Source organism: Phodopus roborovskii, unplaced genomic scaffold (assembly GCF_943737965.1).
Source record: "Phodopus roborovskii unplaced genomic scaffold, PHOROB, whole genome shotgun sequence".
NCBI classification, from domain to species: domain Eukaryota; kingdom Metazoa; phylum Chordata; class Mammalia; order Rodentia; family Cricetidae; genus Phodopus; species Phodopus roborovskii.
The window spans coordinates 3,280,425-3,352,513 of record NW_026125543.1 but is presented as its reverse complement, the minus strand read 5'-3'; the positions used below and the strand labels follow the sequence as shown (position 1 = coordinate 3,352,513).

General features: G+C 39.7%; 1 protein-coding gene across 2 annotated transcripts; it reads left to right on the top strand.

The window, feature by feature from the left end:
• Positions 1-35,794: 35,794 nt before the first annotated feature.
• On the top strand, positions 35,795-44,507 carry Tm4sf1 (transmembrane 4 L six family member 1). Of its 2 annotated transcripts, none has more exons than XM_051176976.1 (5): positions 35,795-36,270; positions 37,633-37,722; positions 37,809-37,954; positions 41,316-41,496; positions 44,340-44,507. In XM_051176976.1, exons 1-5 carry the CDS (start codon positions 36,094-36,096, stop codon positions 44,490-44,492), a joined length of 747 nt encoding a protein of 248 aa, XP_051032933.1. In that variant the 5' UTR covers positions 35,795-36,093; the 3' UTR covers positions 44,493-44,507. The 2 variants fall into 2 exon arrangements, with proteins under 2 accessions (XP_051032933.1, XP_051032934.1); XM_051176977.1 differs by lacking the exon at positions 44,340-44,507 and adding an exon at positions 43,304-43,959 and having other exon boundaries at positions 35,806-36,270.
• The last annotated feature ends 27,582 nt before the right edge of the window (positions 44,508-72,089 follow it).

Sequence of the window (72,089 nt, the reverse complement as noted above, 5' to 3'; positions counted from 1 at the left end):
GTGATCCTACATTCAAAAGAGCTGGACAAAGCAGCCTTACAGACTACAGCCAGGATTTCTGCATCTTCTTAGAATCCCCCATGACAGCGCCCCTTACCAGCAGGAAGTAGTTTGGAAAGAATGATGCCCAAATTCCCAAATATTGTGTATAAATGTTTGTTTTCATTTAAATGGACTTGGTTATATAAAATAAATAAATAAAAAAAGGGGGAAGGCTTTGATTTTAAAGAAAAAAAATGTAGTGGTTGGGCTAATCAGGACAGCATCTTTGCCTAAGAGGTGAGGTCAATGGTAGGGCTGTTGTCATAATCACCCTGCCTTTGCTCATTGTTTATCTTACCCAAAAATAAACAAAGTGCAACATCAAAAAAAAAAATTCAGATGCTGTTGAATAGGGATTTTATTCTGACATAGAATCCAAAGTAGTGTAAGTAATTGATTTTTCTCTCAGTGAATCTTATGTGTAGTTTGGTGATTCCCTTTTGAGTTTTTCCTTGTTGATGTCACTCATTATCTCTTCTAAATGTGATAAGCCCTATTCCATTTTTCGAAGGCCCAAAGATAATCTATAAAACTTTGTATATTAGTTACATAAAAATAAATATGTCAAATATCTCTTCATGTGAGTCAAAATAGACGAAAGTATCATCAGAGTTTTAAAATTAAATCTTTTTTGTTTGTTTGTTTTTGTTTTTTTTTGAGACAGGGTTTCTTTGTATATCTCTTACAGGGCTAGAGACAGAAGAACCTGGTTCAACTCCCAGTACCCACATGCAGTTTGCAACTGTCTGTAACTATGGTTCCAGGGGATCTGGCCCCCATGATCACTTTACACACATGGTACATAGACATAAATGCAGGCAAACCACCCATACACATGAAATAAAGTTAAGTAAAAAATTTAAATTAAACCCTATGAGACATTTAAGTTCTTATTGTTTATTCTGTTGGGTCCCCACTTCGCTTTTAAACATGGTGCCATTCCACTGCCTTCTCGGCTGCAAACTTTGTTTTTAAACTAAAAGCTGAAGTTTGGGAGAGCTCTAAGCATTGACTATCTTGATTAAGGATCTACAGGTGTTTTTGAATACAATACAGCAAAGAAGTAAAAGACATTATCAAAAAATGTATAGGGCATTTATGCTAACTTACAAATACATTCTTTAGGGAATTCATTTTGCCCCCTAAAATCCAGTCAACAATGGGCAACATCGAGTGAATTCAACTGAGAGCTTTGCATTTCAATGGATTTATCTGTGTGTATGCTATATACTTGGAGATTTTGACAACACAGCTGCCATTGTCTTTGGTACACTGCCAAAGCTTATTCCAGCATGGTTACATCTCATGTGCATGGCAACCAATTCCAAGGCCACTTCTGCTCCACACATTTACTTTAGTAACACATTGTTTTTACCATCAGGTTTTTTATTACATTTGGAAAAGCAACCGACTTAATTTCTGAATGCATCACACACACACATTTTTAATTTCCCATGTTTCCACATCCCTGGTGTTTAAAAGGGACACTAGGAACAGGAGTATAAACTGGCTTCTTTGGAACCAACTGGGATTTACATCACAGTTCACTGACTTTGAGTTTCTTTAATACAGGGTATAGGATCTTCAGGAAAATGTTGTTATAAATGTTGTTTGGCCTCACATTGCAAAGGAGATGCAAATGTGAGGAGTTTAATCTATCCTGGAGCTGTCACTGGCAGCTCTGTGGTTGGAAGATTCTCTCCCTCCCAAGTTTAGCCCCATTTCTTCCTGTAGATGGCTCTGCTTGAAGAGTCAACACCTGTGGGACCTCTCCCTCTGTTGTTCTTAGATTCTGTCCATATTTATTTCCTTCATAATACCATAGCTTTTGCAATGGTCTTAATTGCTGGCATATTTCTTTTATTGACAGTCTTTACTATGAGATTGTAAGCCATATTCACTCTTTTCATCTGCATAGCCTGAGAGCTGAGGAAGGTATTTGGGCCTCAAAAAACTTTTACTGTATGAGTCATGTAATTAAGGCTCAAGATACACACACAGATTTATAAGTATCTGGGTCAAATTTGATGCATATAAACTGTATATTATCAAACTTTCTAAAAATAATTGCTATTTTTATAATGATTTTTATCTGAGCATTAGCAAGTTAGTCTCCATACCAATTGTCTACACAGAATACTTCCCAGATTGTCCAATTTTGCAGTACCAGGGCAGACCCTGAGCTGCTTAGGGCTCATTGCTAAGATGGTGCTGTGCCAGCAGGACCATCCGGCAACTTTAAGCCTATACAGTTCCTTTCAGCTTTATACTCTTATAAATCTGGTCTCAAATGGAATTGTGGTTTTTAAAAAGATGGTTGAAGCAGCCTTGTTAAACCTAAGAGTCTGTGGCTTCCATATGTTGTTAGACAATTGATAACTCTACATTATTTGATAAACACTGTTTTCTTTCTTCATTGTTACTCTGAAGATGTCTTAGTTTGTAGGTATCTTCAAATTTTATGATACATCTTATAAGATTATGTGAGTATTTCTTCATAGCCTGATGCTTAAAAAAGTAATTCCAAGCTAGAAAAGGGATTTTGAAAAATGTAGCCATTTATAAATACTAAATGTCTGAGATTATCTATAATTAAGCTCAACCTAATTTAAATGTATGTGTACACATACGAAAACATTACATGGGGTCTGGGGAGATTTCTCAGTAGAGTGCTTGCTATTCACCTTTCTGATTTTTATTCCCAGCATCCACATAAAAATGTGAGGGTTTTGGTGCTCCTCTGTAGTCCCAGTGTTGTAGGATGGAGACAGTGGAACTCTGGGTCACAGGAGTTATAGCCAGTCATTGAGCTCCAATTTCAAAAGAATAAAGAGGGGGCAACTGAGAAAGATACCTAACATCAACTGCTGGCTTATACACGCATGCGTACCTATATGCACATGCATATAAACATACACAATTGCATGATATTTTGTTAAAATACAGTTTTATATATCAGTTAAAATACTGATTAAAAATAAAGAGGAAAAGATGATGCCTTTGACTCCACCTTTCAACTCCTCTTAGTGACCCAGTTGTTAGCAAATGACTTGAGAAATTTTACCAAACCAAACCTTTTTAGTTTCCAATCTGTAACAGAAAGCTTCTTCATAAACAAAACATTCCATATCTACTTTTGGCTAAGGGACATGTCCCTCCTGTGAGGACACACCCAGAGCTGTACTCACTGTATGAAGGAGGTGTGACTAAGAAGGATGCTTCTGAAGCCACTCATGGTGGACCCTCATTGTTACAGTCCTTGCTTTCAGCTCTTAATGGTAATGCTTATAACAAATAGCCAGTGCTAAGGAACCAGTTGAATAAATCCCAGTGTCTCACCTCTCCTTCTACTGTGTAGTCGTAAGTATCATACTGTAGAAGACTATTCAGTGACATAAAAAAATGGTGACTTATTTAGTGGGAAAGGTAAGATATAAGCACCTATATGAAATAATAGGTTTTAAAGAAAGCAGACTTTAAAAACTGTAAGACAATACATTTTATGGCCTTGGAGAGATAGCTCAGTGGTTAAGCACACTAGCTGCCCTTGCAGAGGACCAGGGCTTGACGCCCAGAATACACAGAGTGGCTAACAACCGCTATTGTTCCAGGTATGCATGTAATACTCAGCCAAAACATTTAAACACATTCAAAAAAAGAGTAAACAGATCTTCAGAACTGTAGTCATCCCAGTAATGGTGTTTCATGCTCCATCATGAGCATCAACCTTTACCTGTGACTTCTATTATAAAGATGCCAGCAACAGACTCATTTGCTAGAGCTGTGAAGTCTACTGGTAAAATAAGACACTCCTCACATCCGGTTTTCTTGTTAGTTTTCACTCCTCCCTTTAAACACCATCATCCACTTCCCTTGCCATGACCTTTTTTCCTCAATGTCAATGTAGACTGGACCCTTGGACTTGCTCAAACACTGTGCCCTGATGTAATGGCAGCATGTTAGGTAGCACCTAGCACTTTAACTCTGCAGCAGCAGCAGACAGGGTCAAGAAAGTTGATTCCTACAGGTGGATTCATCACCATTTTTTTTTAAGACTTGACACCAAACACGCTGAATGACCCACACTTTGTGGGTTTAAAGTTACAGATGCAGTTTTGAGAACTATCAGTTTTTTATTTTTAAAGAAGTTTTTTGTTTTTTTGTTTTTTAAGAAAGAAACGAACAGATTTACATTTTATCCTTAATCTTCATTGACTATCACAGTCTAATAGAAATTTCTGAAAGGCTTTGTTCTGGACTTTAAATATATATTATCTATAGTCATGCAGTAAACTGTCCCCAGAAGAGAGAGAAAATGTCTTCTTGTTCTTAGAATGGTGGAAAGGCATGCTGACTGTCCCACATATATAAAAAGCCTGATTTCTCTTTGCAGATGTCAGCACCAGCTACTGATAGAGCCAGAGGTAATGAAGTTCTTTGTCACTGCCTGGAGAATCACATGACTTATAAAACCATGGCAGGTTGATAAGTTCACTGAGGAGCGGGTCAGATTTCAGCTCTCTTACAGTTCTGTTAGAGTAACTGCCTGCAAACAAGCAACAAAAAGGTCATTGAATTCATTAGTTTAAAAATATGTAAGGACTCAACATTGTTCTAAATAACCAATCGTGGTCGGAAAACTCCCAGGACTTGTGCTGGCAAGGGGCTGTTTCCCAACACTTTTTTCATGAGAGTACCAGTGTGTGTTAGGCAGCCCGTGTTTATTTTAGATACCAGTGTTGACTTTGAAAAGCTGGCAGCAGTGTATTTGGGCTTGGCTAAACACTGAGTTGTATGATGGGAACCAATTATTTATTTAAGCATTAACTGGTCGTGTAGGACTGCAGACTTTGGATAGCTGTTGCCTGCTCCTGCTTCAGGGGCCGTCATGGTGCAGGCTGGAGTCTTAGCACACAGTGCCGATACATCACTCTCCTAAAAGTAGCAGCTAATCATCTGAAGAGTGGTGTTTCCACTCGGAACACAAAGTATTGAGTTCAGCATTTAGTTCTCTGTTTGCTTTAGGGATGGATCTGATGTTCTCTTGTTTTAGAATGCCTAGCTGACCTGAGCCTTGGAGCCCTTCACTCTGAAGCAGCATTCAGTCCTCACGCATGACAGATGGCCACGCTGCCACCTGGTCTCTTTCTGCTCTCTGACTCTAAGAGCTTGGGAAGAGGCTGGTACCAGGTAGCTGAGGATGCAAGAGTCAAGCACTTCCCCAAGTGAACACAAGATTTAGTGGCAATCAATATTTACACTTATAAACTATGTCAGGAGGGAAAGGGGACAGGGCCCAGGGCAGCAAATTTGATTCTAGGCTTGTCACTTTTTCTGTGATGCCAGACAACCTTTCTGACCTCCATGAGTATTCACTTTCCCAATCACAAAATAGTAACAATGAATAATACCTTCTCTACCCTTGGATTAACATTGTTTCAAGCATCTAATCAAATAACCCAACTCTGGTCACTAGATATGACAGTCACTTACCAACAGTGCTTTTATGCTTATGAATTTAGATGGTCTGTGAAGGCCATGTAGCTATACATTAAAGAAAATTATTATTAATAGAGAATGTATGCTATCACCAAACTTCTTCTTGAGAAAAATGTTACTCCAAGGATCAAATAAATATAGCCCAAGTGCTATGCAAATGCTACCGAAATATTTAAGTCTTGGCAAAAGTGACTCATTTTTTTTTTTTTTTGAGCACCTTTTGAGTGATAATCTGGGTCATAACAATCAAAACTGAACAGACGCAGAACTTTTTTCCTTTTTGTCTCCTTAGACTTTTCTTAAAGAAGTTAAAATCTGGGAACTACCCCTGATCTATTTTGCCATCGGAAGACGCTGTTCTGAATGAAGAAGGCCTGTGTCTGTTTATTCCTTGTGTGTCAGCAGCCACGGTGACTTCTGAATCATCCAAGGAAGGGACTTGTGAGCTCTGGGTGCTGGGCTGCTGTCCATATGATATGACTAAAAGCTATGTGTCTGGATGTGGAATGGGAAGGCTTAACAACATACTCATATTTTGTTCTTATTAAGTAGATTAGTACTACAATGTTAAGAGTGGTTTCTAGGGCAGGGTGGAGTGAAGTTTACAAATCTGTACACATGGAGGTAAGAATTCATAGATACACCACAGCAGAAAGTAACAAGAGTAACAGCTATTCAGTTTTTAACAAGTATATGGTGAAATTTTTATTTTCTCTTTTAACTTAGTTCTAATTCCCAAATGGTACATATTTAGCCTCATGTAAGATTCTAATGATCTCCAGGAGGTGATGGCACACACCTTCAATCCCAGCACTTGGGAGGCAGAGTTAGAGGCCAGCCTGGTCTACAGAGTGAGTTCCAGGACAGGTTCCAAAGCAATACAGAGAAACCCTGTCTCAAAAACAAACAAACAAACATACAAAAAAAAAAAAAAAAACCAAAAAATTGTAACGATGTTGAAGGAAGTAAAAATAGAGAAACCACGAGGGAGCATTCTTAAAGCTTCCCCCCCCCCCAGCTCCACTTCTGCATGGTCCGTGAAGGGTTCACTGCGTTCATAATCACTTCTCCCATATTATTATGAGATAAACTTTCTCATAATGGGCCTGTGCCCTGACTAGAAGATAAAGTGGTAAATTATTTACAAAATGATATATTATCTCAAACTGTGACTCACTTGTAATTAGTTATTGATTGATATCTTTGTAATACTAAGGATGCCATATGTGTTTCATGTACTAAAGATATGATGGCTTTCTGAACCACTCTGTAAATGGCAGATTGTCTCCACTGAAAAATTTAACCCTGCTTTCTACTACACAGCATATCCACAGGCTCCTTTATAGTACACAGCACGTCCATATGTCCCGAGAATTACCTTTGGTCACCTATATGCATTTAAAAAATAGAATAACAAAGGCATTCCAGGGCTTTCTAAATAGTATTTAAACAGATACAACTGGAAGGGATCCCCATGGCCAGCCACATCAATCTAGTTGAAAAAACGGTTGATAGTGAAATTTATATATCCTGTGTTTCCTATCATAATGTTTATTATTATAATCTGTTATGCAATGGCAGCAATAACAGTGGAAAATGAATCTATGATAAGTTATAGTTCATAGTACCCACAGATAAGCCTCAAAGATCTGTATTTTCTGATAGACTAATTCACTTTTTTAAAAAACATGAATATGAAACACTTGTTGTTTTTCTCCTGAACACCTTCATGTTAAATAGTTAAATATTAAATGTTAAAATAGTTTTATAGTGAGAAAAGCTAAACATACACAAATACAGAAATAGCATAAGAAAACCCCATGTCCTTATCATGTGACTCCAACAAATCTTAACATAGAGACAACTTTGTTACCTATTTTCCACACAAAACTACTTCAATTTGCATTGTTTTCCATGTTTTGTTTTGAGACATTGTCTTTCTTTGTAAGCTATGCTGGTTTGGAACTTGACAAGGCCTAGTCTGGGCACACCTCTTTCTACTTCTCAAATACTAGAATTGGAGATGTATAGAACCATGTTTCAATGTATATTCTTTAAAACTTGCATAAGCCTTAAACTAATACTTATTTTTATAGTGGACTATGGTTTCAGTATTAGGAAAGATCGGCAAGACATAGGCAGAAGGATGCCCATTAGGATTTAACTATTACTGCAAACCCTGTTTAAATACTCAATTCAAAGCGGAAGATCCAAGGTAAGACTGGATGCTTTGAAAATTACAGTTTAATATGAAAATATCTTGTATTTATCTTGTTGACAGAGTCATTGCACAAGTAGTAAATGCTATGGGGGGAATCTAAATTCATAATTGAGGGAAACATTAGAACAGTGGTTCTCAACTTTCCTAATGCTGTGACCCTTTAATACAGTTGTTCATGCTGTGGAGACCCCTAACCATAAATTAATTTTTTGTTGCTATTTTATAACTGTAATTTTGCTACTGTTTTGAATAATAATGTAAATATCTGTTCACAGATATTTAGGTGATGCCTGTTAAAGGGTTGTTTGACTCCCAAAGGGTTCATGACACACAGGTTGAGAACCACTGTGTTAGAAGTTTATAAAAATCAAGAGTTTTCTTCTTTACCCAAGCATAGGGACTACCTGGACTTTGTAGCTAGGAACTCTGTCCTTGAGTACACTGCCTTCACTTCCACTGTTAGTATTGAAACCAACCTTTCCACAAGTCGGCAGAGCTTTCTTTATTTCCATTTGGGACATAGAAACAGTAAACTATTGGATTTTCCCTCAAGAATGCTTCATTGTGAACTCATGCTACATATAGTCATTAATCCTTTAAAATGTCCAGGGAAGGTAGGAAAGGGAGGGAAGATGGAAGGAAGAAAGAAGTGATGCAGGGATTGTGTACTGGCTAGTTTTATGTCAACTTGACATAAGCTAAAGAACATCAGAGAGGCAGGAACCTCAATTGAGAAAATGCCTTCACTAGAACTGACTATATGCAAATTTGTGAGGCATTTCTTAATTAGTGATTGATGTGAAAGGGCTCAATCCTTTGTGGATGGGGTCACCCCTGAGCTGGTGGTCCTAGGTTCTACACAAAAGTAGGCTTGCCAAGCCAGGGGAACAAGGCAGTAAGCAGCACCCTTCTACAGCTTCTGCATCAGCTCCTGCCTCCAGGTTCCTGCCCTGTTTGAGTTTCTGTCCTGACTTCCTTTAATGATGGACTACAATGTGGAAGTATAAACCAAATCAAACCCTTTCCCACTTAAGTTGCTTTGGGCACGGTGTTTCATAACAGTAATAGGAACCTTAACTAAGACAGAAATTGCTACCAGGAGTGGGGTGTTGCTGTGACAGACCTGACCATGAAGTTTTTGGGAGGATTGTGAACTTTGGGCTAGAAAAACCATTGAATGTTGAGAGCTCAGTGAGCTATCCTGTAGAAGCTTAGAATGTTGATGGCAATACAGATGATGGAGGCCTGTCTGTGAAGATCCTGAGGGAAGTATGAGAGTCACTTAAAGACTCTATTAGGGATGTTGCATATTTTGAGTTAAGAATTGGTGGTTCTGGTTAACTGGAACTTAAGAATCAACTGTAACTAAAAAGATACCAGAACTACTAAAGTGAAACCTTTGCTTTGCTGGGATAATCAATGTTGGTCATTTGGAGGTGAGAAATTAGTGATGATTAAGAAGAGACCAGCCATAACTGGATACTGGTGTGTAGAAGATTGCAGATAGATCCATATCTATCACCATTTACAAAACTTAAGCCCAAATGGATCCAAGACCTTAATATAAACCCAGCCACACTGAACCTCTTAGAAGAGAAAGTGGGAGGTACCCTTGAATCAATTGGTATAGAAGACCTCTCCCTGAACATAACACTAGTAGCACAGACATTGAGATTGACAATTAATAAATGGAATCTCCTGAAACTGAGAAGCTTCTGTAATACAAAGGACATAGTCAATGATAAAACTGCAGCCCACAGAATGGGAAAAGATCTTCACCAACCCCACATCTGACAGAGGGCTGATTTACAAAATATACAAAGAACTCAAGAAGCTAGTCACCAAAACACCAAATAATGCAATTAAAGAATGGGGGACAGAACTAAATAGAAAATTCTCAATGAAGGAATCTAAAGTGGCCAAGAGACATGTAAGAAGAGGGAGGGTGGTCAGGGTGCATGTGAGGGGACAGAGAGGATAAGAGAGAGGGAGGGAGGGGGAACTTGGATTGACATGTAAAATTTGATTTCAGTGGTTGGTCACATAAGAAGACACCAATCCCTGAAGGGGAGCTCTGAGGAGACTGTGAGGGGCCTAGGTCTCACCTTTGGCCTCTCAGTTTAAATCCAACCAACATAATTATGTTAGGTTCCCCCCACCACATACACACTTTATTTAGACAAGTAGTACATTGACAGTCCTGTTGGATTGGGTGGGGGAACACATGAAGGCATGAGTCACAGCACTTCTGTCCTGGTAATAAAGTTCATCACCACTGTCATTTCAAGTGGCAGAGTAGGCATGGAAACCACAAAAGTAGCTTGAGTCAGTCACTTGAGTCCCAGTAGCTTGAGTTCCAGTTTGCATTGAAGAGAGTAGGGGAGACAAATTCTTCCTTTTTCTGATCTTCCATTGTCTGGCTTGCACAGCATTTTCAGTGCTAACAAACTCTCCACTTCCCCATATGCTCAACACTCTCATGAAGATCATTGCTTTCTTTCCATGTCCGTTGCAAGCCAGGGCGGTGGTTCTTACTGGGTGAGCTTATGGTCATCAAGGGTTCTTGAGCTCTTCTGAGATTTTTAGGAGATCTATGAAGTAAAAAGTGTTTTATTTTTGGATATTTATTATTTATTTATTTGTATAGAGTCTCATGTGGCCCAGGCTGACTTCAAACTTACTATGTCACTGAGGATGATGTTAAACTCCTCACCCTTCTGCCTCAAGTGCTGATCATAGGCAGGTATTATTATACACAACCAAAACTAATCTTCATTATTTTCCTGCCTCCTTTTTAATCTCTTGAATATACAGTGGAATTTTCCAGAAACATGACTGGTAGAATTGTAATTCACTGAATACAAAAGCAGATATGAGAGAGAATCCAGCCATATTCCTAATTTCCTAAAATATAATGCCAGTCTCCTCACTGAATTGTTTTGTTTCAGAAATTAATTATAAAACTAGACTATTGTTGTTAATTTGTAATAAAGCATATAGCTTTAAATAAAACTAATAAATAACAAAAATAAAAAATAAAAAAAGAAAGTGCTCAACATCCTTAGCCATCAGGAAAAGGCAAATAAAAACAATTCTGAGATACAATTTTATTCCTTTCAGAATGGCTAAAATCAGGAACACCAAAGACAATTTATGCTGGATAGGATGTGGAGAAAGGGGAACGAACACTCTTCCACTGCTGGTGGGAGTGCAAACTCGTACAACCACTTTGGAAATCAGTATGGAGGTTCCTCAGAAAAATGAGAATCAGTCTACCTCAAGACCCAGTAATTCCACTCTTAGACATATACCCAAAAGATACACATTCATACAACAAGGACATTTGTTCAACTATGTTCGTAGCAGCATTATTTGTAATATCCAGAACCTGGGAGCAACCTAGTTTCCCCTCAACTGAAGAATGGATGGAGAAAATATGATACATTTACACAATGGAGTACTACTCAGCAGAAAAACACATTGGAATCCTGAAATTCAAAGGAAACTGGATGGAACTAGAAGAAACCATCCTGAGTGAGGTAACCTAGTCACAAAAAGACAAACATGGTATGTACTTACTCTTATATGGCTTTTAGACATAGAGTGAAGGATCACCAGCCTACAATTCATACCACCAGAAAGGCTAGGAAACAAGGAGGACCCTAAGAGTGACATACATGGTCCCCTAGAGAAGAGGAAAGGGACAAGATCTCCTGAGCATATTGGGAACATGGAGGGAGGGGAGAGGCAGTTAGGAGAAAGACAAGGGGAGAAGAGGAGGGGAGAGGTGGACATGAGGGAGCAGGAAGATTGAGACAGAGAAAGAATAGAGGAGAAAAAAAAGATACCATAATAGAGGGAGCCATTATAGATTTAAGGAGAAATGCCCAGAGATCTACAAGGATGAACCAAACTAACTATCTAAGCAATAGTGGAGAGATTACCTTTACTGCCCCTCCACAATAATGAGATTGATGATTACCTTGTATGCCATCCTAGAGCCTTCTACTAGCAGCTTGAAGGGAGAAGCAGACACCCATAGCTAAACACTAGCAGAACTCTTGGACTCCAGTTACAGAGTGGGAAGAGTGATGAGCAAAGAGGTCAAGACCAGGCTGGAGAAACCCACAGAACCAGCTGACCTGAACAAGGGGGAGCTCATGCATTCAATTCTGATAGGCAGGAAACCAGAATAGGACTGATTCAGACCTCCTGAATGTGGGTGTTAGTTGGGAGGACTGGGCAGTCTATGGGGCTTCTAGTAATAGATCAGTATTTATCCCTAGTATACGAATGGACTTTGGGAGCCCATCTCACATAGAGGGATCCTTTCTCAGCCTAGACACATGAGGGAGGGCCTGGGCCCTGCCCCAAATGATATGACAGACTCCCAATGGAAGGCCTCACCCTCCTTGGGGAGCAGAAAGGACAGGTTGGGGTTTGGTGTGAGTGATAGGGGATGATGGAAGGGTGTGGGAACTGGGATTGACATGCAATATAACTTTGTTTCAAATTTAAAGGAGGAGAAGGAGGAGGAGAAGAGACAGCATCATTGAGGTGAGATGCTCTGGGAAATATTTCCTCAGAATCAGCATACAGAAGTTCATGCTCATTACAGTTTGCAAGTGGAGCTGTTGTTTAACCTGATAATCAATATATTTTAAAACCTCAATTCATTTGAGATTTTAAAAATTACTTGATAACTATATTTTATATATATATATATATTTGAAATTATAATATGTGAACCTTACATTATGCATTCAAACATACTGCCATGTGAAAGCATATAACTATCACTTGGCTACTGTGGGATCCCAAGTATAAGTAAACACTTAAAAATGAACTTTGAAGAGACATTCATTGAAAATATGCCCTGGGACCAAAACGCTCTGAGCATTTCTCTTAAGGCAAAGAATGTTTTGTTTGAGATGAGCTGGAGACTTGAGGCATTCTTGCCATGTAATCCAGGCTGTAATAAACAATCACCAAATTGTGTTCCTTTCCCTTTATGGAGAAATGAATAATTGTTGAAAGCACACAGAGAACATGACATGGCTCCTGTGGTGATTCCTAAAATGAGAGGCTTTGGGGGTGAGGAAGGTGAAGGACATATTATCTACATGCAGCGATCATCCAAGGGTCAGAGTTCACCTTGATGAAGACGTTCTGCATTGAGTCTGGAAAAGACATTTGTTTTCTTGCAAAATCTCATGGCCTGCACCGGCCTCTGTGCAGCCTCTGAGCCACAGCTATTAAAATTGTGTATGAAGCAATTTCATAGTCTAATTTCCAACTGGCAAGTACTAAATCATATGTCAAATATGCTCACATAAAGAAATCCATCTGCTAATGCATGATGGCTTTCAGGGAAAAAGAACATTGTGAATCTTAACTGGGGCATAGATATGAAGTGTCAGGTGTGATAGTCCATCTGTATATAATGGGCATTTCAAAGTACAAAGGAGAGTTTAGAAATCAATGAGGTAAGTGTCACAGTGCTGTATAGAGCATAGTATTCAGAAATGGGCATAAAAGTGTGTGGTATATACATATACACCTGGTGGCTTATGTTTACAGCAATATAACCCCGTGGTTTTACTGGGGAGATGAACAGTTTTCATGTCTTCCTCAAGTGTATTCCTTGACTGATCATCCTCCTGGAATGTTCTTCCTGCTGGCATTTTTTGACACCTTAGTATCTTTGAAGCCATCACTGCCTTGTACAAACTTCCTCTGACTTTGCTTCTAGACCCAGCCCAGATTTAATTGCCCCTCTTCACTACTAACGCCCTATTTCTGCTCTCATACTGGACGCCGATTTCTTTCCAACCACCATTCAATGTGTTACTCTGGGCTGTGAACATCTTGAGACTGGAAATGTAATCTTGAGTTACAAGAAAATAACAATTCCTCAAGATTTTTCTGCAGAATTAATTTAGTGGAAGTGAGCAAAGCTAACCATTAAAAGGGAGACAATAAGTCTCAGGCCACACGATAACTGAAGGGTGTGTAAGGAAGGGTGGGGAGGCTAGCTGGCACCAGCCAGTCTCATGTCCAATGTTGATAGGAGATGTGTGTGTGTGTGTGTGTGTGTGTGTGTGTGTGTGTGTGTGTGCGTGCGCACGCTCATGAAAGTAGTGATAGTGCAAGGGTAGTGAGTATTATACTGTGTATAAATATTTTCAGTGTAGCAAGTATGAAGACCAATGGTATATAAATGTTAACAGGTTTCAGAATTTAAAACAATGTATGCTTTTGCTCATTTGACTGCAGAAAATTCAATCTCAGCCTTATTTCCTAGGTTCACTCAAATCTCTCCTGGTAAATGGGATGATACGCTTGTGAGAACCATGTCAGCGATGCCATCTGTGTGCTAGATTTCTGAGGTTCTGGACGGGTCATATATTCCAATAGCCCAGCGATGCTTCTTATGGTGATGCCCTTCTCGATCACATCCAGGTCCACAGAGATCTCAAACCTCACTGTGAGCCTAGGAAGTGCTTGCAGGTGGATGCTGACTCACTGAAGCATATCCTAAGATCTTTCCAGGAGCGGAAACGTTAGGGAGCCGGGTCTTTTCAGAGACCTGTCAGATTCCAGTGCCCAGTTCCTACTTAGACCAAGCGAAAACAATTCCCTCCTCGATTGAGTAGAGTGTGTGCCGAGAGTCGCAGCATCTTGACTTCATTGCTCTCTTCTGGGGAACACGGTCTGAATAGCTTTAACACTAAATGTCTTGGGTGGGAGCTGGACTGGAAACGTCAGCTAGATATTTCCTAATACTTTACCATGACAGGGCTGGGGAGACCGTTCCTCTGGAATAGTGTTTGCCGTGGAGCAGGAGCACCTGAATTTGGATCCCAGCACTGGGAAGGCAGAGACAGGTGGATCCCTGGAGCTCATTGGCCAGCTAACCTAACCAAATCTGAGAGACCCTCTTAAAAAAATAGGATGAAATGTGATTGAAGAAGACACAGCATTGTCCTCCGACCTTTACATGCACGTATAGGCTCACCCCCACATGCACACAAAAACTAATTCCCAGTATAGGTTTTCACGTATAGTTGGAGCTTTTATCCTGCTGTCTTAATCCTAGCCTTCTGAATTTAGTGGCAGCTTGAGTTTCTCTGCCTCCAGAACCACAGTCTCTGTAGCAAGGAGACTCTTGGTCTTGGCAGTTGTCCCAGCTTTCCATATCCTGTTCAAGATTCAAAACAAAACAAAACCCACATTCTCACATAAAAACAAGTTAGAGGTTGGTTTCTATTGAGAACTCAAATGTGTCCCCTGAGTTTACTATAAACATAACTTTGTATTTCAATTTTAAATGATCTGTTCATTTGTGTTCCTATGACAAGACCCTATAGAGTTGTGTACCATTCCAGAAACTTTAGCCTCTAACAAAATATTAAGCTTCCTTCCAGTTGCTAAACTATATGCAAGTAGTGGTCTGTGCTTATTACAAAGTTGCTAACATTTATAAATTTGTTTTGCAACTTGAATAAGTGAGATATTACTTATAATTTCATATTTCAAAGGTGTCTTTTAGATCATCGAGGACACCATTTATATCATGGTAAAATTTGTCTCTGTTTTAGAAATGTGAGACCCTGAAGGGAGTTTGAAAAGAGGAAACATTTTAGTGGTCTACTAACATAATATTTATGTCCCTTACAAAAGATAGTAATTAGGCCATGCTTACTGCTCAAGACTAAAACTATGTCCTTTGTGTGGGTAGGACTCCGTTTTAGAATAAACGTATTATACTGGGTATGGTGGTCCATGTTTTCAATCCTAGCACTCTGAAGGCAGAAGCAAGTAGATCTTTGTAAGTTTTGTCTGCCTTGTCTATATAGTGTGTTCCAGGACAGGCTGAATTACACAGAGAGACTGTTTCAAAATAAAGTAAAATAAATTTATGATGAGAACACAAGAAACTAATATTTGAGACAAAAGTATAGAACTTATGACTCTTACATATTTCTCTCCAGTGTCCAAAAGAATTGTTCAAGGAAAAATAATTCTCAAGGGTAAAACAGTGGAACTTATGTATTGGCAGTAACCAACAGTTAGCTAACTGGAATTAAGGCTCACCCAATAAGAGTAAATCCATGTCATGGACCTTAGAGGACACCCTAATACTGTCACTCTCTCTAATCAGTGAAATTTTAACAGCATTCTTTATGCCCACAGTTACATGTAGTTCTCACTCATCAAAGACATTTCTCTTTCTATAAGCTGGAGAATTATTACAGAATTCTACAACTGGTCAAAATATAGAGAACAGTCTCAACTGATATATCTGCAACACAATAATCAAGTCCCTAACAGTCAGGAAACATCCTGGAAGAGGAAGAAGAAAGCTTGTAAGAGTCAAAGGACCAAGGTATCTGGTGTGAGATAGTATCTTTCAAAAATATTGTTGCCTAAATAAAACCTGCACAATGACAACAGTAGTTGATATTCCAATATAAATGGGGGAAACCTTACAAGGTCCCACTCCTTGATACAAAGCTATAAGCAATTAATTGTTACTGAGAGAGGAAAAATAAATTTCTTCAGGGACAAGTTCCCTGATAGGTTATACAATTCCAAGTAATTATCCCGAAGTGAATACACATAGAAACAACACCAAATGTCCTCAGAAGTGTGTGTCTGTGTGTGTTTAGCCTTATATTTTCTATCCAAACATTACATAAATTAAATCTACTACTTTAACATTTAAAATTTCTTACTGGGTTGTATCTAGACAACATACGTATGTGTGTGTGTGTGTGTGTGTGTGTGTGTATGTGTGTGTGTGTGTATGTGTGTGTGTGTGTGTGTGTGTGTGTGTGTGTAGGGATAGGACAGAGTGTGCTTGCATTGTTTTGAATAGACACCACTGTCAATGTGAGGAAAAGCAAGCTCTAAGAAACTTGGGAGCATTTTCACTAGGGATTCAGAGTTCAAAACTGTTATGATAGAATCTTCTGAGCTTTGCTACTGAGTGGGCTGAAGTCTAAAAAAAATAGATGGGGGATATGAATATAAGCAGTATTATCTAGGACGCTATTTTAAAGTGGTAGATTTTATCAATTTAATGTTACAACAGAATATACAAGGTTTAAAATATAAAGGACCTACAATTAAATAGCAAGACCTCACAATCAGTCAAATAATTGCCATTATTTTTTCAGGGTACAAGTGGACATGAATGCCATTTCACATATCTATAGTAATTGTGGTGTGACATAAAATATCTATTACTTTTAGTGGTAGGCACATGTTAATGCCATTGTGGTTTCTGCTTACTTCTTACAGATACATGTCACTTTGTGTTAAAGAATTCTACTTTATTTATGTATGCCCTGTCCCAAATTTTCAAACACTCCTGTGGGGTAAATTCTTAGGCATGTTTTGAATCATCAAGAGTGAATATTTTGAATGTGTTGTTATCCCAGTGTTGAATGAAGGTGTGTTTGTAGTTTAGTCTTTGCCAATCTGACAGGTGAAATACTATTTTAGTGAAAATTTTCCTTTGTACTGACCTCATTACAAGTAAAAGAGTCCACTTGCAGTGTTGTTAATAGTTGTTTTCTTTTCTATGTGCTGAGTTCCTTTGTTCTTTGCCCTTTGGTTCCTTAGGCTGTTGTCCTGTAAATGCCAGGGAAAGTCAGCGAGGGAGCCCTCAGGTAAACAGCACCCCCTGGAGTTAGCAGTGCAGAGGCCTAGGTGCCAGGGCCATGAGCTCTTCCATTCTCATCTGTTACGTTTTCTCAATCCAATTTCTTTGTTTTTGTTTTTCTATAAACAGAAATCAGAATCTAGAACCCTAAGCAGACTTCTTTCTTAGGTAACAAGCCTGGCTAAGAAAACATCTACAAGAATGCACTGTGAATTGCTAATTACAGTCATTTCTGACAGAGACAGTATCATGGGAAAGGTATGAAAAGAATCTTTAATGACTTTTTTGAAATATGTATTTATGTGTGACTTACATGCAATAAAGAAAGTAAGTATACATGATAAAATTAAAGAGGAATGTAAAAAGAACAGCACAAGAATTCCCTTTCCTACCTCTTTTCAACATACAAATCAAATTAATGGCCACTCTTCCTTCAGTCTGTGTAGTGCTTTGAAATATCTTTTCCACTGGAAACAACCACAACTCCTTAGAGAAGTGACCAACTACAGGTGTGGATAGGAGTGTACAACTGGAGCCCACCATCTTAAGTGGCAAGAAACCCTTGGAGATGAAGAAAAGTTCTCAGAATCAACCTGAAGAGAATCCAGTCAGGAAAGCCTGTTTTGAAAGCCTGGAAGATGCTACAAACTCAAGGCATTCTGATAATATTGAACAAAATGAAAAGTTAACTGGTCATACTGAAGGACCAACTTATTAGTTTGAAAATTAGTAAATCAATAAGAAGTACCTATTTTCTTTCTATCTTGCCTCTCTCCCATTCTTCTTTCTTTTTTTCTTACTTTTTGCAGTACTGGGGACCAAGACCAAGGTATTATGCATACACGTTAGACAAGTATTATAGCATCAAGCAGCATCCTAAATCTAGGTTACAATAATTGTCTTCATCTTCTTGAACAGATGTCTCTTTGCCAAAAATTAGATGAAAAGAGAGTTCTCATCATAAAATATAGTGAATAAAGATAATATAATAAAATGTACCATTTTGATGATGTCTTGGCAGTGATCACTATAGATGCAAGCATTTCCAGAGCAAAACAACTAATCAGACTAGAGAACAAAATCCCATGGACAAAGTTGTCTTGCCAAAGACTTTTTGATCAGAGCCTCAGCATAGACATTAAAGTGAACAATTAATAAATTAGACCTCATGAAATTGAGAAACTTATGTATGGCAAAAGACACTGCCATTTGGACAAAATATCAGTCTACAGAATGGAAAAAAAGATTTTCACTAACTTTATATCTAATAGATGACTAATATTCAAAATATACAAGGAACTCAAGAAGTTTCTATCAAGAAAACAAATAATTCAATTAAAAAATGGAGTACAGTCCTAAACAGAATTCTCAATAGAGGAAACTCAAATTGTTGAAAAGCACTTACATATTCAGCATCCTTAGCCATTAATGCATTGAAATTTTTATCTTACACCTGTCAGAATGGCTAAGATCAACAAAACAATGAATGACGGCTCATGCTGGTAAGGATGTGGAGTCAGAGGAACACTCCTTTCTGGTAGGAGTATAAACTCTTGCGGGCACAATGGAAATCAGTGTGACAGTTCCTCATAAAGATGGGAATCTGCCTGCTTCAAGACCCAGCTATACCACTCTTGGGCATATACCCAAAGGCTTCGTCATCCTAGCAGACAGAGACACTTGTCAATTATGTTCATAGCTACTTTAGTAGCCAGAAATTGGAAACAATCTAGATGTCGCTCAACAGAAGAATGGATTAAAAAAAAAGTGGCACATTTACATAATAAAGTATTGCTCAGCTGTTCAAAAAATGACTTCATGAAATTTGCGGCTAATAGATATAACTAGAAAAATATCACCATGAGTGAGGTAGCACAGATCCAGAAGGACAAATATGGCATGTATTCACAGTGTTAGCTGTGAAGTCAATGACAACCAAGCTACAATCCATAGAACTATAGAGAATAAGTCATAAAGTAGACTATGAGGACACGTAGACCAAGGAGAGCAGATAGATCTCCTTAGGAAAGGGAAAGAGAATAGAATGGAAGGAATAAGTTGGGGGAAGTGGGAATGGTTGGATGGGAGAGACAGTTAAAAGACATTTAGGGAGTAGGTAGTATGGAAACCTAATACAGTAGAAACTTCGCAAAAGATATATGTGTATGGGATAATCTAAATGAAATTGCCAAATAATGTGGGAGACTGAGTCTCAAATGGGTATCTCTTGTTACCCAACAAAGTTTTAAATATTTTGATTGGATTACATCTATTTGAGTTGTTGTCCAAAGGTGTATGTGGGAATACTCAAACAACCCAGGCTGAGGCCAAGGCTATAGATTGCTCTCCACAAACTGACAGGAAGGTCCCATCCTGAAGACAACACTTACACAACTCATTGAAAACAGATATTGAGGTAGTGCCTACATAGAACCCTGCCATGTTCCAGTGTCTTGGTACAGGAAGGTTCTCTGCACACAATCAAAACAGAAACATGAACACCAAGCCAAACACAAACTCTTTATCTACAATGGTGTGCTACACACAAGATAGTCCAGCACAAAAGCTTGAGTGGAATGGCTATTCAATAACTGATTTGACTTAAGTCCTCCTACCTCATGAGATGAAACCGGTATCAGGCAATGCTTGGGGGACCAAGAACTTGAGACTAGACATCCCAGAGATCTAGGTTAAAACTTAATAATACTGGTCTAAAATTTAAAAAAATGGAGTGATAAAATGACTCCTAATTCTGTACTCAGAGATCAGGGCCTTGTGTAACTATCATCAGAGAAACTTCATCTTGCTGCAGATTGATCAAAAATAGAGATCCACGGGCAGACACTATTCAGAGAATAGGAGACCTTGGAACACTCAGCTCTAGTGCTCCATCAAATTCCTCCCCCCCCCAGAGTTCAGGAAATCCAGCAGAACAGGAGGTAGGAAGAGTGTAAGAGCCTGAGGGGATGGAGGACATCAAGAATCAACGTGACCAAAGCACACATGAACTCACATATACTGAGGGAACATGCACAGGGCATGTACAGGTCTGCACCAGGTCCTTTTGCATATTATGGCTTCCAGTTTGGTGTATTTATGGGATTCCTGAGTGTCTGAATGAGCACATATGTGATTCTTCTACCTTCTCTTGGGCTCTTTCTGTCAGTTTGTCTTGTTTGGACCAGAGATAGCTCCTGGCTATGCATGACTAACATTTTATCTCAGCACCCTGTGAGCAGGCAAGGGGTGAAGGCCTTAGGCCAGGAGGCATCCCAACAGTGCCCCACAGAATGCTAGAGCACACCATCACACTATCTTTACTGCCCACCAAGCCCAAATAATATGCAGATGTTAGTCACCATTGGCAAGTATTTTACTTCATATTCCTGAAAGCACAGCAAACCACATGAAGTGACAAAAGGTGATGTGTCAGTCATACCCTTTGTGTGACATGATGCCTTACATTTTATAGTTCTGGCATTCTCCACTTGGCAAAGGTCTCTCAGAATTATTAATGGTGAAATCTAGCTTTTTTTTTCAAACATTCTTGCCTTGAAATGGTTGTAGACTCACTGAATTTTTAAGAATAGTGTCTAAGAATAGTGTCGTTAGCTGAACTTACAGACTGGGAATATTTTGTTACTGTTACCAATGTCATAATCAAAATCAGCTAACTCGACAGTTAGACAACGCTATTATCACATTACATCAATATTCAAGTTTACCACTTGTCCCTAAAATGTTCCCTCCCTCCTTCTCTATATCCCTCACTCTCATGCCCCCTCATCCCCCTTCCATCCCACCCCTCCCCCCGCATGTCACAGGGAGGGTAGTGCCTTCCAGGAAGGGTCAACAAAAATCTGTCAAGTCATTTGGAGTAGGGGCTAGGCCCTCCCTCCTGCCTTTAGGTTAAAGGAGTATCACTCCATGGGGAATGTGCTCCCAAAATCCTTTTGTGTACCAGGGATACATCCTGGTTCCACTGTCAGACATCCCTTAGACTGCCCAGGTCTTGTAACTGAGACCCACGTTTAGGAGGTCTGAGTTGGTATAATGCTGGTTTCCCAGCTATCAGTCTGGGGGCCCATTAGCTCCTCCTTGTTCAGGTCAGCTGTCTCTGTGGGTTTCTGTAGCCTGGTCTTGTCCTCCCTTTCTGCATCTAGATTCCAGTACCACTCAGTGTTTAGCTGTGGGTGTCTGCTTCTGTTTCCATCAGCTACTAGATGAGGGCTCTATGATGGTAGATAAGTTAGTCATCAATCTCATTATCAGGGAAGGGCATTTATGGTAGCCTTTCCACTGTTGCTCAAAATGTTAGTTGGGGTCAGTCTTGTAGGTCTCTGGACATTTCTCTAGAGTTAGTTTTCTCTTGAAACCTTATAATAGCTCCCTCTATTATGGTATCTCTTTCTCTTTTTTTCTCTTGTCTATTCCTCCCCTGACTCAATCTTCCTAGTCCCACATGCTCTCCTCTCCTCCCCTTTTCTTTCTCCTAGACCCCTCTCCACTCACTGCCCCCCTCCCAATATTCTCAGGAGATCTTGTTCCTTTCCCCTTCTGTGAAGGACCTTGTATTAATCTCCATGTATCCCAGTTTCTCTGGTGGTGTGAATTATAGGCTGGTGATCCTTTGCTCTATTTCTAAAATCCATATATGAGCAAGTACATACCATGTTACTCTTTTTTGTGACTGGGTTACCTCATTCAAGTTCCATCCATTTGCCTGTGAATTTCAAGATTCCATTGTTTTTCCTTAGAGTAGTATTCTATTGTGTAAATGTGCCACATATTCTTTATCCATTCTTCAGTTGAGGGGCATCTAGGTTGCTTCCAGGTTCTTGCTATTACAAATAATGCTGCTACGAACATAGATGAACACATTTCTGTGTTGCATGGATGTGGATCATTTGGGTATATGCCTAAGAGTGGGATTGCCGGGTCCTGTGGTAGACTGATTCCCATTTTCCTGAGGAACTGCCTTACTGATCTCCAAAATGGCTGTACAAGTTTATACTCCCACCAGCAGTGGAGGAGTGTTCCCCTTTCTCCATATCCTCTCCAGCATAAGTTGTCATTGGTGTTCCAATTTTAGCTATTCTGGCAGGAGTAAGATGATATCTCAAAGTTGCTTTGATTTGCATTTTCCTGATAGCTAAGGATGTTGAGCATGTTCTTAAATGTCTTTCAGCTTTTTTGATTTCCTCTATTGAGAATTCTCTCTTCAGTTCTGTACCCCATTTTTAATAGGGTTATTTGTTGTTTTCATGACTAGTTTCTTGAGTTCTTTGTATATTTTGGAGATCAGCCCTCTGTCAGATGTAGGATTGGTGAAGATATTTTCCCATTCTGTGGGCTGCAGTTTGATCTTGTCAACTGTGTCCTTTGCCTTACAGAAGCTTCTCAGTTTGAGGAGGATCCGTTTATTAATTGTTGATCTCAGTGTCTGTGTTACTGGTGTTATGTTCGGGAAGCAGTCTCCTGTACCAATTTGTTCTAGGGCACCTCCCACTTTCTCTTCTAAGAGATTCAGTGTAGCTGAATTTATGTTGAGGTCTTTGATCCATTTGGACTTGAGTTTTGTGCATGGTGATAGACATGGGTCTATCTGCAGTCTTCTACACACCATCATCCAGTTGTGACATCACAACTGGATGCTTTCGTTCTTCCCTTGTATACTTTTAGCTGTTTTGTCAAAAATCAGGTGTTTGTAGGTGTGTGCATTAATGTCAGGATTTTTGATTCAATTCCATTGGCCTATCTGTCTATTTTTGTGTCAATACCAGGCTGTTTTCAGGAATATAGCTCTGTAGTGTAGCTTAAAGTCGGAGATTGTGATGCCTCCTGAAGTTCCTTTATTGTGCAGGGTTGTTTTGGCTATCCTGGGTCTTGTGTTTTTTTCATATAAAGTTGATTATTATCTTTTAAGGACAGTGAAGAATTGTGCTGGGAATTTGATGGGGATGATGCTGATAACTTTTATCATAGCTACTTTTTTGTTTTCAAATAACCAGCATTATTATGCTAATAAAGCAAGGGTTTCACTTCAATGATGCTGACCTCTTTGAAAATCAAAGCTGCTTCTTCAGACCCACTGTGGCCAGCAACTACAGATTCTTAGTAAAAAATGCCACATGAATTGTCCCTAGTCTGATTCTTAAATCTTTGCACCTCTCTGAAACTTCACAAGGCAGACCTCCACTGCACATTATCTTCCAAGCTCCCATAACATTTCACTAAGCTCTGGGAACTCAATGACTTTTTCAGCCCAAGTTCTAAAATTATCCACAAAACAATCTAAAGGCCAGGTCCAAAATTAGAAATATCCTAATTTACTTGGTACCAATATCCATATTAATCAGGAGTCCCTAGGGGAACAGAATCAATAGGATGGATACATATTGATAAGGGATTTATGAGGTTGGCTTACACAATGTGGTCTGGGTAGTCTAATAATAGCCAACTCATATTGGGAATTCAGTAGTTCGTTCTTCAGTCCATGAGCTTGGAGGTCTCAGCTTTCCCAGTCTGGCACTGTGGGCCTACATGATTATTGGAGAGGTGATAGACTTCAGTATACACAGGAAGCTTAAAAAAAGTGGTTCTATCAATGAAGGAACACAACTGCAGCAACAGCAGCAGGTTAGATGAATTTCCAGAAAGAGTGAGGGCAAGCAGGTGAAGACCAAGGTGTTCTTCTTCCATGTCCTTTTAGCTGGGCTGCTACCAGCAGATGCTGCCACCAGAAGGTGCCACTCACAGTTAGGTCAGGTGTTCCCACTTAAAATAATCTGATTGGGAAACTCCCCTGTAGCAGTGCCTGTCAACTCAACTTTTAGGACTTTTAGTTGATTGTATACCCTGTCAAGTTGACAGCTAGGATTAGCCATCACAGGGGGTGGGGGTCACTTGAACCTCATGTCTCTCTTCTCAGTGTGATTACATTGAATAAATCTTTTTTCACTATTAATGCGTCTCTGTAACTGGCTTGTTGAGAATGGGTGGCTGATCCTGGTTTGTTAGGGCTGTCAGGCCATATGCTCTGACCCTAGCAATTCCAGTAACATGAGAATTGGATGAGAAGTACTTTGTAAGGTTAGGCTCATGCCTGGCACACAGTGACTATGCAGGAAGCAGATTTTGAATAATTTTCCTGTGGATGAGAACTTGACTGAAGAATGTCATATGGAAAAGCCTGCTCTAAATCCTTTTCAAAAAGAAAGCATATTTGTCAGAGACCTTATTCTCTTGGGAGAACATTTCCCTTTAAGTATTCTCCTCAGAGGCTGGAGAGATGACTCAGTCATCAAGAGTTTACTGCTTGCTGCTGTTGCAGAGGACCCTGGTTCAGTTTCCAGAATCTACCCGGTGCATTGCAGCCATCAGTAACTTTCTGACCTCTGTAGGCTCCTGCATGTACACAGTTCACAGACATAAACTCAGGCACACACTAATACACAGAAAAATGGTTTAAAAAGAATTCCTTTCTATATTTGTGTGTGTGTGTGTGTGTGTGTGTGTGTATGTGTATGTGTGTGTGTATGTTTGTTGTGTACATGCATTGTGTGCTGGTGCATGTTTGCTTGTTTGGGTACATGTGGAAGCCAGAAGTTGTTCATACCAGGATGTCTTCTATTGCTTTCCACTTTGTTTATCTGTATATTTTTGAGACAGAGTCTCTAACTGAACTTCAAGCTTGGCTGTATGACCAATGAGCCCCCAGATCCACATGTCTCTGTGACTGGGGCTAGAGGTACATGTCACACCCACTGTTTTTATGTGGGTTCTGGGAATCCAAACATTTCCTAATAATCATAGAGCAGACACATTACCCACTGAGCCATCACCTCCAATCATGTGTCTGTAAAATGTCATGTAAGGATTCCAGGGAAAGCAATGTTGAGGCCAGGCTGTGTCCTGCTCTAAGTGACTCCATATCATGTAAAGCAATGGCTTTCAAAGCTTCACCTACTCTTAGGGACTGTGTCTTAAACAAAGACATCTGCCATCATTGTGAGTGCCCATTGTGAGGTGGGATGACTCTCAGCAAGCAACGTTGTAAGTTGCCCATGAGGTATGGATAGATACTATTCCTAAAAGTTAAAATGTGTCACGTGGACTGGGAATGTATAGGTGCATGATGTATTAAAACCACATCAAAGAAACCATTGAGGACTTACCTAACACATCATGACATCAAAGTGAACAATAGCTTATAGGTAAAATAACAACTGTAATCGCCATGAACCTGTCAACTATCTCATGTGTGCACCAGCAGAATAGCAAGCATATGAATGACTCCTAATGTCCTTGATGCTTCAGCTCAGCATGCTGCTTGATGCTTAATGTCTACTGTTTAATGTCACCCATGGGAGTTGCTGTTTTTTGTCAGGTCCTGGTCCCATGCTATGCCCCAGTGGCTCTACTTTACCCTGCAACCCAAGACCTTGGCTCTGTACATCTCCAGAAAGTCTTCAACCAGTTTAATGAAGGTCTACTCTAAACACTGGCAAAGATTATTCACATATACATCACTTCTCTGCCTCTGTCTTGAATAAATATAGCTGACATCTGAGGCTTCTTTAGTACTTTTTAAAAATCCATTCTGTTTTAGGATATACATTATTACATAACATAGTGCATATAACTGTCCAAAGTATAGTAACATGTGATCTGAGAGTTAATGTTAGTCATTACAGTTGGTTTTGTTCTGCTTGTTTGGTTTTTTGGTCTTTGAGATAAGGACTCACTATGCTGCCCTAGATAGACTGGAACCTTTCTTATAAGAACCAGGCTGGCTTCAAACTCTCAGAAGTGCTGGGAATAAAGCCACGCACTGCCACATTTCTCCAATAATTAAAGTCAAAATAAAAGATGCTGTGATTGTGATGTCCAGCCACCAAGAGAAATTAGAATTACTTGGTAAATTGCAGGAGTAACATTGATACAACTTGTGAATTCATTGTTTTAGAACAAATTCTGGCATTGTAGAAAACCAGAAACACATCAGTCTATTTCTTGTATAGAGTACTAATGGCAGTGAGATGGGGGGACAGATTTAGGAAAGCCTCATACCAAACCTAGATGAGCCTTTGTCTGGGTCTCTAATTCCTAAAACATTGTGTCATCGAAGAAAAACACCAGGATCACTGCAAGGATGGCCAGTAAGTCAGCTGGGGAGGCTGAGAACCAGTCTCCACTAAAGAGTGAAAGACTAAGGAATCTACATCTGCAAAGGGAGGACCATGGCAGCAGGTGGATCCCTCATCCTGAGCTTGCTTTACTACTAAGGTCTTTTCTGAGGGACAGCTACCCTGCAGGGTCTGGATAGAGAAGCATATCTGATTCCTTTTGAGCAAGAAGCAAGTGCATCATAAAAATTCCAGATAATTTTTATGTTGAAATTGGGATTTCAATCTTTTTGCAGTTCTTCACATGGCCACATCTGAAAAACTAATTTCCATCTCACCCTGAAGGCATTACAGACAAATCATGGCATTGTCGAATCTCATAGTCACTTGGAACAGGCCAGGCTAATGGTTCAAGCAGAACGTGGAAAGGATTTTCCATTAAGCTGCCTATAGTAACCTAACACAATGAAGGGGATTGTCACTGGATGATTCATCTAGTTAGAATCTCAGCTGCCTTTCTGGGTAGGAAAGCTGAGCTTTATTGATTGAATTAGACTCCAAGCTAACACTCAGGATTCAGCTATCCTGCATCCAAGCAAGGCAGAGACTCCAAACAAGGAGGTGGGCAATCCAAATGCTCACTTTTGACCATCAGTGAATCTCATAGCCTGTCTAAATAAATCCATCACTGTTCTATGGTGTCTGCCACCAAGCCTCCCTCCTCCCCCAAGTCTCAACTTTCCACTGTTGTTAGGCTATTCTTGATAAAATTCTCCAGGGCAATATCAACAGTAACCCGAGTTTTCAGTCTGGTCAGTATCAGTGGGAAATTTGCCACATTGGTATTTGACAACTACAAAAACCAGTTTGACTGAGAGTGGTAGAGTCATGAGCTTTCAGCAGCGCATGAGCTCACCTATTCACAATGACTGCTTGGAGCATGCTCACACTGCATCTTACACATGCTTCAAGCTAAGTTTCTGAGAGCTCTGAAGTCAGAGGAACACCTGACACAGATGTTTGACAGGATGTCTTTTTTTTTTTTTAAACAACTCAATGGCATGAATAAGCTTCTTTGTCACTGGAGACCCTTGAAAGGTGGCACTGAAAAAATCATCCTCACTTCTCATCAGCAAAGCAGTGAGCTTTAAATGGCACCAAAGTGGAGAGGGACAGATCAACACCCAACTTTCCCTCTAAAAGCAAGCACATCATTGTAATAAAGCCTGAAAGGACAGGTGGGCAAGGGAGGTAGGTAAATCTTCTTACAATTAGATCAGCAGGAAGGAGATGGAAGGGAATGGGCTCTTTCATTTTTTATTTAGAGAGTGAGAGAGAGACACACACACACAGAGAGAAAGACAGGCAGAGAGAGAGAGGGAGAGAGAGAATATATAGATTTTCTTTAAACTTGAGAACCTTTGGCCTCTGCCTCCAAATTACAGGCCTGCCATGCCTGGATGAGGCGTCATTGCATGGGTCTTACTCTGAGAGTAGGTGGTGTTTGTTTAACTGTGAAGCCCCTGTTGCCTAAGAGTCTATTGTGCTGTGGTAACTGACAGAGCACCTAGGTACAAGTCTTCACTTAAGCTTTGAGTCCTCAGGCAGGGTTCAGACCATTCTGCTCACAGCAGTGGAGAATCTGACCTAAGAGATGTCAAGTTAGCCTTAGAACCATGTTTCTCAGTAAAGTGGAGTTCAATGGATGAATGAACATCTTCAAATTATGTTTTCTAGATAAGAAAGTCCTAAGTCTGTCTATCCAAGTCTGATTTTCATCAGACATGAAAATGAACCAACATGCAGGATAGAGACTGGCTGCCTGAGTCAGAGAGACCCAAGGAAGAAGAAACCTGTTCGATATTTGGTAGCCTTGTGGCCTGGCCTGTTTGCGTAGCTCCCATGAGTTCCAATTTTCTCTTCCGGGAAGTTTAGCTACCAACTTGGGAGTGGGAGTGGTAGGCACATTAATCTCCCTTTTGCTGCCCCTACCCCCAATGCAATGAAACTGAGTAAGTTTTACCTGGTAGCCCTGAATAGTTACTGTCTTTGTCTTCAGGACAAGTCAGCTGTAGGCAAATAAACTAGTAGGGAGAGAACATCACTTTTTTGGGGGGGCACTTGACCTCTCACATGACAGAGGGAGAGTTGAGAGTTTGATGCCCCTTGATTCCATTTCACAGGAAGAACCGTGGTTCTAATTGTGTAGACATATAGATTATTTAGTGTTTAGAGTTATTTATTTATTATATAAAGTAACTTCCCCCCTTTTATTGAAAGTAGATTCTTTTCTTATACAATATATCCTGATTACAGTTTCCCCTCCCTCTACTCCCCCAGGTTCCTCCCCACCTTTGTTTTATTCTTTGGTATTTCTTCTCAACTGGACCTCAGTAGCATTACTTATAAAACGGTAAGTTTGGTCCACCTCCATCAGTGACCTTTAGTTCTGACTGTTCATCAGAATCCCTCGGGTGGAACTTAAAATAGATTTCCTGACCAGTCTCAGAGACTGTTTCCCTAGGGCCAAGCCAGCATACATGGGTTTGGGGACCTTATGCTCCCTTCTGCAGAAAGTCAGGCTCACATGCCAGCTATTGAAAACCCAAGGAAATGATACTCCAGTGAGGAAACAAATCTTTCTTTTTCTTTAGTGTTTGTTCATTGGATGTCTCATGTATGTTCTGAAAGCCCTTATCTAAGCCGTCCATTGGGACAAGTGTGTTGCTGGGCAGCCAGAGTCACACTCACATCTTGAGCTTTCAGTTGTGGCCCAGGAAACTCAGGGAGTGTTTTGTTTGAAAAACACAGCCAAAGCCTAGGAGATTCCTCAGCAGCAGGCATCTCTGAGATGCTCAACCGGAACTACCAGATAAGGGCAAGGAAGCTAAGGAATAGAGGATGGGGTAAAATTAACTCTGGTTTAATCTTGAACCAAGAATTTTATTTCAACCCAAGAGCAAATTGAGATGCAGTCTAAAAGGGAAAGCCAGGTAGCTGTAAGCCAACTTCACACTGTTTCTCCTTGACTCTCCTTCAGTAGTACGCCAGGGTTACAGTCTGAAATAAAGGAAACTACAGATCACTTACATTAGTGGACTTCAACTCTGGGTCTGCATTAGACTCAGCCAGGGGGTGGGGTGTGCTTCTCTGCATGGCTTCAGGCACAGTGATGTCTTCTTTCATGTGATTGCACAAATGGCTTCCAGCAGCTAATAGGTGAGTGTGCAGGCCTCATAGTAGGATCTCCAATACAGTCTTATCCACTGGAACTCACATCCTTGGAGCCTGCTCTTGGCACACGTCTCGTGAGTTGAGGAAAATGTACATCCGTATTCTTCCATGTGGACTGTTTGAGTCTGCTCAGAAAATGAAGGCACATGGACACAGAAAGAATCAAAGGTGCAAGAGGGAGAATGACAAGGGCCCTCTGGCTTCCCCTTGTCACCGAGTCCATGATTCCATCTGTTATTCTCATCTTCAAATTCATAATGAATGCTTCTTTAACTAAGGCAGCTGAGCTGGCTTTTGTTACTTCTAGTCATAAGCTCTAATGAGCATGGTTATTATGTGTGAGTTATAATGTGGGTCATGCTCACAGGAGCAAGAAACCAGTGTCTTCTAAACAAGGAAGCATGTAAATGCAGACGAATACAACCAGAGGCAGGAGACACAAGTCTGAATCTTTCTCTAGACTCTCACAAACACAGAGAACCACAGGCTTCTAACTTTACATTCTTAAAGGTTATCCAGTTCCATTGTTAACCAGCTCACTAGCTCAACAACCCTGGGGAAAGATTGTTGCACTTTGTTTTTACATCTTTAACTGTAAAATGTCCACTGGAGTCTATGAAAGGGTCAGAGTAGAGCCATTCACTCTTGAGGCTTCTTTCAACATGAGAAGCTGTACTAATATGACACTTGGTATCATAGGAGCTTTCTTGGGAATTATTCTTGAATGCTCACTACGCACATCAGATGGAGTGCACAAACAAGCACAAAAGTCTATACCATGTGCTCCTGAATGATGAGCAGCACTGACATGGTTTTAGATTTCAATACTATTTTTTACAGCTGGGGAGATAGGAAAGTTGGTAAAGTATTTTCAGTGCAAACATGAGGATCTGAGTTTGGATCCCCAGCGACCATGTAAAAAAGAAGGCATGTGGCAGCTGCACATGTCTATAATCTCAGTCCTGGAGAGACAGAGGCAAGAGGATCCTGAAGCTCACTTGGCTGCTAATCTAAGCAATTGGTGAACTCCTGGTTCAGTGAGAGACTCCGTGCTCTCCTGCCCATACATACACAGGAACACTACAAATCACTATAAATACCAGTGTTGCCTAGCTTTTCAATCTGTGTTGACTTTTCTTAAAGGCAAATAACCTTAGAACCAAAGACTCTCAATTTCAAACTATTTATGTGAACAAATATTGAATTCATTTGGCAAATGTTTATTAAAAGTCACTGACATGCCTGACATTGTAGCAACTGTTGTGCCTTTGTGCAGTGAGAAGAAGGTACAAGTCTCCTGGATGGCAGACTCAGTCTGGGATGATGAGGATACACAGTCACACATCATGGTGTGATGAGTACCACAGTGTGGCATGATGCGCTAGTCAAGGAGGATGAACAGTGGTACAGTAGGCTGGAAGGCACCTTGCAGAAACAGTGGGTCCATCTTGGGGAGCAGGGGTGAGGTGGAGCAGGGCAGGAACAGGGGTGGGGTTAGTCAGGACAGTCTTCTGGCAGTGGAGCAGCATTCCGAAATAAGGGTTTGAGAGCCTGTGACCAGTGCTCAAGAATCTGTAGGTCTACACTGTAGTAAAAACCATTCCCCCCCAGAGGCATTGATTCTAGAGGTGTGGGGGAGCTAGAAGTGAGCCCGGACTGTAGGAACTCTATTATTTAAATATTAATCAGGAACAGTGAGGAGAACCAATGATATCAGACTGATGGAACCTTGAAAAGATAAACAAAATGTATCATACAAGAAATTAAGGCATCTTCCCTGGGAGAATGGGTGGCTGAAATTAGGAAGTAAACAATAAATAATGAGAACTGTGCTGTTGCTAAACACCATGTGCTGCAAGCTTTATACATATTGACTCACTTCTTCACATCACCCTCCATCAGGTAAATTTTGTTTTCCATCTCAGAGAGGCCCTCTCTATCCTGTCCTTCACCTAACCCCTCGTTGGCATCCATAATAATCTTAGAGAATCTGTAGTTCACTTATTAAAAAAGTCTCTGTCTTACTCATAGAATGAACACTCTCTAAGAGCAAAAATTTTGTTTTGTTTATGGTTGTGCTTCCAACCACATGAGAAAGATGTCATAGGAGCACAATAACCAGAAGTGAATAGATTGAGAGAAACCAAGCCACAGATAACTTGCAACAGACTAAGTAGCCAGGTGGTATCAGGGCCAAGAAAAGAATGACGGGAGTAGCCAAGAAGGCTTTAGATATGGGATCATGAGCTCCCAGAAGGCACAGAAAGCAGAGGGTCTAGATTTTCATCTCATTAAGAAGCATATGAGAATGTCAAGGACTCAAGAGATGGCTCAGCAGTTAAGAGTTCTGGCTGTCCTTCCAGAGAACCTGGTTTGATCCAAGCACCCACATGGCACCTAACAACGACCTAGAACTCCAGTTCAGGGTGATCTGGTGATATGACACCTTAGGCACTAGGCATGCAAACACACAGTTTCAGGCAAACACCCACACACATAATCTAAAAATAAATACATCTTTAAAAATATTTTTAAAGAACATTAATAATTCACTTATTTTATGCATTTGAATATCTAACAATATTTACTACACATTTGCACTACACCAGGTGTCATGTCAAGCATGGCAGCAAATGTGGACAACGCAAAGGTGGGAGGGAGAGAAATGAAGCAAGTAACCACACAGGACAATATCGGGGGTGATAGTTCTGCAGTGTTAATAGACCAGGGTGTGATGGGGTGGAGAATAGTAGTAGCGGGATAGAGTGCTGGTGGTGGACCGGTCTTCAAAGCGGCCTTTAGTAAAGTCTCTTGGGTTTATTATCCTTTATTCAACCCCAGAGCTCCCAGATTAGATATTTGGAATGTTTTCATATATACGAGATACATGGGGGATATGATGCAAGCTTAACATTTTGGGTGTACTTTATTTATGTATTTAACACAATACACATGGATGGAAGCTAATTTTACAGTAAATATTTCAATGCGTCTTTAGTTTTGGGGTTTTATTTTATTTTATATTTTTATTACTTTTTGCCATAGTGGAGATCAGCTCAGTGACTATGCTGTGAACTTGCACATGGTGAGCAAGTAAAGCAAGGGAAGCACATCCCCAGGCCCTGGACCAGTGTGTCATGGCAGCACATGATATCAGATATGGAACTTTTCAACACACGCTATCACATCAGTGCTGAAAGGCTTGGCTTTGGAACATTCTGGATTTCAGATTTTCACATTAGGGCAGTTCAACTTGCATGTGAGTAAACTCCTACAAAGTAACGCTCAAAGAGAAGATGATGCTCAGAGTAGAAACAAGGGCAGGAGGAGAAGCAAGAACAGCACCAAGGACTGTGGGGTAAACTAAGACCATAAAGGCTCTGTGCAGGTGGCAATTGTGCCTATCAAACAGGTTCATGGCCAAAAGGAAGGGCGTGATTATCTCTTGACTAAGGTTTGGTTAGTAACATGGCCACATGGTTAAGAAATTGTCCCCCAAAAGCATCCTTAGTTTTAAGTCAGAAACCAAACCAGAAACGACTCGTGTTTCTTCTGAGGGTAGGTTAGCAGCTGTAGAGTAGAAGCACAGGACACCGAAGAAGACGGGGTGGGTGAGGGGTGGGAGTATAGAGAAAGGTTGTACCACAAAGGAATTTGGGGCAGGTGTGGAGTCTATGCCTGTGATTTCTGCTCTCAAAAGATTGAGGGTGGAATCACAGATTCTTTGCTACCCTGTGATCCTCCCTTTCTTCTCTGAAAGGGACAAGGCAATTTTTGTCAGTTCATCTGAAAATACCTTACACCCAACCTTTGCAACAGGCCCCACCTAAGCAGCTTCCATTCTACCTTGTGGTGGCCATTGCTAAAGGGCATTGCAGGGAGTCCCCAGGGAGCAACAGACAGGAGCAAAACTTTATTTGGGGTTTTGGCTCCTAAACTTGTGAGAACAAATGACTCACATAGAGTGATAATGATGCACATTGAGCCAGGCAGTGGTGGTGCTCACGACTTTGATCCTCATAATGGAGAGGCAGAGGCAGGTGGATCTCTATGAGTTGGAGGCGAGCCTGGTCTACAGAGTGAGTTCTAGGACAGGCAAGTCTATTACACAGAGAAACCCTGTCTCAAAAACCAAAATCAAAACGCATATTTCCACTCTCCACCTAAACTTTCTATTCATTATGTTGAGGTTAAGACCTAAATCTCCCTGTGTAATTAAAGTGGTCTCCAGACTGGCTACACCCTGAGAAGTGTGAAAAGGATCTAGTAATTAGTTCCAATTACAGTTTATGAATCTCAGAAACAATGAGAAAGTGATTGTTTACATACAAGGGCATTGTTTTTTTTTTTTTTTTCTGAGAAGAGAAGAACTATCACGGCAACACACTGACAGACTTGCTAAGTCTGAACCACTGGTCCAGACACTCATCCATTGTAGTAATTGAGCAGACTAGAGGACAAAGCTGGAAGGCAGAAGGCCCAATATGCCACTTAGAGAAATAGATTATGACAAAACACAGGGAGATGAGATCTAATCAACACAACTGTGAATAGCAACAGAAAAAATTGTCCAGTGACTCCAAGTTCATCTTCAGTGTACTAAGGTGAGCTTTGTGTTTAGAGGAAGAACTGGGGCAGTGGGGTATGAGTGATGGTTTGCGAGTGTTCTGAGGGGTTCTCATGGCTTGAGGGAACAAGCTGGTTCCCGGAAGATGGTTATGAGAGCTCCACGGTACAGCCTCCTGCTGTGAACAACTGCCCTCATGTGGAGTGTGGTGTGCTCCACCAGGATCACTTCTTTCTGTAATCCATAATGACCAAAGACCAGAGACCATGCAATACCTTCTGGAGGCCTAGAAGATGGACAGTAAGATGCCTAGTTCTTTAGCTTGTACTTGTCCCCTCGAAGGAAAATGAGACAGGCTGGGTGTCACCAGTTCCTAGACAGACACATCTTGAGTTATTTACATATCAGGTAAGTAGGGCACTCAGAGTAAAGGAGACAAAGGCAAGGCAAAAGGAAAGATGCCAGGCCCTCTTCTGTTTTTATTAACCTTGTGGTGTGGACTTTTTAGGAAAAGCAGTTTCTAAGTGCTTTGCTATTTTTAATAGAATCCAGTCATTCTATACCACCATCTCAGCCCTATCAGCTACAGGATGCTGTCTCTAAACAAGACTCACAATCAAGCAAAGAGATTACATACCCAGTTGTTAGAAGTGTGTTGGCGACAGAGTGAGACTTTTATGGGGACTCACTGTTCACATTCCTGTATTTACATTCATTTATTTCTTCAGCCCAGCTGGCATTGTGTCCTCACCCCAGTTTAATCCTGTGTCACCAAAGCGTGCCATTCATTGTTGGCCTTCTCATGTTTAGTGGTTATCTTCTATAGTTTGGGGTTGAGTCTGGTCTAATCTGGCATGTATGGGTTCATCAGCCTTTCTCGTCTTCCTCTTCTGACCTCTCAAGAAAGGGAACATCCCCCGCCCCCATACCATGCTGTGGGCCTTCCTTCTCCATCTCTGGAGCTGATTTGCTGCACAGCATTGCTCAGGAATGTTTGAGCTGTTGTGTTGCTGGATACCATCTTGCTGTGGGGCAGATGTCCTCTGCAGCACAGTTCAGGGAAGCAGGCAGGCTCTGGGCTCTGTCCTGCAGAGCTAGCCGCAGGCAGAGGAAAGGAAGTCACTCTGTAATTTTCCCAGGAGCCTCCTTAAATCTGTGGGTGACAGCTTGTGCACCTTGTCTTAGACAAGGAAATGAGCTCAGAGCTGAGGAAACTTGCCCCAGGTCGCAAATTAAATCCATGCTGATGCAGAAGTGAACACAGCCTGGGACTGGAAGCTATCCAAATAGCTGCAAGGGAAAAATCACAGCTCTTTCAAAGCCTTGAAGCGTCCCGCCACGGGCTTTAGGCAGTTACTGGAAGTTGTGCCAGACTTCCCCATCATCTCTATCCTGTAAGCAAGCTGCACGGTGGATTACTCATTTTCTCTCTTGCCACTGACTGAGGCTATTTTCTCACATCCTACTCCTGGTTTCATCGTCCCAAGGATTTCCTTTGAAGGGCGGGGCATTCATCACATCCCTCCACCCCGACTGGGGCCTGAAGTCTGGACCAATGAACGCATAGTACCTCATTTACTGGCACTAAGAACGGGCACTATTTAAGTGGTAGCAGGAATGAGCTGCGACTCCCATCTGCTTTCTCCACAAACAGGCACACTGTTGTCTGATCTGGACATCTCTGAGCTGAAGAGAAGGAAGGGTGAAAGCCTGTAGGGTCCCTGCTGCCACCATGTGCTCTGGCAAGTGTGCAAGATACATCGGACACTCCCTGGTGTGGTTTGCTGTCCTCTGCATCGTAGCTAATATTTTGCTCTACTTTCCTAATGGGGAAACAAAGTATGCTTATGAGGATCACCTCAGCCGCTTTGTGTGGTTCTTTGCTGGCATCGTAGGCGGAGGCCTGCTGGTAAGTTATTTGGAACTGTTTTCACTATGAAATTCCTCTCCACTTGAATGGCAGTGTGCATTCTACTCCCTTGAAGTTTTCTAAAATGCCTACCTGTAAATCCTCCAGATATTACTGTTATTTTTTCTTTTAAAAGCAGACTACTCCAAGGTTGCGTTAAACTTTTTTGCTAATCTCGTTAGACGTTGTTATAATAAAATCTTTTTTTTTTTTTAACCTTAGAATGAACTCTGTTCCCTGAAGCTTTTACTTTACAGCTTGAGAAACAGCCACTTTTCAAAATTTGAGAGACTATCGAGTTTCCAAGTGCTGGAGTGAGAGGCACTTCTCATTTGCTCGGGCGAAAGAACAGTCTGGGGTCTAAATCTTTCTCTGTTGCTTATTTTCCAGCGTCTGTGATAGGGGAAATATTAAGTGACTGCACTGGTATTTTCAAATAACTGTAGGCTTTCTCCTGGGTTTGGAATTAGAAGCAGGTTAGTACCAATCTAATGGTGGTGGTGGTGGTGGTGGTGGTGGTGTGTGTGTGTGTGTGTGTGTGTGTGTGTGTGTGTGTGTGTATGTGTGTGTGTCCCACAGTTTGATTTTAGTTGAAGCTGACAGGAATTTTCTGGACACAATTAGCTTTGACCTGGACACATTTGGGTTTGCTCATTTCAAATGCTGTAACTAAGAATTGCAAAGAGAAATTTTATGGGACTGTTACTGTCATAGAGAATACTATTTTCTTTGCTAACTGAAAGATGTTAAGGCACTTAAACCTAATATACTCACTGTGGCATGGCTTGGCAAGTGTACCTTGAGCATAAGCATCATAACCATTTCATGTTCCCATGATTAATACAAATACAATTAAATGAACAAATGAAGTCACTGCTTAGCACCCACTGTGCTTAGTATCTTTGGCCTTAAACTTCAAGTAGCTCATTCTTACTTGAAGAGCATCACTATAGAATTGAAACAATCATATATATATATATTACAGAATTTAAAAAAATCTTTTTACTTACTCAAAATGTTTTAGTCGTTCTATGTTTGATCTTCTATGTTTGACAAGGGGTGAAATCAGGTTTAAAAACAGATTTTGGAATTAACAGTGCTATGAGCTTTTATATGAAAATATGTTAGGGATTCTTCCAGAATGCTCACATTTATAGATTATTATTTCACATCCTGTATGCTCACTGTCCATGGGAACAAGCAAATGCAGTATTTTTGTTCCTTTTCAGACTTTTTTTTTTATCATTCATGATATTTGGTTAATCTAATTACCAGAAATAGATAAGTTTTACAGAACTGCCTAACCCCGCCCATACCAGCTCAGGAAGGACAATGACTTGATTCTGCTTGCCTTCCCATCAGATACTCCTGCCAGCATTTGTGTTCATTGGGCTGGAGGAAGATGACTGCTGTGGCTGTTGTGGCCGTGAGAACTATGGCAAGAGATGTACAGTAAGACTACTTTCACTGCCTCCTGGTGAAAGGGCTTCATTCCTGACACAGGACTGTGGCTTACTTCTTGCATTTTCTCTCCCTAGATGCTTTCTTCTGTACTGGCTGCTCTCATTGGCATTGCAGGATCTGGCTACTGCGTCATTGTGGCGGCGCTGGGTTTGGCAGAAGGACCAAAGTGCAGTGATTCCCACGGTGTGTGGAACTACACATTTGCCAGCACTGATGGACAGTACGTAATTGTTCTTTACCTAGCAATACATTCTTAACCACCACACATAATACTAAGTCATCTAGCTGTCCATCTACCCAATATTACCTTACAACTCCTTCAGTGTGTAAGGATGGATGGGCAATCATCAACCCAGACAAATTCTAGATACTATTGAACACAAACACTGACTTTGTTCTTACAACAGCCCTATGTAGAGACTCTCATAGTTACTTCTCATTTATGAATGAGAGAAAGAAAGAAAGGAAGACAGACAGTGACTTATCCAAGCTCTCATTGCTTGAAAATACTAGTGAATCTTTGAATCCAGCCTGTCTGCCTTAGAGAGTTCATGCTCAGATACTGTGTGCATTAAACCACAATGATGGGCAGATCAAACGCAACATGTTTTACTAGTTCATAAGAAAGTATTATAGTATCCTTATCTAATCAGAGCCCAGGACAAACAGTACTCCCACCCTCCACCTGCATATGCTGGCTCACATGTAACATGCAAACACTCTTGATTTAAGTTACCAGGAGACACAGAAAAGGCCTTATCCACAACTCTAACTTCAGTGGAGTTAAGTGTGGCCCCATTGTCTTGTGTTGGCATTTTCTTTTTATTGGTTATGGCAAAGAAACAGAATAGAAAAGCTGGTAAGCTGGTGGAAACTGGTATATGTGGAAATGAATGAATATAGTTCGTTCTTTCCTGACTCAGTTTCTTTAAAAAAAGAGATTTTATTTTCACTTTTTGTGTGTGTATGTGTGTGTGTGTGTGTGTGTGTGTGTGTGTGCTTGTGTGTGTGTACGTATGAGTGCTGGTGCCCACAGAATCCAGAAGATTTCAGGTATTCTGGAGCTGGACTTACAGGTGGTTGTGAGTTGCCAATGTGAGTGTCAGGAACTGAATTGGGTCCTATACAATAATGTCTATGGATTGTACTTCATATTATCAATAATATTGTTCCACATGAATTGTGTGACAAGGATGTGGAGAGGGTGGGGAAAGAGAGAGAGAGAGAGAGAGAGAGAGAGAGAGAGAGAGAGAGAGAGAGAGAGAGAGAGAGAGAGAGAGTTTAATTTTTCCTTCATGAGAAAAAAATGGGAATTATTCTTGGGTCCAATCTCAGCTCCACACTCACTCTCTAAGAACAGGAAGAAGTGAGCTGATTTCTCTGTCTCTCAGTGATTTCATCTGTAGAATGGAACCAATTATGGTTGTCATGAGCTTTAATGAGATGATGTACGTGTAAAATATTCATGTGAAGGGTGACACATTATGAGCCATGCCAGCATTAACTTAGGCTGAGCATGACCGAAAGGTAGCCTCTGAAGGGAATCTAGTACTTACTGGAGTGGAGTTTTTATGTCACCAATGTGATTCATCTTTGTTCAGAACATAATGTACTCATAGAAAATGACTCATGTTTGTACAAGCAAGTAGACCAGTTGCATGAAACTATCTTCAAGGATAGTCAAAATGCAGAGAGCTGGGATGCATGGAGTGTTCTAATTCATTCAACAAATTTTAAGAACCATTTGTATACCTCTCCCATTGCTCATTTATGCTTATTTATAATTTTTTTAAAACTTTCTCTTCTTCTAGATCATTCCTTATTTGATTCTGTCCAGGGATCTCAATATGTAGAGTAACTAACAGTTCTAAACCACTGATTCATTTTTCAGTAGTTAAATAGAGCCAAAGAAAATTTTGACTCTGTGACCTGAAAAACAGACTTTGTTCTGTTGACAAGCAGAAACACAGGGTCAGAATGATAGATTTTTGCTTTGTTTTTAGGGGTGGAGTAGCGGCAGTGTGTTTTGTTTTAAATCAACAAGTTGAGTATCTTATTGGCTCAGTGTACTGTTCCAAAGTTAGATGTCTGGTTTCAAGCTGGGGTGGGAAGAAGTGATAAGGAATTTTACCAGGCCTTTTTGTGGGGTTAGGTCACTCCCTCATGTTCAATGTTCCCACATGGTTGAATCCTACTTAACTGGGAATCCAAATATTCTATGAATTAGCAAGGGCTGACATTCTAGAAAAGAAATCCAACACACACACACACACACACACACACACAGAGGACCCTATCATGGCCTGGTGATTTTTAACAAAGGGATTTCAGGTTGTTATTTATCAATCTATGGCTTTTAACAGTCACCATGTTCTAGACACTGTGCTGGTGGCTGGGTTTAAAAAGAACAGGCTCTTCCTCTGCCTTCATGGAGCTCAACCTTGTTGAGTAGGTACACAACAGGTCTTCTCTCTGGAAGGTAGTTTTCCTTGGTAGCATTTCACACTTTGTTTCCTTAACCAGTGCACTTTGCATTTTCAACCCTTGTTCTTCTGTTAGAGTTCATATTCTTGAAGGACAGAACCCATATTATGTCCCAGCTCCAGCTCAGTTTTGAACTCACACACAAGCTAAGTAGTCTAGATCAAACAGCTGAAGGAAAGGTGTTCTGTGTTGCTTTAGAGGAGAGGCATGGGCATAGCACCATGCGAGTAAAGAGGCTGGACTTAAACCCTTGTGTTTTCTATCACTAATTCACATTTTGCTTAAATTTTTTAAAAAAATTATGTCAACAATTTGAAAATAACAGTCTCTTGAATTCTAACCTGGCAGAGTTTGGATAGTTTTCAAAAGGTAAGATTAGCCAGGTAGTGGTGGTACACACATTTAATCCTGACACTTGGGAGGCAGAGGCAGGCAGATCTCTATGAGTTTGAGGCCTGGTTTACAGAACAAGTGCCAGGATAGGTTCCAAAACTACACAGAGAAGCCCTGTCTTGAAAGAAAAAAAAGGTGTTTGTTATCTTAATAAAATATTATCTTGAAGTTGAAAAATCTAATATAAATTATATTCTTCAAATGGATATTTGCCCAATATCTTCCCCATAGATAATAATTAAGCAATAATAAAAATGTGTAACAATAAAATTATACTTTGTAAGTTTATTATCCTCCAACATGAATTGTTTTCCTTTTTCCATATCTGCTTTTAGTTTACAGCCACATGAAACATCATTTTTAAAACTCAGTTTTAAATATGATGCAAACATAGCTTTGCTTTTTTTCTCACAAGAAATCATTTGTCTTTTAGAGAATACAAAAGTCTCTAATGTGAGGATATTTTAGTTACAGAATCCTACATTATTGTCAAAATTTGTGCTTTAATTGTATCTTTATCATTGCAAGAACATTTGGGCTGCAACTTGCCCTTTGTTGGAATGATACATTGTACAAGAATCTAATACCCAGTTTTGTGTTAATTCGATTCTGTGTTTCTGAATAAAACTTCCAAACAAAAAAAGTCAGCAATGAGATCCCTCTAAGCTATAGTCATGTGCCTGAAGTTTCTCTTTTGACCACAGGTACCTTCTGAATCCCACTACATGGTCCAAGTGCCATGAGCCTAAGAATATTGTGGAATGGAACGTGACCCTATTTTCTATCCTCTTGGCACTCGGTGGAATTGAATTCATCTTGTGTCTTATTCAAGTCATAAATGGAGTACTCGGAGGCATATGTAGCTATTGCTGCTCCCACCAACAGGTGAGAACTTGTGTGACAATGTTGAGGTCTAGCCCTGTAGTGTTCAGTTGCCACAAGGCACCATTCTTCTCATCACAGACAAAAGGCAAAACCAGACACATACAACCTACTAGCACTTACTCTTACTTTGTCTTTGCAGGTAGGTAATTATCAATTCAATGTGGCTTCAGTAGTGAGTTACACAGACTCAGTTATTTTGGTTTGTAGATGGTTCCATGGGCACAGAAACACTTGCCCAGAGACCCAATACCTATTCCAAGTCTATCCCTGTAAGTTTCATTCACCCCACTCAGGTCACAGCTACACATGAGTGTCTAAGATGCTTGCCTTCATGCTCCTAAGTACATATGAATAGTAACTAGCATTGATTTTTATCAGATGTAACAATAAACTCACTCTCCATGGGAGTCTGATTCTAGGATGTTTAAGATAACTTGAGCAGGAGGTAACAGACTTCAGTTCTTTGCCCACAGCCCTTCCTCTTAATCTATACCTTGTACTTCCTGTCCTGCTGGATTTTCTGTAATTCTGCTCTAATAAGGAGTAACAAAATGCCTATATAGTAAGCATAGAGTATTAGCCTTTGAATAGCCCTCTGGAAGAAACTTTCTATGTGAAAGAAAGCCAGGAAGCTCTGGTTTCCTGGGGATATGACTTAGGAGTGAAATATCTACTTTTTTCATAATGGAGAAAGTTAGTTTTTCTTTCTCTTCCTAAAAATATAATATTACTGAACAGATGAGAAGTTAAGGTCTGGCACATTTTGGGAAGTTGCTGTTTTATGTCTTATTCTTTAACTTATTTCATTTATATTTTACATCCTATGCCATTTATCCATCTAATTCAGTATCTTTTGACTTGCTCTGAAAATAAGGCAAAAAACAAAACAAAAAATCTAATAGAAATCTAAAGTCACTGCTACCAGGTAAACTTGGGCTGCAAATATTCTGGGAAATTTCTATATGTTTTGAGAAGAAGTAATGAATACATATCTAGCTTTCCCTATCAGCCAAGCACCACAAGATTAAGAATTCTTTTGGGATACTGCCAAATTTCCACAAAAACAGCCAAGTTGGAACACTTCAGTATGGTGATGTTTTTCAGACAACTGAGGGGAAGGAAAACAATAAAACCTTTGAGATTGATTCCTAAATGCAAACCCCTGCTCACTCTTGAAACTCATCTGAAGCAGAACATAAACTCAGAGTCCAGCATTAAGTCCAGAGCTGTTGCTGGACTTCCATGCATTTGGGACACAGGCATAAGGAGTTGGAGGACAAAATTGGTTCTGTGTTTTGTGAGGAGAGATAACCTCCCGAACTGGAGGCAAGCACATGGGTGCTCATAGTAGACACTGTAGAAAGGGTTCCTTCCTAACATTTAGACAGATATATTACCTTTATGTACAAGACAAAAGATGCTCTCACAGGATAGGGCATTTAGTTCACAAGATCTGGGTCCCAGATCGGTAACATTTGATTTGAAAGGTTACCCACAGTAAGCCCACACTAGTGGGAGGTTCCCATGTCATTATTTTAAATTATTCCTCCTAAGTAGAGACCCACCAAACACACTACAAACCACTTCTGTGTCAATATACAACAGTTTCCAAGAACATGTTCTATAACTTTTCCTGGGGAAGAAAGTGGGTCTGGTTTATCTAGGACCTAAGTTTGTAGCTGGCAAACTTCCATTAAAGATTGAGGTCACTCTTTTATGTCTGCTTTGAATAGGGATGCAAAGCACACAAGTTGTATTGTGTGTTGACACTGATAATAACCTAATATAAATTTCATTTTCTTTACAGCAATATGACTGCTAAAAGAACACAAGACATAACCACCCACTTCCTATATTTCATTGTGACTTGTATATTTTACTCGTGTCATGAAACTTTGTACTGGTGTATCATATTCCATACATTCTGCTTTTATAAAGAAATGTGCTGACATCTTCACATGATGTCAGTGTTTGCATTTATCAAACAAACTCGGTTTAAAGAATGAGGCAACAGACTGCACTCACTCTGAAGGTATGCTACAGACTCAGTGACTGTTCTCAGCATAGCTGAGATAAACTCTTCAATATTTAAGATAAAATCACATTTAACTATTGTGCATATGTATATTTTAAATAAAAGATCTCCGGTTTCCTTTTTAAGACCAAGAAGGACCAAACAACACTGAAAAGATGTTTTTTAAAACTGTTTATATGGTGTTTCCCATTTGTGTGTGTACAAATCTCTAAGAGGCCCTCTGCAGTGAGAAAGAGAGGTGCTTGCCTGGATCTGGAAAGCTCATTGAGAAGGTGCTAACCCAAGTGCATGAGAACGAAGATGGGAAATGGAATAAAACAGTTGATCACCATGGTGGGGAAATCAATTGGTGGAGTAGGCACCGAAGACCCCAAGGGAAGGCCCCAAACTTGTTGTTGATCATAAAATGAAATATTCTCTACCATTGAGCTGTTGTTTTTGGTTTTATATGAGAAGAGGCAATGTCTCCTGTCAGGTAATTTATCAGAGTCATGTAGAGAAGACACCTTCCTAATGCTTAGGAAGATCTATTACCTTTTGTGGAAGACAAACGATCTTTTTAGAGCACAGGCTTTTGGTTCCAGAGAGCTGGCTTCTAATTTAAGTAGGATTTAATTTGAAAGGTGACCCACAGTGAATATACCTAGTAGGACAAGCCAATGGCATTGTACTACAGCTCCTGCTTTCCCTCCTTGTCTGTGGTCTACAGGTCGAATGGCATCTATGCTAAGGGCTTCCTTTCCTCTGGGTCCTCTCTCCTGCTTTCCTTGCCTTATCCTTTCTTCTACCTTTTTCTCTGTATCAACAGATAACCACGGCTATGCCATCTCTTGAGGCTATCAAGCCAGCTAGGTATTTTTCTTTTCTACTGGGTGCTGCAATCATCAAACTCCTGGGTAAGGTGGCATGTTTTTCTCTTTTAGTGTACAAATTACACTTTTGTTGTCTTGTCTTGTTCTGATTTTGTTTTGATGTTAAAGGATCCCTTAGCCCACTTCTTAGCAGAACTACTTAGAGGAAGCTAGAGCTATTTATTTTGCCCATGGTTTCAGAGATTTCAGTTTGGGGTCATGGGTTGCACTTATCCTAGACTTGTGATAAAAGGTGGCAGGAGAATGGAGAGGAAGACACTGGTCATGTCATTGTAGATGGGAAGCAGGTTGAGAAAGGGACTAGGAACAAATGTAACCTTCAAAAGCATGTCCTCCACCAACCCCCTTCCTTCATCTAAGTCCCACTTCTAAAGTTTCCATCACAGAATCTGCTGTGTGCTAGATTCTTGTACAACATGCCTTTCCAACACATAGCAAGTTGGAGCCCAAATGTTATTGCGATGATCCTAAAACCATCCAGGGACCAAGTGTTGAACAGACACTTTCAGATCTTAACACCGGATTTTATACAGAGGGCTTAGCTTTCATTCATTATTCCAGGCAATAGAAAACATAGCTAATAAAGAGTTTTACTTGCTGATAGACAGGAGCACTCTTTCTTTAGTTCTCAGCTCTTTCCTGACCCAAAGTTCTACTGTCTTTGTGCTATGATCACTCTGGTAGTATGGTGGAGCCTGAGGACTATTGCTAATAATATCTATAAGCACGTAAATCAAACTATATAGACATAATAAGTAAATCAATACATTGGGATATTTTATCAAAGAAATTAAACTTGGGGCTAGAGAGATGGCTCAGTGGCTAAGGGAACTGACTGCTCTCCAGAGGACCTGGTTTTGAGTCCCCACCTACATGGCAGCTCACAGCCATCTGTAACTCCAGTTCCAGTGCATACTACAACTTCTTCTGACCTCCACAGGCATTGCTTGTACATGGTGCACAGACATACATGTAGGTAAAACAGCCATCCACAAAACTAAAATAAAATTTTTAGATACAATTATATAGTAGTTGTCTTGCTATCCTACTGTGTTGTTTCATATCTGTAGACAAGCAGACAGTTGTCCATGTGTTCTAGCTGAAACCTAACAAGTAAAACAACTTACACCTTTGAAAAAAGTTGTCAATTAAACTACGATTTTTGAGGAATCAATAGCAACTCAGTGTGAAAACATATATGAATACTCTAGATCAAAATACAACATTAGTTTCAATATTACTTTGCTTTATTACATGTAGTCATAATTAAAGGAAATGTAATTAACATTTGGTTAAAGGTTTATAAAAAGTAATGCTACTATTGTTTTTACTCTGAAATTTGATCCCATTCTCCAAATATCTATCCATGGGCCTATTAGGAACTCTTGGGCACTGGGTGAAAATCCCTGCAATAGGAAATCCAAAAAGATTTAAGATAAAGATTAGAAGTTGTGTGTGTGTGTGTGTGTGTGTGTGTAACCCAATGAAGGAAAAGGGGGTGAATAGCAAAACACAGACTTTTCCTACCAGTGGCAAGGGTTCCAATACATAGCTCCATCCCAGCAGATTAAAGTCTTTTATGGACCTCAATGTAGCCTAAATTGTGATTTGTGGCTTCAAGGCAGAAAAGAATTTCGGGACTAGACAGTATACAGAAGAACTGATGACTTTATTAAAGAAAGTTTAATATAAGCTTTAAGACTGTGGGTTAAGAGAAAGAGCCACTCAGAAAGAAATACACATCCAAATGTCACCATGGGCTTCTGAAGAGGGAGTGTCAGAAAGTAAGACAGACTCAAATGTGGGTATGGGCTTTCCAATGGAGCATAGGAACTGTCAGTGTTAGTCATACACACCATTTTTTAGTGGCTCTCAAATTGCATCTTAAAAGTTTGTTAAGAAACTGTTTCTTCCTTTTTTTCTTTTTATGACAATTATAGGCTGTGTCCAGAGATACCCAAGATAGAATTGTAATCTAATTGTAATAGTAAAAACCAGGAATGCCTAAAACTGGCATTTTCTTTCTATGTAGACTGGTTTCTGATGAGATTCCTAGAAAACAGCAGGTTTATAGATGGAAAGGGAAAAAAGTCTAAAGCAGATGCCATTTGTGTTAGTTATAGCTTTTATTCCTGTGAAGAGACACTAAGACCAGGACCACTCTCATAAAGGAAGGTATTTAACTGGAGCTGGTTTACAGGTTCAGAGGTTTAGTCCATTGTCATTATAGAGGGAAGCATGACGGCATGCAGACAGACGTGGTGCTGAGAGTTTCACATACAGATTGGCAGGCAGAAGGAAGGAAGCCCACACTGAGTGACACACTTCCTCCAACAAGGCCATACCTACTCCCACAAGGCCACACCTCCTAAGAGTGTCACTTCTTACCAGCCTATGGGGACCATTTGTAGTCAAACCTCCACAGCTGGAATTCCACCTTTTCCCCCAGGGGAGGGGCTCCTTTCCTTCCTCACTCCCCCATAATTTTCTATCTCTCCATTTTGCCTCATTCCTGAGAGAAAAAGAGGGATGTGCTTCAGAAAAACACAGGGTGTGTAGGGCCAGCTGGAAAAGGAAGGTCTGAGGACACAGAAGGGAGGTAGTTACCATGGGTGTGGATCTGAGGAAGGCTGGAAGCCAAAACCAAAGTTTCCAGTTTCTTGTTTCCCAAGGCAAAAAACTGTACCAAGGTTATAAGTAAGCAACAGAAAGAGAGACAGTTTATTAAGAATGGTGGCGCATGCCTTTAATCCCAGCACTCGGAAGGCAGAGGCAGGTGGATCTCTGTGAGTTCGAGGCCAGCTTGGTCTACAGAACTAGTTCCAGGACAGGCTCCAAAGTCACAGAGAAACCCTGTCCCAAAAAGCCAAAACAAAACAATAACAACAACAAGAAACAAACAAACAAACAAAAAAAAAACCAAAAACCACAAAACCAGAATGGCTATGGCTGGCTAGTGACCAAGGAAAAGGTATGGGCTCGGAAGCATTGGATCTTAAGATCCTTCCCACTCCACCCCAGTTTAGAAAATTTTGAAAAATGCAAATCTTATTTTACTTTTCAAATTATGAGATATGAACAAGTCAAAAGATACAGTTCAATCTATTAAAAAAGCAGTTCCAGCTACTCAAAAGTTATAGAGCACGGAGAAAGTACTCCACAGTGGCTCAATCCCATTACTTTTAGTTGTATACAGCTTGGGATTGTTCTGCACTATGGAAATGGTGACATTTAGGCATTCAAAAATGGAGAAAATTATTCAAAACAAGAGTAAATTCATTATGAGTAGAAAGGAATTTGTACATTTTTATAAGCACCAAAAGAAGCATGACTCGAAAAATCCCACCTCCTTCTACTAAATTCAATTTTAATAGTATATTAAAAATATAGTGTGCTGTTCTGAGCAAAGGTAATTTGCTTGTTTTAAATCTAAGTGAGACAAAAATTAATTTTGTTTGCAATATAGGAATCATGCTGGTATAGTTAGTTTTAAACTATTTAAAAACTGTAAAGACTTCAACAACAACAACAACAAAAACACCAAAACAAAACAAAACAAAAAAAAAACCAAAACAATAAAACAACAGCAACAACAACAAAAAAAAACAAACAAACAGTGACATATTTTTTTTTCCCTCTTCAGGAGTTAAGACATAAATTTAATGAGTTCATCATGAGTATTTCTCCATTTTTGGTTTAAAAAGACAACGTGTGAGCCATGTCGCAAGGACATGTTTTAATGTAGCTGTTTACCCAAAGCCACACAAGTCAGAAAATTAACTTCATTGACTTTAAATAGATAATACACATGGCAGTACAAAACACAAAGTGGAGGGATTACTCATGTGAGGTGGGTAGCAGGGAGTTTTGGGGGCTAAGTTTATCTGAAAGACTTAGACGTTGTGTGTCACACAAAGAAATGACTTAGCTTCCACATTTTCTGATAGATTTTACCACAAAGTTAGGTTTGTTGCTGACATTTTACTCTCATCAGTTCAAGACCCTGCTCTTTACCGTCACTGGAACAGTGTCCACCTTGTCTTATGTTGGTGTGCCCTGCTCAGTGCATGCTCTCACCACACCACACTAGACCTGAATGCCACACTGGCCATCCCTTCCACTCCTACTCTCATCTTTATCTTCATGTCCAGGGTTAAGTGACTCAAAGTTTCCCTTCGTTTGTGTGTTCTTTATTAATAGACACCAATAGTTCAGAGGAAACAACTTTCACAAGTTACCCTGTATCAATGGTAGGTTCTGCTTCTAGCCAGTACTCTGGGTCTGAAATATTATAGATTACAGACATCTACATTTATCTAGAAATTACCTTGGGAGATTGTACCAAAATAATTTCTTATGTTCTGGCAACACAAAAATAATAAAAAAACTATCATAGATTCTGACTGCTTGAAGAGCGGGCATGGCCTTTGAGTGTCAGTAGTTTCTGTTTTGTTTTGTTTTGTTTTGTTTTTTTCCAAATCACAGGTATCCACCTTTTTGAAGAACGTCATCTCCTGAAGTGAAGTCTAAGAAGATCACAGCATGTTGCCTTCATCACAATATTAGTTTCTTCATGTAGGTGAAACTTCTGATAACATTCCCACCACTCCTTTTTTATCCAGAGAACTATGAGGCTTAGCCAACTTTTCCGAACAGCAGTTTGGAGGCATTCGCCAACAGTCTACAGTGGATATATCTACACACATTTGGTATTTTTACTTTTAGAAATTTATTTTTGGAGTATCAGGAATATTCACAATAGCTTAGTTTCCAGAGGTTATCATGAGCCCAGCTGATGGAGAACGCTATGGGTCCTTAGGAAGTGAGGCCTGCCTAGAAACAATAGGCTATAGAGGGTGAGCCTTTGAAGGTTTCAGGCAAGGCCCTGGTCCAAATTGCTTTCTTTGCTTCCTGTCCCAGCATGATGTGAAGACTCTCTGCCCCTTGTTCCCACCACTTCATCAGCATGCCTTCTCTGCCAAAATGAACTGAAGTGTCTGTATCTGTGAGAATGCGCCTTTTCTCCATTAAGGCTTCCTGACAGGTATTTTTTTCATCGCCATGACAAAACTAATAAATACTGTCTGATAGCAAGGGATTGTTTTGATAAAATGGAACCAGAACAATATGATCAAAAGGAGCTACTAAGTCAGTGTAAGTAATAAACACCATATTGCCATTAAAAAGTTTCAAAACAGTTGTTTGAGAGATGTCTCAGTGGTTAAGAGCACTGGCTAGTCTTCCAGAGGACCTAGGTTCAATTCCCAGCATGTTAGCTCACAATTGTCAGTAATTCCAGTTCCAGGGGATCTGACACCTTTACATAGACTTATATGCAGGCAAAATACCAGTGCTCATAAGATAAATCACTTTTTTAAAAATTTCAAAACAGAGAGTAATGGATTCTGTGCTTATGTAGACATGTGCATAGATATTTAATATGTAGAATGATTTTAATCAACATATGGGATACTTTTGTTTTGATTTAATTGATTTATCTAAAGTTCCATAATAAATGTACATTACTTTTAGAAAGAAATCAGAACTGAGAAAAGAGAGATGCATAGAGAGATGTATACCCAAATCATTCAGGAACCTATCTGCAGTCCCTAAAGACATTTCTTTAACTACAGGAGAAAGCCGTTGTCCTTATATTCAGACAGAAAAGTCATTCTAAAGGAGACACTGGGAGAAAATAATACCTGTAATAAATGGAAGTGTGGGCCAGGCAAGGCTAGCAGGTTTGCTAGACTAAAACTATTAGGGGAAGCCCTAATTGCCTCACAGTGTTTAGGAAACATGGACATATAATTTCTGCTTATTCTAATAACCTTTTTTCTTTCTTTATTCAAGTTTCTATGTATCTTGTTTCAAAAAATGAGATTGATGGCACACCGTCACTTTGAGCATTTTTTTTAAAAATCAGAACTTTTTGTAACACTGCCTCATTTTCCTTGTTTCTATTTTTTGAAGTTAGAGAATGGTTTAAATTTGTCGAAGCTGGCTTGGATCCAGTTGGCAAACCAAACAGCACAACCGTTCTAGCAAACATCAAGTACAGTGATTGTAGCCATAGACACCATGCTGTCCATCAGTCCTCAGAATTTATAACTGACCTGTTGTAACCATTGACCTACAAGCCCCACATTTCTCAATATCCAGATATTAGGAACCACATCCTAATCTCTGCTGCTACAAAGTAAACATTTTTAGGTTCTACACACAACTTGAAAATTTGTGGTTGACTTATTAACTTAGCGAATGTCCTCTTTATTTATTCATGGTATTGCAAATGGCAGACTATTCTTCTTTTTACCAGCTGCATAATATTCCAGCACACGTGTGTCCATTTTTAAAATCCATTGATCCATTCATGGACACTTTAGTTGCTTCCTGTCTCAGCTACTGTAAACAAGCTTGCAAGCAGTGGACATCAGCATTCAACCCTCCAATGATACACTGACTTTATTTCCTTTGGATACATATTTAGGAGTAGGGGTGTTGGAGCACACAGTAATTCTATTCTTAACATTTTTCAGACTCCCCACATTCACCTCCCCAGTGGATGGGCCAGTGCCCACCGTCCAACAACAATGCACAGGCTCCTTCTTCCCCACACTTTTGCCATCATCTATCTCATTGTGGCTTTGCTTTGCATTTTCCTTGTAATTAAACATGCTGAGTACATTTTCCTATTAAAACATTGGCAATCTGTGTGTCTTCTTTGGAAAAATGTATAAGCAGCTTTAGTGCCCATTTTTTAAACCCATTTGTTATGAGTTCTTTATGGGTCCTGGATATTAATACCTGTCTTAGAGTTCTATTGCTGTTATAAAACACCATGACCAAAGGCAACATGGGGAGGAAAGGGTTTATTTCATCTTATATTTTAATTTTAATAAAGTGTCTTTTATTCATTCTTTGACAACTTCATGCATATTGATTGTATCTGATCCCACTTTCCTTAGGAACCCTCTCTTCCCTTCATGTTTTTACCTTTAAATATTGTCATTGATCTTTTTGAGAATGTTATACAAAGTGTTTGGGTTGCATTCACCCACACTCACCCTTCAACTCCTCTGAGATCCACCATCTATTGACCCACCCCTCCCCACTTCCTGTCTTTTTTAAATAAATATCTCATCAAATCTAATTTGTGCTTCTCAGGTACTCATGAGTGTGGTGCCACCACTGGAGTGAGTGTGCTTGACCTATCAAAGGCTACATTTGAAAAGAAAAAGAACTCTCCTTTCCCCAGAAGCCATCATCTGTCAACTATTTCTCAGTTAGGGATGGGGCTCATGAACTCCTTCCCCATCCATGTTGATCCGACTGGCTTGATCTTATACAGGCAACCACAGATGTTTTGTGTTCAAGAGTGCAGCAGCCTTATTGTGTTCAGAAAGCACTGTTTCTCCCCACAGTCTTCCTTGACCTTAGGCTCTTACAATCTTTCTGTCTCCTATTCTGAGACAGTCCCTGAGCCTAGGGTAGAGGGTACATGCTATCACTGTCCCATTTGTGATTGAGAAGTCCATTGACACTTATTATTTTTTATGCTTTGACCTTTTTGGAGGTTCTTCTTTTCTTTGTCATTTTCCTTTTTAAAAATTCACTATCACCTATTGCACAAAGACACTTCTTTGGTGAGATCTAAGTTACAGTAATCTACTTCAGGACTATAAATACAAAATCAGAGGGAAATTTGATGCTACATATGGTCATTTGAATGTAATTGGCCCCCATAAGCTCATAGGGAGTGCACTATTAGGAGGTGTGGCCTTTTGAAGTAGGTATTGCCTTATTGGAAGAAGTGTGTCACTGCGGGGGTGGGCATTGATGTCTCCTATATTCAAGATACTTCCCAGTGTCTCAGTTCACTTCTTGTTGCCTGCAGATCAAAGATGTAGAATTCTCAGCTCCTTCTCCAGAACCATGTCTGTCTTCTCGACACCGTGCCCCACCATGATGATAATGAACTGAATCTCTGAACTGTAAGTTACCCAGTTAAACACTTTTCTTTGCAAGAGTTAATGTGGTTATGGTGTCTCCTCTGGCAATAGTAACACTAACCTATTTATATAAAGAATGTCATGGGAATTTTGGCTGGAATTTTTAGATATTGATTTGTATTCTGTAACTTTATTGAACTCATTCCTTTTAATAGTTTTAAGGTGGGATCTTTGGAGTTTTATAAATAATAAACATTATTTATAAATAATATAATACCATCTGTAAAGAAAAACAATTTACCATTTACCTCATTAATTTGGATTCAATATTTAATTTAATTTGAAGATTTATTTATTTTATTCTACATGTATGAATGTTTTGCCTGCATGTTTTGCCTTGTAGCAGCAGAGGCCAGAAGACAGTGTTGAATACCCTAAAACTGAGTTAAAGATGGCTGTGAGCCACTATGTAGATGATGGGAACCAGGTCCTCTGCAAGAACATCAAGTGCCATTAACTACTGAGCCATCTCTCCAGCACTGATTTGAAATTTAAAACATCTCTTCTCTTGATTAATTACACTGATTGAGTTCCAGTACTTTGTTGAATAGGAGTGACATGAGTGAGCTCCTTGTCTCTGGTCTGGTCTCACATAGAAAGTTCTCAACTTTTTAATCACTAGGATTGCCTAACTTGTTGAGATATTTAATCATGAAAAGACATAGAAGGCTGTTAAAGGACTTTTTTGGGATAATTGTGTGATTTCATTCTTCATTTTGTTTGTGTATTCTATTTCATCTACTAATTTGCATATTTTGATCCATATTTGTAATCCAGGGAGAGTTTCCACTTCATCATGTGTTGAGTTTGATTTGCTAGGATTTGTTTAGGGATTTTCACCTTTATATGCCTAGGAGATATTGGTTTAAATTGCATATCTTATGTTCTTATCTTGCTTTGGCATGGATGTAATGCTGACCTAATAAAATTCATTTGGAGTATTTTTTCCAGCTTTTGGAAGAGTGAGAAATATCAATAATAATTTTTTAAACATTTAATTAATCCATCCATGAGGTCAATATGTTCAGATTTTTTTCTTTGAGCATTTAAAAATATATAAAGGTATTTTCAAGTATTTTCATGCACACATCTATAATGTACTTTGACCACATTTACCTCCTTCCTCCCCCCTTTTTAATTTTTCTCTTCTGTCTCATCACTTTCTATATCCCTAATAGTCTTCCTTTTACTTTAATGTTGTTCCTACATGCCACAGCATACCAGCTTCTTTTAGTTAACATGATGAAGTACAGGCCCAAAATGGTATAATTGCCTCCTTCATTGTGGCTTGATAAATCTTTACTGTGTGTTTGTCTCATATTTTCCTTATCTGTTCATTTGCTGATAAATACCTAAATAGATTTCATAATCTGTCTTTATACTGATCTGTTCAGATTTTCTGTTTCTTTATGTTTTCAGTCTTGAAAGTGTTTTTAGGAATTTTTAGGTTTCTCTAGATAATAACTTTTCTCAATGATTGTATTCCTGCAGCATCCACTGTAACACCTCCTTTTCCATTTGATCTTTTATTTGGTTGTATTCTTTCTTTTTTTCCTGGTTAGTTAAATTTAGAGGTCATTGGTTTTATCTTTTCAGAAAACTAATTTGTCTCATAGGCTTTTACTTTTAGATTCCTGGTTTCATTGTTTTTTGCCCATCCTTATTATTTTCTTCCTTCTGCTATTTTGGGTTTAATTTTTCTTAGGTTTTGTTTTGTTGCTGTTGACCAAATTTAGTTTAATTTAAATTTAGATTATCTTAATGTCATTTTCAAACAATATGGTTTAGTAGGTGATCTTACAACCTTAGTTTCTCTTCTGTTGCTATGGCAAAACACCATGGACAAGGAAAGTTATCTTAAAAAGCATTTATTTGGGCTTACAGATTCAGAAGGTTAGAGTCCATGATGGTGGAGTCAGGAACACCTGAAAACCCACACCTTGATCAGCAAACAGGTGGCAGAGAGGGCACACTGGGGATGGCAGGAGCCTTTTGAAACCTTAAGCCCAACCTCAGTGACTTCCTTCCTTCAACAATGCCACTTTTCCTAATCCTTCTTAAACAGCAACTGACTGAGAACTGGTTGTTCAACTGTTCAAATGCCCAAGACTTGTTGGACATCTCATTCAAGCCACCAGGCCTTTTCTTTATTCCCCACTCCTTTTCCTCATCCCCTCAAATTCTTTTGTTATCTCAGATCATATGTCCTTTTTTACTCCTCTCCCTATTCTCCAGCATTTCCTTTTCCTCTTTCTTGGTCTCCTTTCTAGGTTTTAACAGATTTTCCACATTTACAACCACTTATGCACATGGATACACATATTACAAACTATGATCTACATAAGAGACAGAACATGTAGTTTTTTTTTTCCTCTGAGTTTGAGTCACCTCACTTCCCAGATCTTCCCATTTTCCTACAAATAAAGCATGCCTCAAAATCAAAGGGTGGAACTTGTCACTAGCCAATCATAGAGGTCTGGAGGTCTATACAGACAGACAGGAAGTGAGATGGCTGGGTGGAGAAAGGAGTATAGGCAGGAGGAAACAGAAACTCCGTGTCTTTTCAGCTGGGAAGCTAGAGAGGTAAAGGTGGCTTTAGCTTGCTCCTTTTGCTCTCTGATCTCTCAGCATTTTCTCCAATATTTGACCCAGGCTTTTATTATGAAGACCTGATAGAATTGGTGTTACAGATGGGGTGATCTTCTCTGCAACTGAAAGCATTAGGTTGTCACAAACAGTGTTTTATAAAGAAGTGGAAGCTGTTACCATGGAGATGAGGAAGCCAGTTCAACTAGCTTTTGAATTTAAGGTACCTGAATTTATTTATTTATTTTTCAACAAAAGTCACTCCATTGTCTCCTACAGTAACACTCAGTATGTCTGCCAATGTAACTCTTGTTGTAGAGTATAAAACATGACTGACACAGAACATTTAAACTACCTTTTGGCTCCCATGACCAATGATGACTTTAGGCTCTGACAACATCTGAGAAAATGGGGCTTCTGAGGTGGCAGTGTGTTCTGCTTTTACATCACCAAATGTAACCTGAGCATATGTGTAGCTGTCTTCTGTAATTGACCTGTTTGGTTTGCATCCCTTGGTGTCTAGGGATATGAGCTTGAAAAAAAAAACAAAAAACAAAAAACAAAACAAAAACAAAAACAAAAACTTCCTGGATATTTGAGGGTTTTTTTTTTTCTTTTGAAAATCACCTGCTGGTTTCATCAGTCCACTTGTTACTTTGTTTTTGTTTATGTGATATGTATAGTTAGATGAGTTGAGATGATATATATATATATATATATATATATATATGTGTGTGTGTGTGTGTGTGTGTGTGTAATATATTTTTTCTTACAAATACATATATTTGGCAGAAAGTCCCTTTTTTTAGACTTGTTTTTGATGAATCCCAATGTTTTGGGCTGTTGTGTTTTAATTTTGTCTGAAGATTTTTTATAAATTTCCATTTCGGTTTATTATTAGACCCACTGATTATTCAAGAATATATCATTTAATTTCCTCATGTGTACATAATTTCTAAGGGTTAGCAGGGAAGGCTACATGTGGGTAGAATCAGCTGTGTACACAGAGACAGGAAGTATAGGCAGAATGAACCCCTGCTAAATAATAAACTTTCAACTTTATGCTAGCAATTGGCAAGGCTGAGAATTAATTACTTCTGCACAAAGTGTCACCCTTACAGCAGTAATTCCTGGATTCAGTTGACATCACTAATTAACCCGCTATGGACATCAGATCACAATCATCAATTAAAATCACCAAGGCACTACTGAAAGTATGGGTTGATCAGCCACACTCATTGACATTGTCATGCAGTTGCCTCCTCACTCGCCTTCATGTCAGGAGTTTGAAAAGTTCTTGGGATGATTCTAGTAAGCAAAATCATGGCCACCAAAATGATGAATTCTAGAAATACACATGTCAAATTCTCTGATCTTGTGCATGTAGCAAATGCCATGAGATTTCTTTCCCCCAGTATTCTCTTCCAATGAGCCTGGGTACAATTTTAGCATCCTTTTCTATTCACCTTGCTTGTCAGACACTGGTAAAAGACCAGAATTGCTATGGAATCCGCTTTGGTATTACTCTACCTCCAAATCAGTCAGTCTTATTAGATTTGACCCCCCCCCTTATTTCTGCCACCACCACTATGACATGTTTATAGGACAGCTCTTCAAGGCATCTGCTTTGGGATAGCTGTTGAGGCTTCAGGGTAATGCTGGGAGTTCATTCATACCAAGCTTGCAATCGTCAGATCTCTAGGACTTTCTGCCAACATTAACTCATTTGTTTGAAAATGTCTGGTCTTATGAGGACTAATGAGATAGTGTTTACAAAGCTCTCAGTGTTCCCAAGATGTCAGTCATCATGCTAGTTACACAAATCACATTTAACTGCCTCTGAGAATTTGGAGGAGTTTTTTTTAATCAATTTATTTGTTTATTTTTAAATTTCATTTTACATTCCAACCACAGTTCTCCCTCCAAACCCTCCTTCCCCTCTTTACCTTTCCCACCAGCCCACCTACATCCACTCCTCCCAACCATTAAGGGATCTCATGGGGAGTTAACAAAATCTGGCACATTTAGTTGGTTGGGGCAGGACCAAGCCCCTTCCACCTGCATTAAGGTTGAGCATGGCATCCAACCATAGGGAATGGACTCCAACAAGCTAGTTCATGCGCCAAGAATATATTCTGGCCCTACTGCCAAGGGTCCCTAAGATAGTCCAAGTTTTGTAACTGTCTCCCACATATAGAGGGCCTAGTTCAGTCCCCTAGTCTCCACAGTTGTAGGTCTAGAGTTCAGGGGTTTCCATGAGTTTAGTTCAGCTGTCTCTGTGGATTTCTATTCTACATCATGATCTTGACCTCCCTTGCTTATATATTCCCTCCTTCTCTCTTCAGCTGGATTCCTGGAACTCGGCATAGTGCTTGGTTGTGTAAAGCAAAGGATAACCAGACTACAACCCACAGCTCCAGAGAAGCTAGATAACAAGGAGGACCCTAATAGGGACACATGGATCCCCCTAGGAAGGGAAGTTAGATGAGATCCCCTGGGTAAACTGGAGGCAAGGGGGAGCAGTAAAACAGAGAGAAAGGGGGATGAGAACATGAGGGAACGGGATGGTGGGGTGGGGGGGAGACAGAGTAAGAGAGCAATGAAAGAGATATCTTGAGAGAGGGAGCCACTATGGGTTAGGAAGAAACCTGGTGCTAGAGAAATTCCCAAGAATCCACAAGGATGACCCCAGCTAAGACTCCTAGCAATAGCGGAGAGGGTGTTTGAATTGGCTTTACCCCTACTATCATCATATAGCCTTCATTCAGTAATTAAAAGACTCAGTTGCAGAGTTGGCTGCATTTTGAAAATGGCTTTGCTATGACTATCCTCTAAGACCAATGGCCGGGCCAGGCTTCCGATCTTTAGAAAAGATGCTGGGACAAGCAGTGAGGAGATCTAACTCTAGCCCTTGTTCCTGTCTAGTTTTGGTACCTTAAGCAAGTTCCCCATGTCATTCAGCTTGTCTTTCCTTGTTTGTTCATGGGAATGGGAATGTCTTGCTGAGATTATGTATGGGAGAAATTGGTCAAAACACCAAGAAGCTGAGAGCTGCCTCTGGCTGATTCTGAAACCCTTGTATGCAGTACATTTATGATATGGAAAAAAGGGAAGGTGAGGAGTGTGTGCCTTATTAAAAAGCTATGAAGTGTCTGATCCAGGAACCTCACCCTGTCCTGCCCAGTACCAGAGCAGGTGTCTGCATCCTCATGTTCTCTGGGTCTAGGTCGAGCCAGGAACCCCACCTCCATGCTTCCCCCCTGCCACTTCCCTCCACACCTGTCCTTCATACCCAGGCCCAACCTTGCTGAATCTGACTCAGGTCCTGCTTTGCACACTGACCCTTCAGGCCAAGGCTTATCTGGGAAACCGCATCCATATTGTCAGACATCAAATGACGACAGTGCCGTAGCCTTAGACTTCCCAGGCTCTAAAACTGAGCAAAATAAATTCTAATCACTTGTGTACTTGTGTATCACCAGGTCTGTGTTTTTTTTTTTTTTTTTTTTTTTTTTTTTTTTACAGTTGCAGAAATGGGATGAGATTACAAGACCAATTCATGATGCCACCAGGGTTAATGTATTTAGATTGTCCAGGCATGGGCAGGAGCATGTTCTAGTGGGTAAAAAGACAAGCCATTATGATTTGTAACCTCTCCAGGATCCCATGGGATGCTAGAGTATAAGTCCCCAAATGAGGATAAAAAGAGAATTGAGGCAAAGCAATACAAGGGTGCTATAAGTAGCTGTCATAAGAACCCCACACAGGATGGAGAGACATGAGAAATACGGAACAGACAGAGTGGTTCTGTGACTACTGTCATTTTAATCCAGTGGTCCTTGATCAAAAGCATATGTGCTCTGTGCCAGAATGCAAACACTATAGCGGATACCAAGGGGCATGCACTGTCATCCACCTTGACTCATTTCTAGTTTTCAACCTGCCTCTAGGCTACTCTTGGCCTTTCTAGCATGGCAGTTTCTCCAGAAGTAGATATTCAAAATTGTATCACTAGGAGCCTGGACCAGGAAGCAGGGCTTTTTGTTCCAAATATCCTGCTTCTCAATAAATCGTGTGGTCAATCCAGATGTTTAAAGGGGAACATGATAAAATATGGGCAGTCCTGGGATGGACAAACAGGCCTAGAAGATTAGATATAATCTCAAAAGTATTATACTACAAATCTATAACAACGCTGAAAATAGATGTGAGAGGATGAAAATGTGTTTGGAATAATTTTGCCATAATCCCAAAAGAGATAGCAGCCTTGTCCTGCATTGCCTAGCTGTTTTACTTAGAGAAAGGTGGCATTGACTTTTCCTCAAGAGGCAGGATGAAACCCAGCTTCTTCCACAAAGTGGGCCTTTCTATACATACCATTAAACCTCAGAAGACATGTAAATAAAAGAAGCATAGTCTAGGGGAAAAGCCTGGGTTTAAATGGTCTTCTTTGCTGTGGTTGCTGGAGAACTGTGTCAGAGCTCACATGATGCCCTCACTCTTGGCCCTCAGTAGAAAGCACAAATAGAAGGAGGGCGCAGGGCTCTATGTGCACATTAACTAAAACAGTTAGATATGAAGGACAGCTACAAGGGAGCCCCAGATATTGAAGGAAGCTGCTGTTTTCCATAAAAGGCCCCAGAAGGGACTGGAATCTGATGGCTGCTCTCTGCCAAGGAAGCATTTTAGTGAAGTAACAGGGTTTCAACAGTGACACCACGTGGCCGAGAGAGGTAAAGACAGCGAGGGACTGATGGTCCCTGTCCCTGGGCTGATATAAGCCTGAACGACTAGAGAGGCAGCACCAGTAGAGGAAGACCTTAACCTGCCTGTTACTGAGGTGAGTAGGCATGTCAGTGATGGTCTCAATTTTGAATCTTAGGTTCTTGTATCAGTTGACATTGTTTAGATTCATTCTATAACAAACTTTATAGGTTGACTTTGGTTACATTTTTAAAACTTGGTAATTAATACTGATTTTTTTCCCCAAATTTGCTTGAGCCTCTGACTTTTCCTCCAGGCTACCAAACATAAGCATGGCTTCATTTCTTCTATCCCTGCATGTATTCCAATTAGCTTTATTAAATAAAGATAAATAGAGAATAATGGGAGGCCCCACAACTGAAATAGCAAACAAAATTATCCAGCGATCAGAACATTTTCCTTGGTATGTTTCAGTTCAAATGCCTACGATTTCTCATAATGAACTGATCAAAAATTATGTCTGTCTATGTGTGCAAGTCTAAGCATATGTGTGCACATGGGTGCCTGGCACCTGCAGAGTTCAGAAGACACGTCTGATCCCCTGGAACTGGAGTTACAGTAGGTTGTGTGCCACCATATGAGTGCTAAGGGCAACTATTTCTCTTAGCAGCTGAGCCATCTTTCCAGACTCACCATTTAATACTTAAAGAATTGCCCAGGAAAAGTTAATCATGTCACTCACCTCGAACTTCTAATTGATAACATGCTTAATTTATTCTAGGTGAACACCACAGTCTCAATTTCTTGAAGCATTTATTAATATGTGGGAATATGGGTGCATAAGTTAGTCAACTTGATATTGTTTATGTGGCTTAGAATAGGAGCCCTACTAGATGCTAGAAACTTCCAGGGCATGGAGGATACAATGTACAGTAGAAAACATCCTCTCCACTCAGATGTCCACCCAGTGGGAAAGAATCACAGTAGACTTAGAAGAGGGGCTGGGAGGGAGGTCTGAGGCAGCTCCAGTTGCGCTGACCTTGAGGGCAAGCTGGCATAGATACATGACATCCAGCCAGTTAAACACAGTTGGCTGGGTTAAATCAGTAATTCACACAGCTGGGCATGGTGATCAGTTGTTAGGTGTTGGGTTTTGAAGTTAAGATGACTTAGTTTTGAGTCCAATTTCACCACCAAGACTTAGCAGCTGTGCGATCTTGGCATCTCACCCTAGGGGTCCCGGGTTTGTCACCTGTTGAGCTGGTAAAAACATCTATGTCCCAGGTTTGTCACCTGTGAGTTGGTAAAGATAGCACTGGAAACCGCAGTGCTGCACTTCTACAAATGGATGGATATTGTAAAAATGATAATGAGATTAAAAAAAAGTTAAGATCAGCCAGATCACCAGGGAATTTTTTCATTTTTCAAATAAAAAAATTAAAAGGTGGACAGCTGTGATGGCTTGCATAAGACCTACACAATATTGAATGAGCCCAAAATTCTATCATGGGGGAGGACAGGCACATGGGTCCCATTCATAGTTGAGGAGCTATTGACAGTTGATGGCTTCTGGGGGAGGGTAAATCAGTTTTCTTGAAGGTGTGGTCCTGGAAGGTCAACATGTTCCAATTCATATCCTCCAACACAGAAGTAGCACAAAGCAGACTCTGGATTTTATATATTTGTAACAAGCACTCTTTCTGGCCAGCCTGGTCCCATAGCCGTGTTATCCCCAAATAAACACAAAGACACTCTATTAATTATGAAACTGTTGGCTTGTGACTTGGGCTGCTCATTGGCTAGCTCTGTCTTAATTATTAACTTATAACTACTGATCTATGTATTTATACATGGTCTTATCTTACCAGAGAATGCCTGACTCATGCCCTCTCTTCCCAGGCTTACATCTTGACTCCTCTCTGCCTACACTTCCCAGAATTCTCCTCGTCTCCTAGCCCTGCCTATCTTCCTTCCTGGCCAATGAGTGTTTTATTCATCAACCAATAAGAGAAAAATATACAGAATAACTTCTCCCACCATATATTTATATTTATCTATATATCTATCAATAATTAGATATTATATATGACATGAAATTGGGAAGGTATAGTTCGTTTTATCTTTTCTAACTCTTGCTTTTGACACTTTTGGCGGCCTACCATCCAGCTCCCAAATAAATACACGGAAGCTTTTTTTTTTTTTTTTTTTTAATAAATGCCTAACCTTACTTTGACTTATTTCTAGCCAGCTTTTTAAAACTTACTTTTGCCTCTGGGTTTTTACGTTTCTACACTTCTTTCTTACTTTGTAGCTGGCTGACTGGCCCCTGGAGTCCTCTCTCCTCCTCCCCCTTTTTTTTTTGCCCCTCTCCTATTTTCCCTTCTCCTCTTTATTTTCTCTGCTAGCCCCACCAATCCTTTCTCCTACCTGCCTTGCTATTGGCCATTCAGCTCTTTATTAGACCAATCAGGTGTTTTAGACAGGCAAAGTAACACAGCTTCACAGAGTTAAACAAATGCAATGTAAAAGAATGCAACACATATTTGCATCATTTAACAAATATTTCACAGTATAAACAGATGTAACAAATTTCTAACTATTATTCTACAACAGAGGGGTTAACCCTTAAGGGTGGATTTCTGAAGAGTTAGGGAATTAAGTGTGTGTGTGTGTGTGGGGGGGGTAAATACAGTCAAAATACATTGTATGCATGTATGAAATTAAAGAATTCTATAAATTATATATACATATGTATATGTATGTTGTTCAATAATAGTGTGCTTGGCTAGTATGAGCAAGATTCTAGATTCTATCAGCAACGCCACTAAATTCAATAACTAAATGCCAGCAAAGTCAGTGGGGTCATCAAGCAATGCTTTACAGCCTCTTCTTACATTCTAGTGCAGAACAGTTTGAGAGAATAGGTACAGGAAACTCGTGGTAGGAGGGAGTAAGGACTTGATACACCTCTGGGGGCAAAGCGCTGGGAGATGAATCCTGATGAGGAGATGGTGCTGAAGTACATTTCACCCTGCCAAAGCTGCCACTGAAGCCAGAGAGAACCTGTAGCCAGGTTTTCACTCCCCATCCATCACTTCAATGCTGCTCAGCCAGAGAGAATACCAGGAAAGGAGCTGAGAATTATTCCACGGAATTCAGCACAATTGTGTCTGCTGCAAAATCTGAAAGGAAATTTATCTAAACACACTGAGTCAATCTATTCCCCAACTGGTATTGTCAATCATGCCTACCCCATAATACCATTTGCTATGTGAAATACAGAAAGGGAAATAATCCAAAACTAATCCTATCAGGGAAGAAATACTGATGAATACAATGTTTTTCTTTGTTTTGTTTTTTTTTAATTTTATGTATATAGGTGTTTATGAACATGTGTATCTGTGCAGCACTTGCACCAAGGAGTCCTGAAAAGAACATAAAGTCTCATGGATCTGTAGTTATAGCTGTGAGCCATGTGAATGCTGGAAATTTAACCTGAGTCCCCTAGAAGAGCAGTCAGTGCTTTTAACCTCTGATCCATCTGCCAGCCTTGTTTTTTTTTAATTTAATTCTTATACTTTTCTGTTGTTTCCTCCCATTATTTGGAGAATAATGTATTAGTAGGCAAACCCATGGAGATAGAACCTTACATATTTAATACAATGTGTTGGCGTCTGTACAAATGGGAAACATTAAGTTTAATGTTTCAAGATCAGGATACCTATTAATTTCCATATAGTGCCCATATTAGTCAGGGTTCTCTAGAGTAACAGAACTTATAAAATGAATCTAGAAAAATGGAGAAATTTATTGTAGTGACTTATAGGCTGCAGTCCAGCAAATTCAGTCATGGCTGAATGGAAGATCAGCAGTTTCTCAGGACACAGGGGTGGATGTCTCAGCTGGTCTTCAGTATATGCTGAAATCCCAAAGAAATGGGCTTTAATGCCAGTGAAAGAAGGGATTTGCTAGCAAGGCAAGAGCAAACAGGCAAAAGCAAAAGCTTCCTTATTCCATGTCCTTATATAGGCTTCCAGCAGAAGATGTGGCCCCCATTAAAGGTGTGTCTTCCCTCCTCTGGATACAAATTAAAGGCCGTGTGTTCAGGCTTCAAAATCTAGATCAGAAGTGTGTGTCTTCCTACCTCAAAGGTCTGGACTGTAAGTGAATTCACCCACTTCAAAACAAGCAAAAATCCTCTCACAGGTGTGCCCTCCATTTCTGGATTATAGTTCATTCAAGATAAACTCAAGTTGACCACCAAGCCATCACAGTGCCCAATAAAAAAGTAAAATAGAGAAATGTCTGAGTTAAATTGAACCATTGATAAAATGGATTTAACAGATATCTATAGCTTATTCAATTCAAACACTTGTGAATACATGTTCTCATTGCCAGTCCTTGGAACTTACTTTAAAATGCATCATGTACATATACAAGTCAACAAACACAGGGCATATTGAAATAATTCATACTTTTCTATCTGACTACAATGCAATAAAAGCCTGGATCAACAGAAAGAGAAATTACAAAATACATACAAACTCATAGAAATTGCACAATATACCATTACATTATTAATGCATAAAATTAAAAATGTAAAATTTCTTAGAATTGAATGAAAATGAAAACACAATATACCACAACTTATTAGATAAAACAAAAGGAGTACTCGGAGGGAAGTTCATATTTATAGATATGTATAGTTTAAAAATCTGATAAATCAAGTAAATAATGATACAACTTAGAACACTTGAAAATAGGAATAAGCTAAAGCTCAAAGCAGTAGATGGAAAGAAATAATATTAGGGTAAAACTTAATAAAATGAAAATTAAAAACAAAAAAGAAGCAGTAAAATCAAGAGTTGACTCCTTGAATAAAGGAACAAAATTGACAAATCCTTAGTCAGATTAATCAAAATAAAGACAGAGAAAACATAATTAACAAAATGAGGCATGTGGGAGACATGACAATAGATATCAATAAAACACTATGTCTTTAAAGTTTATGGTCAACTAAACTGTAGAATTTAAGAGAAATGGACAAATTCCAAGATTCAGATGATCTGCAAAATTAACCAATATGAGATAAATAGATTAAATGGGCCATAACAAACAAGATTGAAGTAGCATTTAAAAAAAAAATCTCATTTAGCTCAGGTTATTTCCTTTCTTTAAGAATGGTCAAATCCCCCATCAAGACCAGGCTGGAAAAACCCACAAAATCAGCTGACCTGGACAAGGGGAGCTCATGGACCTCAGTCTGACAGCTGGGAAACCAGCATAGGACTGACCCAGACTCCCTGAATGTGGGTGTCAGTTAGGAGGACTGGGCAGTCTATGGTGCCTTTGTAGTGGATCAGTATTTATTCCTTGTATACTAATGGACTTTGGGAGCCCATTCCACAGACAGGGATACTCTCTCAGCCTAGACACACATAGGGTAGGGCCTAGGCCCTGCTCCAAATGATGTGACAGACTTTAAAGATTCCCCATGGAAGAGCTCATCCTCCCTGGGGAGCAGAAAGGGGATGACATATGGGTTGGGAGGGGGATGGAGAAGGAAGGGAGGGTGAGGGGACTGGGATTGACATGTAAAACAAGCTTGTTTCAAATTTAAATAAATAAATGTCAAATCCTCCGTTGGTCCACTGGTAAACTCTATCAGATATTCAAAGAATTAATGTCAGTGTTTCTCAGATAATCCCATAACAGAAAATTATAAATGCTACAAATACTGAAGACAGTATTAACCCATCTCAAAATGAAATAAAAACACAACATGAAAAGAAAATGCATAGGATACTCTCTCTAATGAACATAGTTGCAAAAATTCTCAATAAAATACTTGCAAAGTAAATTCAAGAGAACTTCAAAAGGGTTCTTTGCTTTGATCATATTGGTTTCATTTTAGAGATACCAAAGAAATCAGTAACCATCTTATATACCAGTAACAAACACATTAAACCAAACAGAAAACAATCCCACTCACAGTTTCTGAGAGAGGAAGAAACAAACAAACAAACATACAAACAAACAAACTTGGGAATAACCTAACCAAAAGGTGAAAGATCTCTATAATGAAAAGTTAAAGCTTAAAAGAAATTGAAGATGCTAAAAGAAAACTCTATGTTCATTCATGGATTGGAAGAACTAACATAAAAGTAATCGATAGATGCAATGGAATCCCCATCAAAATTCAATGAATATTCTTTACAGAAATAGCAAGAAGTCTTTAAAAGCCAACACAAAAAATTCCTTGGATAGGTAAAGCAATCCTGATGTGGTGGCAGGAGAGGGAGATACCCATAATGCTGAAAATACCAATACACTTGATGTCAAATCACACTACAGAGCCATAGTCATAAAAACAGCATGATAGTGACACAAAACTAGACACATAGGCCAATAGAACAGAATACAGGACCCAGATGTAAACCCATATAGCTAGAGTTGCTCAATTTTTCTTTTTTAACAAAAAAATGCCAAGAATGTGCACTGGAAGACTGACAGTCTCTTCAACAAATATTGCTGGCAAAGCTTGATATCCCAATACAGAACAATGAAAACAGATCTTTATCTCCCCCCTTTAGTGATAGAAGAAAATGTTAGCTTTCTGAGTAGGACTCCATTGGCTTAGGAAATAACACCAACAATTGGACAAATAGGATTTTATGAAATTAAAAACTTCTATACCACAAAGGAGACACTTAATTGAGTAAAAAGAGAGGCTACAAAATCATAGAAAACTTCTATTAGTTATATATCCCTCTAAGGATTTTTATGTATATGCAGATCGTTCAAAAACCACATAACAAGAAAGCAAACAAACAATAAGCTAATGAAATAAGCAGATACATTTTAAAATTAGGTATAAATGGTCAATAAACATATCAGAAAGTATTTAACATTATGAGACATCAAGAAAGGTCCAATTATGCAATCTCTAGATTTCATCTCACCACAGTCAGAACAACAGCAGTCATTAAGAAAACAAATGTATAATAGCTATGTGCATGCTCTCTACCCCTCCCAGCACTCTGGAGGCATAGGCAGGGTCAGCAAGAGAATCGTAGTTTAGAAAAACTGTTTGGGAAGAAAACCAGGAACTTAGTAGGGGTAAATAGCTTCAAGGATGTTATTGATAGCACATTTCTTTCTTCAGTGACAAGTTAAAATATTAAAGATATCATTATATATATATATATATATATATATATGTGTGTGTGTGTGTGTGTGTGTGTGTGTGTGTGTGTGTGTGAGACAGAGAGAAATTATATATATATGCAAGCTTTATTCTGTGTACAGTAGAGCCAGTACAGTGGCTGTCACTCTCTAAGGCAGGGTTCAAGAGGTCAGTCTCAAGCCAATTTCCCATTCCTCTTTTATGAGGCAAAACCATGGGGTGGGGTGGTGGGTGGAGGTTCTGCAGGCAAGTGTGGTTACAGAATGGAGACCAGGCAATTAGGATTTTACACAACAATCTCAAGAAATCTTCCTGGAACATTTGTTACACAATGCTTCAAGGTTACAGGCAAAAACATCAACTTAAGTTTTACAATAAAGGGAAACTTAACTTAGCTTCAGATTCAAAATGGCTCTGAGGAACAAAATGGATTCAGGCTGGTTTCTCAATTCTCTGCCTGAAAAAGACACCCTATACTTTGGAGAACAGCCCTCTGTCAGATGTGGGGTTGGTGAAGATCTTTTCCCATTTGGTGGGCTGGCGTTTTGTTGACTGTGTCCTTTGCCTTACAGAAGATTCTAAGTTTCAGGAGGTCTCGTTTATGAATTGTTGATTTCAGTGTTTGTGCTACTGGTGTTATGTTCAGGAAGTGGTCTCCTGTACCAATTAGTTCACAGGTACTTCTAACTTTCTCTTCTAAGAGGTTTAGTGTGGCTGGATTTATGTTGAGGTCTTTGATCCATTTGGACTTAAGTTTTTTCCATGTTGATAGTCATGGATCTATCTGTAATCTTCTATACATCAGCATCCAGTTATGCCAGCACCATTTGTTGAAGATGCTTTCCTTTTTCTATTGTATACTTTTATCTGTTTTGTTAAAAATTAGTTGTTCATAGGTATGTGGGTTACTATCAGGATTTTCAATTCTACCTGTCTATTTTTTTTTGTGCCAAATACCAAACTATTTTCAGGACTATAGTTCTATAATAGAGCTTGAAGCCAGGGATGGTGATGCCTCCATAAGTTTCTTTATTGTACAGGGTTGTTTTGGCTATCCTGGGTCTTTTGTTTGTCCATATAACATTGAGTATAGACCTTTCAAAGTCTGTTAAGAATTGTGCTGGGATTTTGATGGGGATTGCATTTAATCCGTAGATTGTTTTTTACAATATTGTCACTTTTACTATGTTGGTCCTTCCTATCCATGAGCATGGGAGATCTCTCCATTTTCTGGTATCTTCTTTGATTTCTTTCTTTAAAGACGCAAAGTTCTTGCTATATAGGTCTTTCACTTGTTTGGCTAGCATTACCCCAAGATATTCTATGTTGTTTGTGGCTAATGTAAAGGGTGATGTTTCTCTGATTTCTTTCTCAGCCCCTTTATCATCTGTATATAGTAGGGCTACTGATTTTTTTTTTTGAGTTAATCTTGTATCCTGCCACTTTGCTGAAGGTGTTTATCAGTTGTAAGAGTCCAAAGAAGCTAGTCACAAAACACCAAATAATCCAATTAAAAAGTGTAGACAGAACAGATTAGAGAAGTCTCAATAGAGGAATCAAAAATGGCTAAAAGACACTTAAGAAAGTGCTTAACATTTTTAGCTATCAGGGAAATACAAATCAAGGCAACTCTGAGATTCCATTTTACTCCTGTCAGAATGGCTAAAATTAGAAACACCAATGGCAGTTTATGCTGGAGAGGATGTGGAGAGAGGGGAATACTTCTCAACTGCTGATGGAAGTGAAAACTTGTACAGCTATTTTGGAGATTAGTATGGCAGCTCCTCAGGAAAATGGGAATTAGTCTACCACAAGATCCAGCAATTCCACTCTTAGGTATATACCCCAAAGATGCACATTCATAGGACATCTGTTCAACTATGTTCATAGCAGCATTATTTGTAATAGCAAGAACCTGGAAGCAACCTAGATGCTCCTCAACTGAAAAATGGATAAAGAAAATATGATACATTTGCATAATGGAGTACTACTCAGCGGGGGACAAAAAACAATGGAATTTTGAAATTCGCAGGAATATGGACAGAACTAAAAGAAACCATTCTGAGTGAGGTAACCCAGTCACAAAAACAGGAACATGGTGCGTATTAACTCATATATGGATTTTAGACACCGAACAAAGGATCACCAGCCTATAGTCCACACCGGCAGAGAAGCTATGAAACAAGAAAAATCCTAAGAGAGACATACATGGTCCCTCACAGAAGGGGAAAGGAACAAGATCTTCTGAGCATATTGGGAGCCTGGAGTGTGGCAGTGAGTGGAGAGGGAGTTAGGAGAAAGGGAAGGGGAGAAGAGAAGGGGCGAGGAGAACATGAGGGAGTAGGAAGATGAATACAGGAGAACAAGAAAAGAGATACCATAATAGAGGGGCCATTATAGGTTTGAAGAGAAATCTGACAATAGGGAAATGTCCAGAGACCTACAAGGATGACTGTAACTAACAATCTGAGCAATACTGGAGAGACTACCTTAAATGCCCTTCCCTGTTAATGAGATTGATGACTACTTTATATACCATCCTAGAGCCTTTATCCTGTAGCTGATAGAAACAGAAGCAGACACCCACAGCTAAACACTGAGCCGAACTCCTGGAATCTAGTTATAGAGAGGGAGAAGTGATGAGCAAACGGGTCAAGACCAGCCTTTCTACCTTCTTGTTTTTGTTGTGGTCTGTCAGGTACTCTAGGTCTTAGCCAAACTGGCTATATCAATGTTGCTGTGAGACTTTGGGTGATGGTACAGGGAGCCTGCTGTTTCTGTCCTCACTGCACCATTTGGAAGTTGCCCATCCGTACTTCCTGCCTACCCTAGTATTGTTATTTTCCTTCTCAGGTCTTTGATGAGCTTGAAGATTAAACTATCACAACTATTATTCTCTTTTCCTAATTAGACATATTAGGTACTAGACTTAAGCTTTCCAGCTTAGGACAACTCTATTGTAAACCCCATTATGCCTTCACCCTAGGACTAGATATATAGGTCTTAAGTTTGTATGTTCTCGATTTTCCTTTTCTTAGAGCACACTTGTTATTCACTGTTTTGTGGATAGTTTTGTATCAAGCCTAAATCTTTTCTTTAGACTGAAAGGGGAATTGTAGTGATATTTACTTTGTCCGCACCTGGCCATTGGGGGTGGGGACAGGGGCAGACATTACCTGGGGGAATGAAGTCTGAGGAGGGGTTCCCGGGAGCTCTCTTGCTTGCAGCACAGGGACAGGAGAACATCCAGAGGCATCCTTGAGACCAGGAACCTGCTGGTGTTCATCTGTCTATGTTGTAAGATATTTCTCCCTGAATAAAAATCTGCTCGGCCTGTTTGTTTCTCCCGATCCTTATTAAACCTCAATATTAAAAAAAAAAAGCAAAAACAAAAAAACCTCAATATTGAACAATAGTTGTCTTGGCCTGTGTGCGTTTAAGTTTTGCTGTAGATAGAAGCAGGACTAAGCACAGATACCTCCTTTCTAACTAGTTCTGTCTGCTAGCTCCCCCTGGAACTTGCTCAGTCTCTGTCTTTCTCATTGGCTCAAGAAAGCCTGCCTTTGAAGTGCTACAAAATCTCTTATCTCGGAACTTTCTTTGTTCTCTGTTTGCTCTCATTAAATCCATCTGGTCATTTGACTTAGTTTTGAAGTAATTCAAATGTCTTTTGGGTATGGATAATATTGTTTTATCTTGTTCTACCTTATTAAAAAGCTGGCTTTAGAGTTGAGTTATGGCCCCTTCCCTGACCCAAGAAGGCTAGTTTGAACAGTTACTCAATTTTCTGTCCTAAGACTCTAGGACAGAAAGAGAACAAAACAGAACAGTTAAAAAGCAGTCTGTTCCCTATAGTCATTACCACTGCTTATCTCCCACTCCTTTGCTTTGTTTTATTTAACTCTAAAACTCTTGCTAATATCCAGACTTATCTCAAGTTTGATAAGACCATTATATAAACTTTCTAACTTTATGATTTGTAAGCTTATTGGATATGATTAAATATCTGTTAATGAAAACTAAGAATAAGGAGGGAGGTCACCTTTCATAAACATGAGGAAGGCTACAAAAGCATTCCCCACATTCAAGAACATGGATATTCAAAACTCTGTTGAAGTATTGTTGTTCTTTCCCTTAGGATGTGAGAGAACATTGCAGTGGGGCAGGGTAACCTATAACATTTCAAGCAAAAAAGTTAACTAATGGGTATAAGAATGTAAATTCCTAATCTTGTAAAAGCTACTAACTTGTAAACTGCTAAAGATAATCAGGACATGCAAGCTAGTAACAGTCAATTACCTTGAAAATGATTAAATTCTTTTTAAACATAATTTATTTATTGATACTTTGTGAAACTCACACCATGCATATACCCTAATTCTGCTCATTCCCAAGTTCCTCCATATCCACTCTTTACCCTTGTAGCATTTCCCCCAAAGGGGGGGGGAACAAAACCAACCAACCAAACAGACATGCAAAAAACACTCCACTCCTCTATCTTTCTTACTTCTCCAATATTTCTTCATTAATCTTAGTGGCATTGGGAGCCATAGTGTGTTACTCAGTATACTGTTCTGTTCTATCAGCTTTATTTGCAAATGTTCATTTCAATAAGTCATTTGTCTGGTTCAAGGCCTCTGGTTTCTGGTACAGCATCAATACTGGACCCTCATCAAAATTCCTCTCAGATATTCCATGGCTACCATGAGTCATGGGAATTCTATAGATATCATTCTAAAGGACCAGTCCCTTTATGTGCCCTAATAGGTCATTGATGGGGTAGATGTTAGGGTGGGCCAATCCAAGTCCCTGGATCTGGGCCTGGTAGTTTAGCTGATTGTTCCTGATCACTGGGGCTGCCCCCCTCTGTTGAGGGTTGGTGCCAGCTCTCCCATGTCTGTGGTGAGTGGTGAAGCCATGGTGGGGGGGGCAGCTCTCCCATGCCAAGGTCACTGCCTGCTGCAGTGTCCACCAAGGGGCAGGGCTAGCTTTCCTAGGGCCAGAGAACAGCAAAGCTGTCACCATAACCCTTAGATTTCATCATGCAGTTCTTATGGCCTTCTGTGGTAATATGGGCCATAGAAATCAACACATACCCTAGCTGTAGCAGGACCATTGATCCAGACATGGCCTTTAGCAACAGCTCAGGCCTGAGTGTCACTATCATCCCTGGGGCAGCTAGGTCACCAAGATCAGTA

Coding starts and splice junctions, on each gene's coding strand:
- Tm4sf1 (XM_051176976.1), top strand. CDS start 36,094: ATGTGCTCTGGCAAGTGTGCAAGATACATCGGACACTCCCTGGTGTGG. Junction 36,271..37,632: donor TCGTAGGCGGAGGCCTGCTG/GTAAGTTATTTG, acceptor CCTTCCCATCAG/ATACTCCTGCCAGCATTTGT. Junction 37,955..41,315: donor TTTGCCAGCACTGATGGACA/GTACGTAATTGT, acceptor TTTTGACCACAG/GTACCTTCTGAATCCCACTA.